The following is a 72089-nucleotide window of genomic DNA, read 5'->3' on the forward strand; positions in this document are numbered from 1 at the left end:
AACTTTTGGAAGCATTTTAGCTACTAGAATTTTCAAATGTATGTGTTTTTCTTTTCTCCTTAAAGAAATTATCAAGGGCTTGCCCCAGTTCGAGGTCTTAAAACACCAAAAGAGATAGATGTAAATGGAATTAAGAAAAAATATCACTCAAAAAAATTATGACCAAAGAAGAATGATGTTTTGTAAATTCTTTCATGTCACCTCCGAATTTTAATCCACAAATTGGAGTCTGATTAAAAATAGGAGCAAACTCTTAATAAGGATTTTTGTAGAGTACGTAATACATATAAAACTCCCCTCATGGAAGCCAAGCAGTCTTTTTTCCAACAAGATGAAATCAATCATTTTTCAGGGCTCACCATAGTAAAGCAAGTTCATACAGTAAGTGAAAGATACATACATTAAGAAGACAAGGTTCTTGACTCAATGGGCTTAGAGTTGAAAGGAAGATGAGGTTTCTAAGAAGACAAATCACTCCTGGACAGCTAGAGGCTGCAGCAAGTACCTCCAGGACACTCCACTCAGCGGGCAGGCTGGGGAAGCCCGGAGGAAAAGGAGTCTCCTCAGACACCAAGAAAGGCTTCTTGAAGGAGACTGTGTTTGAGCTGGGATTTGCTCAGGAGAATTGACTGTCCCCGAGAGAAGGACTCACATAAGCAAAGGACACAAAAGGGGAAACATTAAGGGACAGTCCCCAGGACCAGAGGGAGGCTGTATAAGGTGAAAGGTTTGGCGCTACAAGTAGATTAGGATGGGGAATATGGGGCCTAGCCAATACTTTGATATGTTTGGGCTTCCTTTTGTAACCTGCGAGCACCCCTTGAAGGTAGAGGTTGGCTGAGCGTGAGAGTAACATGATTTAGACATGGGCATTAGGCCATGCTATGGAGATAGCTGGGCCGCTGAGTGACCATCACAGCCATGTGTGCCCTCCAGCAGCATGAGGGTCCAGATTAGCGCAGAACTCTGGGGTATTAAAGCGGGGTGGGAAGGGTACATGAAGCCAGAACCAGCAGGGGTGGGAGGAAGGGGACGGCTAACAATGACAGCGGCTAACTAGATGGCTGGTGACACCGTTCACAGGAGCAGGGAAATCACAAAAAGGTGGAGGTGGAGGTTTGCCGGGCAAATGGAGCGCCTGGGGGTACCAGCGGCTCTGAGGCTGCCTAGGTAGGAGAAGCTCTACGTGCGGTCTGCAGGCAGATGATCACGAATCTGAAGGTAGTGAATAAAACACGAAAGGGAACGCAGAAGACATCATAGGACAGTCAAAAACAGATGCAGCGGAGTCCATTGTTCAAGAAGAAGAGCAGAGAACAATGACACAAAACAGCGGAAGCGGGGTCCCACAGACAGGGTCACGGTGCAGAGGGGCGCACAGGGTCTGAGAGTCTGGGGGAACAGAATGCTACTGACATAGTGCATGGCTTCTTAACAGCCTCACAGCACGGCTGCCACAGAAGCAGGGCAGAGTCTTCCCAACAGTGAACATGTGTGTGCCTGGGGCCTGCATGGGAACTTGAGACTTGGAGCTGGAACTAGGTAGCGGAACTCAGAAAACGGAGTCAGGCGTGAAGCTCACGGTAAGGACCAGACAATCCAAGGAGGACTGAGATCCAGAGAGAGAACATGAGGGCAGGGATGCGCTTTATGAGCAAGCCTAATGAAGAGGCTCCGAAAGCCAGGGAGTGACGGAGAGGGAAGGGATGCAAGCCAGGTTCTTTCTGGCAACGTGCAGCTTCCAAACCCTGGTTCATGAAAGGACCAGCTTTACTGTCTGATGCACACTCTTCGAATTTAGCAATAACCTCTACCAACCAACAATCTCCGTTTCCAGGGATGATGCTGGCTGTTCCTTCAGAGGTGTCGAACCGACGTCCTGAAGTCCTCTGCACTGACTGGGACACCGCAGATCCCTCAGAGGGAAGGAATCCTGCCTTCTCATTACAGATGTGGTGTATGCTGACAGCTCTCTTCACAAGTCCGAAGTTGAAATCACTTCTATGGGCTTGAAAAGTCTCCTTTTCTATGACAGATTAAAGAAAAAATTTTCTTCCATCAGAAAAAAAAATTAAAAAAATAGGGCTTACACTCTATTTTTAGGGGCAAAATAGCAGCAGCAGCTGAAAGTAAAAACCTTTGGATTCTCACAATCCCATAAATAAAGCAATAAGATTCTCTAATAAAGCGGGTTAACAGGATAACCTGGACCAAGTCTCTAAATACCGAAGACCCATGGAGGGAACAGGTCCATTTAACTAAGACTTTAATCAGAGGCCACTGATTAATCTTAATCCTACAAATCATCCACTGCGACTCAACCCATAAACTGCGGGATCTTTCATTCTCATGCCTCATAATAGGTGTGGGAGGAGCCCAACTGACATAAGAAGACTGTGGCATGACATCATAAAAATCACCAAGTGGCATTGTTAAACACCCACACACGGTTAGGATGCCGCGCGGCTATGCTGAGCACAGCACGCACACTCAGGAGTGATCTCTCCATTGTTCTCTGCTGCGTGGGTCACGAGGCTTCTCATTAGTTATCCAAGTCCTCGTCTAATCACAAACGCTTCAGTCAAAAACCAGGGCATGTGAGAGTTTATATAGGAAACAGGACATCTAAACCTGGAATGAGGGAAGGGAGGAAAAGGAGGGAGGAGTGGGGAAGGTAAGACTCACCTAATTCATTTTGTTTTCTATCACCTGGTACTTCCCCTGGTCTTAGTGGGCCCACGTTGCGCTGGCACATGCTTCAGGCTGTAGCCCAAGGCTGGTTTAACCTACTACAGGGTTTAAGTTTTCAAAAACATTTTCAGCAGATGCACTAAATATGGTCAAATATTTCAGTGTTGTTCCTAATTATATGAAGTTAACTATCTAAAATCCACTGACTATAGATTACCTTCACCCAGGTCTTCAGCCCCAGCTGATTCATAGGACTGTTTAGAATTAAAACCCAATTTTCCTTCCTTAATCCACAGACGACCCCAACCACACTTAAAGGACAGCTAAGAAGCTGCAATCCCTTCCCAGCAAATAGTGCTTATCATCTTACAGAGCCGGTTCACATCTTGTCACTTCACTTTGACCTCCTGGTTATCCTGCCTATTTTGTAGGAAAGGAAACTGGGGCCTACAAAGGTTGGGTCAATTGCCCTAGATCATGTGGAGGGCAGTTGGTGCAGCCAGAATTTAAACCACCTTGGCTCTGTCTCTGGTCCTCATAGCTTCTCTACCAGAACTACAGGACAGGAAGAGCTAGAAAAACCATTCCAGAGCTCAACTGTAACTGGGCATAAACTCTGAGCTCATTAGAAAACTAGAAAATTACATCCTTTTGCTCTTGTTCACAACTTTTAAGTTGTACTTATCCATAAAGAGGAATTACCATGTGTATAGATTGTTGTAACCTGATTTGCCTATGATTATCAGGAAAATAAACATGATTATGGTTGTTTTTCCCCCTCTAAGTCTAGTTGGCAGAGAGAAACTTCGTCCTTCCTTGGCACCCGTCTCAACTGTCACAGACAAAGCTGTCCCTCTGCGATGAGGTGTCTCTCCACCCCCCACACCCCACTGTCTTTTAGCAGCTGGAAGTTTGAGGCCTGTGGGAAACTGAGGAGTAATCTTTAGTCTGTGTTTTTTTTTTCTTTAAATCACCAACTCTGAGAATTCTAGGTGTTACTCTGTGCGCGTGCGCCCCACCATATCAACTTTCACAACTTGGGATCTGCTGGAAAATGGGCTTCTGAGCTCCCTTCCTGTCCCTCCATGTAGGTCTCAAGCCTCCTCTGTCTCTGCTCCCTCTGCATGTTTCTGCCTTTCCCTTGTCCACAGCCTTGGTGGGACCCGCCATTGTTTGCTCCCTTCTTTCTAGAGAATGAGTCTTGTCTCCAATTGATGGGAAAAACTGCTCAGGACAAGACCCTCAGAACAGCACTTGGTTACTGATTTGTATGCTGTGCATATGTTCACTGTTCACATAATAACAGATATCTTATGAGTCATACTGTGTGTCAAGCACAGTGCATACTGTCCTGGGCATTTACTCAACACCAGCACTGTGGAGCACCCATCATGAGTTTCTGTAGGCCAGGACTCACAACTATGTGCATCTCTCTTCGTCAGGCACCTCGTCAAAAGCCATCCACAGTATGGGGATAACGCAGCAAGTATCTGGTGAACGTGTGTGTAGTAAGTACCACTTAATTTTCCCCTCACTGAACACCATTTACAAAGAGAGGAAGACCTGTGAAAATTCCCATGAGGCAGCGCAGAAGCATCCAGAGGCCACCATACATGTCTCATGGCCACTCTCCAGCCGGTGATGGCGGTCTGCACAGGGCTTCTTCCTGGGGTGACTCCCAAGTAACCTCCCTTCAGCTTTCCCCCTGCTGTTCTGTGGTGCTTGTCTTCCAGCAGAGTCTCTCTCACTTTAACAATTAAATGGACAACCCAGGAAACCTACACTTGGAATTCAGTGAAGAAATGTTAGACTCCTATGGAGTGTCTCATTAGGTTAAAGGAAAGTTACGGAAAAGTCTGATGGGAAAATGAGTTTCTACATTTTGCTTAGGGCCCAAAAAGAATCCTAGTTTTTGTTTCCATTCAAGTGCATATAGTAGTATTTATTTCGATTCAGGGAGATGCAGTTCGTTTTTAGGATTCACAAAAGCTTCTTGACATCAGATCCAAAGCTTGTGCCGTGAAGATATGGTCAAACATTCTCACGCAGCATCACTGAGCCGGAGAGCAACCTGAGAAACCTGAGAACTCTAGGTTTCTGTGTGGGAAGATTCCATCCGGCTTCATAAAATACTACCTGGATCTGAGAACTCTATGTGCAGGAAGATTCCATCCGGCTTTATAAAATAATACCTGGATCTTCAAGGTTGGCAAAGAAGAGAAAAGCTCCTTGGGAACTTAGTTTCTAGGTCTCAAAGCACAAGCTCTGTGTCCTCAGAGTCGCCGTCCTCAAGGAGCCCTCTCACTGGTCACTGCTGCGGCCCCTACATGGACCAGTGTGTGTCCACAGCTCCTCCCCGATTCCCCATACCACAACTGGGAACAGTTAAACAAAACTCTGCAGGAAAGGGAGGGATACTCAAGGGGAATTTGCTGCAGAAGGAAGCATCTACCACGGTGAGTTTATGGGTCTTTGACTTGGGTACAAGAGAGAAGTATCACTGCAGAGCTATGGCCCTACAAAGCACTCTTTTGCCCCAATCTCCTGTGAGTGTGCTGTCTCTCAAACCCAGATTCTATGGAGTTTAAGATGAGACGTCAATCCAGAGCTCATTCTTTCTCAGTTCTGACCAAGACAACCTCTCAATTCCAGTTCCCAATCTGAGGAAGAGCTGCCCCTTTCAGAAAAGGTACTGGGCCCTCCCCTTGGGCATTACATCAGTATACAGGCCAATGAGTCAATGATCTCTCCCCTACACAGAGAGCCTCTTAACACAGATGCAAGGATGCCTCCAAATACTTTAAGCCTAGGTGCACCTGCAACAGCTACAAACTCAACATACCCAGGCAAATTCAATACTGCACTCCTAGAAGAAAGTTTATTTTCCTTCATTACAGGACAGAAGCAAAAGTTGCAACAAATTTCACCACTCATGAACCATTTTCCAATGTGCCAGCAACAGACGCCGTTGATAGACACCCCATTTGCAGAGGTGATGGGGTGATCGATAGCTTCTGAAAAGGAAGTTTATGACCCAGTCATATATCAGAAAGGTTAAAGTCCTAAGACAAAATTTCTGGAACATCTTCTCCTGTAGCACAGGTTTCCTCTTAGTGTTTCTGACTGTGAAGAAGAGATGGATGGGAGCAGGCAGGTAGCATCTCCTCCTTCCTCTGTCTTGATGTCCACCTCTGCTTCTTTATTTCCTTTTCCTTTTTCCATTTCTTTCTTTTTTTTTTTTTTTACATTTTAAAAGTAATGGTCTTAAAGTTCTTCAGTCTTAAACAAATCATAGAAGGCTTTAAAAGTTGGTTTTGTGCATTTTGTATGTCATAGTTATAAGTGGATTTGAAGTCCTTATAATACTTTATAAATTTCATCAATCAACATCCAGGTAGGTAGAATCTTAGGTACATCATGATGGTTATGAATTAATACTAGACCTGTGTGTGCTGGGTTTGTCTCCAGGCCTTGGGTGAAGGCTGCGATGGGGTACGTGACATGACTCAGGAGGCACTCGGTGGGCATTCAGGAGAGGCAATGGTAACACAGCACCTCAAACATCTCAGGGCAGCTGGTCTACACCAGGTACACAGTAGGCATGAGGAGTGCAAAGATGGGAGAGGCAGGGGCCCTCACCTCAGGGAGCACATGGATACAGAGACCGTCCCTGTCCCCTCCATCCTCAAGTCTTGATTTCTTCCGTCTTTCGCAGGTTGGAGGTTAACTTGCTGCTGAAGAGATTTCAACAGCGTGGGAACTTACATATAATCTGAATAATCGAAAGTAAAAGAGTTCATCTCCTGGGTCCTACTTCTGCTGTTTTCATCCACTGCTTCCTACCCATGTGCTAAGCATTTTCATGCAGCCTCATCTGTCTTTCAATAAGAAAGCCAGTTGATAACTAATTCACACTTAGGTGGGCTGTTAAACCATAAAATGTTGACAAGGAAAACAACACTTAATAATAAATCATATCATGGTAACGTTTCTGTAGCCAGTAGGAAAATGGTTTCAGGTGTGAATAATTCTCACTACTTCATGGATCACACAACATAGATACTGTTCATTAATGACTCTAAAGTCAATACAGGGCATGAAACTGTAAGGAATTCCTTCCTACTATTGTCCAGGCAGTGAAATGGGACTTTTTTTTTTTCGTTTTGGCCAGTGTTCACTCGTTCCACTATGTTTCTGATCAGATCTTCACATTTAATTTCTTCTTAGGTATTCATGCGTCTGGGAGTTCTTATTTACTGGAAACTCAGTATCTCCTGTTTGCAGGCAGTGACTGGGTGTTCAGTGAGTCCAGATATCTCTGGATGGATGCTGTGGATAAGTCTGGTGCCCAGTGGAATCTGTCTCATGCACAGAGGACGAAAATCCAAAAGCTCACATGGGTTCCAGCACAACAGATAGCCTGTTCCACTAGAGTTGTGTTAGGCGAGGTGTGCACATTTGTATCATCTGTCACAACTATTTACCCCTCTCTTTTCTCAGTAACAGCAGATACACTTGCCTATCGCCATGCGACTTGGGGGAGCTGATCCACTACCAGGCTTGGCCTGTGGCTTGCTTTGCCCACAACAGCATGAGCAGTGTGATGTGCAGCATATCTGAGCAGAAGCTTTAAAAGCAATTGTGTGGTTTGGTTCTTCCCCTTGTACTTCTCAACTTCCATGAAAAGGGCCTGTTGCCCCAGATCTCTGCTCCTTAGCCTGAGTCCTGGAATGAAAAGACATACAGTGTCACAGTAGTGAGATATTTTAAACAAGAAAGAAATGTTCGTTGTTATAAACCGCTGAGATTGGGGGGTGGTTGTCACTACAACACACCTACTACAATGTGATATGGGCACTAGGACAAGGAACATGCATTTCATCCCTTGTCACAATGATTTTAAAAATCCATTACTATGCACAGGACTCGGAGTGATACGGGTATCAGGCAGACAGGAAAACAAGTGCACTGGGATGCTTCCAAAGTTTTTAGGGATTTCAACAGTCCTTTCAATTGAAGAAAGACTGATCCTCCACCCCATGCAAAGACATTATTAGTGTGAAACTCCCAAGTGCTGTATCTTAAACACACCCCCTTAATAAGGGAAAGAAATCCTTCCTCCTCTGAATTAATTAAATAAACAGTATGTTATTCATCAGATTTCTATATAATATTGCTCGTAATTGTACGTGTAATCATAAAATAATTCATAAAGTTTCAGGTCAAGGAAAGGAAAGTAAATATTCCACTTTTAGTCCTGACATGGACACCCCTAATAGTCACTAATAAGAATCTTGTTGATTGTATTTGCTACTTATTTTTAAGTGTCAGTGGATTAATACTATAACATGGTTTTTCTTGGTTGATCAGAAATGATACCTGTACATTCAGAGAAGTCATAACTGAATAGCTAGAAGTGTCAGATTACAGCTATGGGTGGTCTTCTCTTTTGTACTGTTGAATGAAGAAGAGACAAAATGGTCAAACCTTCTTGAAGTAACGCGTTGCAAAGAACAGTTCAACCTGAGTGGTAGATTTGAGAACTAAAGGATAAAGCAGCTACAGATGACAACTAACAGACTGACTGTGTTCTGCCTCCATTCCAAAAAACATGTCACTAAAATGGCAGTGTCTTTGCTGATTAAGGCCATTAGTAAAAAAAAAAAAAAAAAAAAAAAAAAAAAAAAAAAAAAAAAAAAAAAATTGGACTTAAGTCTCTTGTACACTTGAAATTTTGAAATTTACAGGTGATGGGTGAATTTCACTTATCACAGTGGAAATACTCGAGCCAATCAAAACAGAGGTGTACACAGCACAAGTAATTTATTAATTCACTGTTCTTTCCTGAAATGGGCTTGAGACAGTGCTATTGGCTCCATATTTTCTGGTTGCAAAGTTTAAAGAAAAGGGCACGAGAACCACGAGACGACCCTGAGGCTAGAGCCCCATCCCATCACCTTCTTGCTGTTTGCCCATAAGCAAAGTGACTTCTCCAAACCTCTTTATGCTACACAGGACATCCCGCTGGCCTCACAGCCTGGCTGGAAAGATGAGGGGTGTGGTGTGATCGCACCTGGCACAGCCCTCACCCCAGGAAGGGTCACTGGGGCTGCCTCCCTCTTTAGGTCCCTTTAAATTAAATGTTTCTGTTCTATAGAAACACATTCATCTCCTAACTCTATTTCCAAGGTGTTTCTCCTTCCATATAAATCTGTAAAGCCTCTTTTTACTCTTAAAGTGAAAAGGACAACCTCTCTGATTTCTCTAGGACACTAAGAGAGCCACACCAAATGCTCTGAGACTGCAGAGGTGCAGGGAGCAGCTGTTTTTGGAAACACTTCAACATTGAACCCTCACCGGACACAATGACATATGTGTAAAACCTCTGGGAAGTCCTGTAGGAAAAAAGATTGATTAATTTGTGGGGGGGGGGGATTTGCAAGAAAAGTGTAGCATTATTTTTAGTACAGCATTTTAATTTTCATAACTGATCTGATCTCACAGTAAAACTTATTGAGCTCAATTAGTGAGAACTCAAGTCTTTTACTGAATTCTCAAGTCCTATTTTGATAAACTAAGGACAAAATGTTTCTAAATAACATGTAGAGATATAATTTACATACTGTAAAATGTAGCCTTAAGTGTCCAATTCAGTGGTTAATATACTCACAGAATTGTGAAACCATTATCATAACTAATTTTAGAATATTTTTATAACCCCATAAACAAACCTCATGCCCATCAGCAGTCACTCCTTCCTCCCCATCCCTACAGACCCTGACAACCACCATCCTGTTTCTATGACTTTACCTATTCTGGAAATGTCAGGTAAATTGAATCATACAACATGTGGTCTTTTGTGACTGGCTCTCATTAAGTATGATGTTTTCCAGTTCATCTTTGTTGCAGCATGTGTCTGCCTTCACTCCTTTTTGTGGCTGACTAATATTCCACTCTCTGGATTTATCAAATTTTGATTATCTATTCATCACTTGGTGAACTTTCAGGTCATCTCCACCTTTTGACTATTAAGAGTAATGTTGCTCTGAACATTTGTGTACAAGTGTTTTCGTGGACGTATGTTTTTACTTCTCTTGGGTATATCTCTGTGAGCAGAATGGCTACGTTGTATGATAACCCTATTTAATATTTGAAGAGCTGTCAGTCTTTTTCAAAGTGTGCCAGCTCAGTTTCTTTTGAAAACAAAAACAAAAACAAACTGGAGGTTAAATATTCAGTCGATGCAAAGCCCTGCCAAAGATGTTCAGTGACTCAGATGACACAGTCTTTGAGGTGCTCATTGAGTCAAATTCCTGTCTCCCTGCTGCCCCATATCCCTCTCCAGGATGCCCCCCTGTCTCAGGAATAAGGGGTCTCAGCCTCCCAAAGCACCCTATGAATGCCCACTGGCCTCTCTTACACAGTTGTTATGCTGACTTCTGGGCTGGTGGCCCTGCTGGGTGGGCAGCTTTGGCTGGACTGTTGGGGGTCAAGCCGGTCCCCCAAGGAGTCCAGACTCTGGCTGTCCAGTTGTGAAGGCTCTGTTGTCTCTGTCTCAACCCCAATCACTGTCATATTGGTTTTCAAAGTGTAATCTGGGAATCCTTGACGTGTTTTCAGGGATCTAAAAGCTCAAAATTACTTGTACGATAACACTATGACATTGGTATTATGTGCAGTGGGGTTTTCCAGAGCCTGCATGAGGTGAGGTATTTCGAAAGACTCAGTGCAGAAGCAGATAAGAAAACCCCGTTGCCTTCTATTAAGCTGGGCATTATACAGGTTTGTAAAAATGTGAAACAGTCCCACTCGTCTCACAATTTCACTTTCTTCTGGACAGGAGTTGAGCTGAACAAAGGCTTCTCCCACAGGCCTGCAACCTGCCCCAAGCTACACATGGAAGTTGGGCAGTTAGCCCCAAAGTTACTGGGTATCTTACATTATTCTGACATTCCTGTCATGTTTCCCACTCTGACCCCACAGAGCTCCACGTGGGAGAAACACTAGGATGAGATCTTTCACTTTTCTGACCCTCCCTGATCACAGAGACCTTGCACACGCCACCTCCTCCGCTCCCTCCACTCCTGACTTGTGGCCACTGCAGAGGTCCTGCCAGCCGGACCCATATCTCATGGTGGGAGCCATAGGGGAGCCTGCAGCTCAGAATCACAGAGGTGAAGATTTGGTTTCAGTGCCCCCCAAATACCATCACTGTGCACTTTGTTTATCAAGTGTTTCCCAAATTCATACAACCTCCTTTCTTAAAAATAACCTGTTAATGTCTTGGGGTTCCAGGTTTATGCAGAATGCTGTAGAAAGCATTGCCATTAGGAATTACACTTGTTCCTTAGTGACTACAGACTTTAGATATTTCTGGAAGTTCCTCATGGGACCTAAAGCTGGTTTTGGTTTTGTATTTGTTTTACTTAAGTTAGTCACATTTACAGGAAAACTGCTTCATGATCAACCCAAATAGAACAAAATAATCTCCAAATTCAGACTCTAGAGAAGTCCAGGTGCTTCCATGCACTTCACACATTATGAAATCCTAATTAGGAGAATAATATTGTTCATGCTCTTAGTATTCCCATTAAGAATGGCTCACTGGCTTCTAATTTTCCTGTGGAAGCACTTATCTCTCACTACTAGCAGTGGTGGCATTTGTGGAATATCACAAATACCTGTGGATCCGCAGGCCAGCGGATCTCCAGGCAGGGCCCGAGGATCTTAAAACTGGAGGATCCTGGAATAAGGGCCCAGGAAAGCTCCCAATATTTCTTTCTGCTCCATCATTTCCAACTCAGTTTTATTGTGTTAATGCCTGGATAACAGCCCCAAACAACTCCTTGGCTTCAAACGGAGGACAAGCATAGAAGTAAAGAAAGAATGGAGACCCAGTACTCCAGTGACTTTCTTTAGTCACTTAGTCTTCAGCCCAGTGAGGAAGCGCCCACGTTTCCACCCAAGCAAATGCCTCCTGATGGCCCTTTTGCAAATTAAAACATCATTTAATCAAGCAGTACAGATCTAAGTATATTTTATTCAAACCTAATTATTTAAAAATCCTTACTATCTCCAAATGATGCACAGAGTAGCTCTCTAATGATGTTGTATGTTGAAGACCACTTTGAATCTAAAAAAAGAGAGACAGAGACCCTGATTTCGTAGTGAAGATGCAACGACATATATTTCAAAAATAATTAAATCCACCAATTCCACCTCTTTATAAGTGGAATAAAGACTGTAGCAGCATTAAGAAGTCCTATCTTTCTCCTTTTCCTTCTTGACTTCTTCAAGGCTAGAGGCCTATTAGCTGGCAGACTATTAGAATGCAAATATGATACAACCCAAGCAGCTCCAGCTTTGAAACAGAAGGGTGGCTAAGTACCTGCTCTCTTTCAATGCAATACTCCAGCAGCAAGGCTATTCCAGTTTCTCCCATCAACAGTCAAACCCTGACCCTAAGCTTGACTACTTTCAGCTTTTGGGAAGCTCCATTCTACATTCTTCAATGGTGCCTAGCCCTATTTTACCAGTACATGGATGCTGGGATTGGGGGAAGGGAGCTGGAAGAATCAATCTAATTAAAACAACTTTTGCTTCATCTAGTTAACAGGAGGTAACACTGAGTTCTCTCCTTCCCATGGTGGCTCATGCCCCCTCATAACATGAAAGAGGCATTGTCCTTCCCTGTGCACACAATCTGCAACCAGAGAGAGCCACCAGCCACAGAAAGGATGAGGCCCCATATTAACTATTTTCTCATTTGTCAGCTTAAGGAAATCATTTTCTTCCATTTTTCCACTTCTTGAAAGTGTATCTACAGGTTTTTAGCCAAGAATTTTTGGATATAGTTGGTTTGGGGTTCACATATGTAATTTGCTATGTTTTTTTTTTTTTTTTCTTTCTGAGAAAGAAGAAGAATGCTAAATAAAACTCAACTTCAGGGCTCCTGTTATTCCAATGGCCATCACCTTGACTAGATTTATTTTCATTGATTTTGTTTATGGTCTTTCAGCCAATTATCAGTCAAGATGCTTTCATAAAAGACTGTGAAATTCAGAATAAAAGGCACAAAACTTATTGCTATGAATTGTAACCTCTGATAAACCAATGATATATGGCATGATTTGAGAAAAATTTTGTTGGCACATTGTCAAATGTATTTTTGACCACTAAAAAAAACCAGTCAGGGCCGGGCACGGTGGCTCAAGCCTGTAATCCGAGCACTTTGGGAGGCCAAGACGGGCGGATCACAAGGTCAGGAGATGGAGACCATCCTGGCTAACACGGTGAAACCCCGTCTCTACTAAAAAATACAAAAACCTAGCCGGGCGCGGTGACGGGCGCCTGTAGTCCCAGCTACTCAGGAGGCTGAGGCAGAAGAATGGTGTGAACCCGGGAGGCGGAGCTTGCAGTGAGCTGAGATCCGGCCACTGCACTCCAGTCTGGGTGACAAAGCGAGACTCTGTCTCAACAACAAAAAAAAAAAAAACAGTCAGTGATGTATATGCTCAAATCACAGTGGAACGCTGAAGTCACACTGGTCACAGATCTCTTTGATAATTCACTGGGCTTTTACTTATGTATTTAAAAGCCATGAGAAACCTGAGAAATGATCCAATCTGGCACCCTCAAGTTAACAGGGAACTCGGTTTCATAGAATTCTCTGTGAATCTGCTTTTAATTTACATTGATACTTCAAATTCTACATGGCAGATCTCAAGAGTTGTTTTAGATTCATTACCTTTTCCCCAACTAATTTTATAACTCAATAGAAACCATAGTTCTGGTTTTACTTCTGAAACATGACCTTAAATATATAAACTTATTTATCTTAAACAAAATTAATTGTTTGACAAAGAGTTAGCTGCTTGTAGCATGAAGCTTGAAAAGCCAGACACTGTAAATAGTAGCTGTAATTATTTCCTTTTTCAGTCTGAAAATGAACATCATATTCATGTTTGTTCACATTGCTGGTTCTCTTCCATGTGACAGTGTCGCTGAGGAATCCGCAGGATACAAGGGGTTTCTGAAGACTGGAAAAAGGCAAACAGCGTATTTTGAAAGTAGGTAAACAATAACCTTAGCCATCAAAAAAATACTACATATTTCGAAAGTGGGTAAACGATAACCTTAGCAGTTAAAAAAAAATGCCGGCACATTCATCAAGCAATCAATCTGTAGCCACCTAGGAGAGTGTGCATGCTGGGTAGCTATCAAATTACTTTGTAAAAAGGAAATTAGGCCAGAGGAAATTAAAATCCATCCATGATAGAGCACGGGGCCACATAGATAGACTGAGTGAACCATGTATACTGCAGCGACCTCTTTCTATGTGAGGTCGCTCCATGAGACAGGATGAGCACTTTGTCAGCGAGAGCCTGCAAATCTCTAATCGCCTCTGAGAGCCAGTGACATGGGACCTTGTGATAGGCAAGCCATTTCATAATGAGTCCCTCCTGCTCTTTTAGTAAATAACTCCCTTGGGAAGAAGGCCAAGAAATCTCAGCCCTTCTTTGAGTTTATTTCTAGAGTGATTCCGGTTGTGCTTCACTAATGTTTCTATGTATCAACAGATAGGTGTACAATTGGCTGGAAACGTTTTCAGAGGCTTATATTTAAACTGGAAGGCATATTAATTTTATTTTTCTTTCCACAGGTAAAAAACTCCTTCTTTCTCCCACTGTAGGCTTTTTGTGTTTTCAACATACCCAGCCTCACTTGGAAAAATAAAAATAAAAATAAAGCACCCACTCACATGCGCAGCCAAGTTTCAGATACCAGTAGGCACGGGCTCTTCCAAATGTCTCCTGCTCTGGAGATGTTCGCAGTCCTCAAACCAAAACTGAAACAAACAAGCAAACAAAAAAAATAAAAAACTTACTACCAAATACCCTAGGAACAAGACTTAAACTCTATTTGGAAATTGAATTTCTTCCATAGTCAATCAATATTTAATAAAGAGAGAAAAGGAGCTCATTACAAAGACCATCTTGTTTCTCCACAAGTCATCTATGTGAGATTCCAGAATTTCAGGGCGATAAGTTCTTAATTGGAACATTATATATTCTCTTTGCAGCCAGTAAGCACGCATCACTTCATGAGAAAGCACCGCGGCCAACATTTCTCCTGGTCTGCTCCGGGTTTCAGCGAAGGGCAGGCCTGGAAGCACCTTGGGAAACGAGGTAGAGCCAAGCTAACCCCGGAGAGCCGCTGAGCTTGCGGAGAGTTGAGTGATTACGCAGGCATAGTCTTGAGTTTTATTTTCAGTTTGAGTACTGCTAACTAGTCTGTACAGTCACAGGCTTACTGGAGGGAGTGTATTCTACATCAGCTATGTTCTGTCTTCCTTAGCAGCACTTAATGAGTCGACTGGAAAGCTGTTCCCAGCCAAGCCAATATCCTATGAGTTATAAATGACATTTCATGCTCATATGCAGATTTCCTGCACTGAAGTGAATTATTTACAAGGTTGGGCTTATGGATTCCAACGATCAGCTGCCTGAGATTTACACCCACCCGTTCTCTCTGCTCTCTTGCTGGGAGACTGTGACGTTTCCCACTGCCCTTTAACATCTGAAGATTTAACGGGAGCTGCCCTTCCTGAGGCAGGTGCTCCCTCGCTTGAGAGGGTAACTGGAAAGGCCGTGCACCCCAGCAGCTGGAAGGTAAACTAAGGCTCTCCTAGAGTTGCTTCTCCCCGCCCTGGGAGGATGCTGTCTGCACGTAAACGCACAGGAGGAGCACCAGGAAGAATTTAAATTCTGGGGAGGCCTTCCTGCCCATTAGCAGTGACTTTATTACCTTGGGTTTTAGCTAATTAGTTTAATAATTTCTTCCCAAATGTGTGAAAATCCAAATTTTCTCCTAAAGGAAGCTCTGTGTTCAGCAGTGTGCTCTGTCCTCTGTGGAACAGAAGCACCGACATGTCGTTTCTGCCTCCCAGAAACTCCAGGGGTTGAAAAGCCGCCCAACTTACAGCAAGGATGATGAAAATATGAGAGTTCGGCACCAGACAAATCCACCAATGGAACAAAAAAAAGCAGCACAGAAACCAAGTTAGGTACACAAGGGTCTCTAATCTATGATAAAATCAGCATTTAAAATTAGTGAAAAGAATGGTTTCTTAAATATGTTGAATGAGAACAACTGACTATGCATTGGAAAAAGTAAAATGAAGATCCCTACCTTATATCATCAACAGAAATAAATATATGTTACATCAAAGACCTAAATGTAAAAATAAAAACCAAAAGAACACTGGAAGAAAATATGGAGGAACATTTCCGTAGCCTTGCAGTGAGAGTGAACAAAATGAAAGAAGGGACAACATGACATATTTGGTTACCAAATTTTATAAACTTTTTCCCAGTAAAAACCAGACTAAACAAAATTAAAACATAAGTGACAAACAAGGGAGGGAAAACATTTACAACTGACTATTAATATCCCATATTCAGAGAAATCCAACTCACTGAAAGACAATGACAGACAATACCCTAAAGAGATAAAGAATACGTATAAGCAAAAAAGAAGTGCGCATGGCAAATAAATCTGTGAAAGGATGCTCAACCTCAGTATTGATTAAAGGAATAAGGAAGTGAATAACAACAAAATAGTTTCTGCCAAATCTGACTGTTAACATGTCATATATTGTTAACATTGATTGCTGTCGAGGCTGTGAAAAAACAGGCAGCTTCGTAATTGTTGGCAGGAACAACCAACCGCTACAAACATTTTGGGGGCAATTTGGAATTATCTAATAAAATATATTTGCATATCCTTTGGCCATGCCATTTCACTTTTATGGATCTAACAAAAAATCAAATAAAAACATTATAAAGGTATATGTACAGGAATTTTGATTGAGTACTGTAACAGTAAACATTGCCTGCAGCCTAATATCTACCCGTAAGAGATGCTTTCATGAATTATGATAAGTTCATAAAATGGAATGCCATCTTCCCATTAAAATCTGTAAACAACCAAATTTCCATCAATAGGGGAACGGTTAAATAAATTGTAGTGCCGCCATTAAGTTGAATGTTCCGTAGCTACTAAAGAGAATGAGACAGAGCTGTACGTAGACGAAAAGATATCTTCGCTATCTCAAGTGAATAACGTTGTAGACAAATGATAGATACCATAGATGAATAATCAGATGATTGATGGATGATTAGATGCATCCTATATAACTTTTACTTCAGTCTGTATGTGTCTACGGAAGGAAAGGACCCTGAGAGTTTTCAGTGGCGGTGATCTCTGTGAGTAAGGACATTTGTTTTGTGTGCGGCTAGGAGCTTCACTATCATCCCACATGCTCATTCCGCCTGGTGGTGGGAGCACACTCCCAGGCAAGTCGGGATGCTCACCTTCCCCAGGACCGCAGATGTTGTCACATGTCAGGGCCGTCCATTCTGGCATCAGCAGAGACTCCCAGCAGCAGAGACCTCTCCCTCTGGCTGGGAAGCCAGTCACTGGATCAGGAACCCGTCAGCCCCACTCCTGCTCTGCAAGCTCTCACCCATCTCCACACAGAGAACACAGAGAATCGTTCTGCCACTGCTGACCACTGCTTGGCTATGGGAAGCTCTGGGCAGCTGTGAAGTCCCCTCTGCCCTGAGATCCCTACATCCACTGTCACTGTGGGCTCTTGGTGCTTCCATGGACCCTTACCTGGGAAAGGGGTCTCTCTATGCCCAGATTCCCCAATCCTTTCTGGTGTTTTTGTTAGCTCCATACGAGGTGTTCATGGTGCAGGAGAAGGATGACAAAGCTCGGTGCCTCTTCCGTTAGGGATCCACTAACAGAAGAGGGAGTATTTGTGCACTCCTCTTTCCCATCTGAAAGTCCCAGGGAATCTTGATCTTGTCAGGACTGGGTGCATGACTGTTGATGGTCAGCCATTCTTACAAACACATTTTATAAACTGAGTATTTTGTGTTCTCTGAATTCTAGGCTCTCAGAATTCAAAATTCAAGATGAACTTTCCCCCCTTTTTTTTGCTGGTGTCGTGTCACTCATCCCTGAGCGAGGAACACAAAATACCAAAGCCAATTATGTGGTACGTTCAAAGGATCCAAAACCACCCGGGGTGAAGCATCAGGCCACCACGTTTGTGTTCGCCAAATGCCCAATCTCCCCGATCCTCTTATTCTCTCTTCAAAAACAGACACAAAACAACAGTAAGAAACATCCTCCATTCTAACTGAGAGCTGAGGATTTGGATGATGTGGATGAGCTGGAGGAGGTTTTCCATTCCTAACACATGGAAGGCAACTGAATACATTCTCCTCAGCCACTGTAGTTCTCCAGAAAGCCCCTGGGCCTCAGTGGTAATGCAGGGCTCTCTTCTCCTTGACCCATCTTTCCCCTCCCCCAGTGCTCCTCCCTCTTCCTTCCTCTTCTGATGTGTGGAGTGGGTTCCTCTCACGTAGGAACCCGGCAGGCACGTTGAGGCATCTCTTCAGCAGTCAATGGGGCAGGGGTTATTTTTTATTCTTTAGGCAGCTCCAGTCCCTAGCACAGTGCCTGGCATGTAGTAAGTGCCCAATAAATAGAGGAGTAACTTTGCATTTACATGAAAACATTTTTTGTGACCAAGGCACATTCTTTACATGTCCTCAGGGACAGAAAAAAATTTTATTTTTCTCCTTTGATAATAAATTTTATTTCTATAATCAATAGTAACTTGGAACTCATCTTGGGAAACAACATGGATAGCCATGCTAGATAATGACTCTGTGTGTGTGTGTGTGTGTGTGTGTGTGTGTGTGTGTGTGAGAGAGAGAGAGAGAGAGAGAGAGAGAGAGGGCATCATCATCCTAAGCAAGTACAAATCAGGAGTTTGTTTCTTTGCAAAATAAATAGTTGTTCTTTGTTTTTTGTTTTTGATATTGTTTTCTAAGGTAAATACTATGAAGGGCACAGCACTCATTTGAAAGCCTACATGTCATTTATTTGATTAATTAATTAATTAATTTATTTTTTTTTTGAGACAGAGTCTTGCTCTGTCGCCCAGGCTGGGGTGCAGTGGCCGGATCTCAGCTCACTGCAAGCTCCGCCTCCCAGGTTTAGACCATTCTCCTGCCTCAGCCTCCCGAGTAGCTGGGACTACAGGCGCCCGCCACCTCACCCGGCTAGTTTTTTGTATTTTTTAGTAGAGACGGGGTTTCACCGTGTTAGCCAGGATGGTCTCGATCTCCTGACCTCGTGATCCACCCGCAATTAATTTATTAAACATATTTGAGGTGTCTACAATTTATTCATCCCTGTTCTAGGCAACGCAGATCACGTGTTGAAGTAGACAAGGTGTTTGCACTCATGAGACTTAGGAGAAGGAAGACATCCTAAGTCAAGCAAGGATGGCCCTTATACAGAGATCTTGAGACAAGAGGGACCAGTCGTATTCTAGAGACCGGGACATAGAACCTGTTTGGTCTGGCTGGAATGAAAATTGCAAGGTGGGGGAAGTAGAGAAGAGAGGCAGGGGATGCTGAGAAATTGATCTGGAAGGAGGCAGATCATACCAGACCACGGATGGCCTTATGTGTCCTGTTTATCCTGACAGCAATGGGAATCATTAAAGGGTTTAAGTAGAGGCTTTGGATCTCTGCTCTGGAAAGAACAGTTCAGCAGTAAAATGGGAGATCACTGAAGGAGGCAAGATTAGAGGCAGGATGATAATTACGTGTCTTCTCCAGACACAAGCCAGAGACTGCTGGTTCAGGTAGGTAATTTCACAGGAGATGGTCAGAAGAAACTAAAAGTAGACAAAATCAAAGACATTTAGAATTCACAGTGGGAAGGCCTGGAGATGGACTGGGTTTAGTGTGGAGACAGAAAGGTTGGCAGGTGAGCATCTGGCACAGGCTAGGACTCTGGAGGCTCAAATGGGGAGTAAAGGAAGCATCTCTCGTGGGAGGACTGTTGGATTCCACCTTAGACTTTCTTCAGGAAGCATCCTTAGGATGACCAAGGGACACCCAGGTAGAGGGGCCCAGGAGCATCAGTGTGGAGGCCTGGAGCCTGGACTTCAGCAATTGCCAGTATGTTTTTGAGTGTCTTATAATCAGAACACAGGAAGTCCAAGAAGAGGAGAGGATGCATTTGTACCAAAAAGTTCACAGACAAAAGGCTATAAAGAGACCCAAAGGTAAGATTGCAGTGGATTCAAATAAGAGTTCAGATTTGAATGAAAATACAGGCAAAGGGACATTCAAGGTACAACGAACAGCAATGAGACTGGGGGAGGCGAGGAGAACGAAAAACTGATACTGATCAGAGAAATCTATCCAGTCTTTTCCTAGGAGTGGGAGTTCTTTAAGCCTATGGGTAGTCTTCCCGAGACTTGGCACTCAGAACCTGGCCTCTGGGACCCACATGCAAACCATCGCTGTCATCAGGAGACTAGCTTTACTGTGACTCAAGGGACAGGGAGGCCAAGACATTTGGTCAACGTTTCATGTCAGAGCGACATGGAAGCCTGTGTGCCCAGTGCCCAGTGATGCTTCCAAACCTCATACCTCCCCAGATGATGGTCACCTCACTAAGATTGTTGCCCGATTCTCAGCAGCATCCAACGTCAGAATAGCACTCTTTCCGCAAACCAGGAAGATTCTTCCAGAAAAAGCAGCAGGCAGCAAAATATTCTTAGTACTTGGTGGAGGGATTCCCTTTCTTTCAAAACCTAATTAAGGACTGGCAAATAGAAATCTTGCTCAGCTTAGGTTTTATATAGCAATTGATTGTTTTATTTAAGGGTCTGCTTTAAATTCACCAGTATTTTCTTCCTTCCTTTCTTTTCTTCTTTCTTTATTTTTAACAAAGTTGCCCACACTCAACTATTGTGAAAATTCAGAATACAGAGATTAAGAACCTTTCTAAACCTTGTTTGTTTTCACATGTACTTGCCCTCTCTTGGAGAATTTGGGCTTCATCTGTTGAAGGCCAGAGGTCAGAACAGTGTTGATCCTGGAAGCTCAGGAAGTTTTGGGGGACATTTGGAAGTTTAGATATTCTGGGGTCCATGTTCTATGCCAAGAACTAGTCTCTCAGTGTGTAGCAGCAGAACAAGTGTAATGATTTGATCTCTTATAGCCACTGTCACCTTCATCTATAAATTTGCTGGTGATTTATTAATATCTGTTCTACCTGTCTCAGCCTGCAGGAGACCTTGTATTGCTGCATGCCTTCTACAGAGTAGAGAGAAATGAAGGGAGCAGATGGGATTATGACTTATTTTCTAACGTTGAATTTATAAAAAGATCTTTTGTCAGACATTGCACAGCAGTTTGTGGGATGAAATTAATCCTATGAATAAAATTGCTAACCTCACCTAAAATAGGTGCTTTATTTAAAGAAGGATCGATGAGGCTTGCTAAATATTATTTTTAGTGTTGATAAAAGCTTTTCATAATCTCAGGCTGCAAACATGGGCTGAATTGGCAGTTCTGGATGCCATGCCAGTGCGCTGGAGCTGGCTAACGATGTCACCCACAATGTCAGTGAGGCCAAGCCACCCCGAGCTGTCTCCAGGCCTCTGTCCCTCCTCTGCAATCTCAGGGTAGGAGAAATGTTTTTCTCAATGCGTGTGAATCTAACTTTGGACACATCTCACAGTCTCGTTTTCCAAGGATCATCATTTGTGAGTTAGACAGCAAAAAGTTTAGCTGTGTCCACCATGTAACAAAAAACATTCCTGAGGCTGTCAGGCCAAACCCCTGAGCTCTTTGTTCGTTGCCCAATGATCTCATGGCTTCTGGATTTTAGGGGAACATTATGACCGGTCTACTATTTTGGTGCTGCTTCTTTTTGAAAAGGTTCACAAATAAGAGTTTATTTCAGAGTTCACATATATGCAACTTCTATCTATCATCCTTTATAAAAGGCTAGTAAGGGCTTTGAGAAGTCAGTGCATCCTACATTACTGTGCTTGTGGCCTTTGGTGTCTCATTCTCAGAGAATTATTCCAGGGTTCCTAGCTATTCTGAACTCAAAAATCCTGTTGCCATCAAACAGGACTTGCTCCGGTGAGTAGAATCCTCAGCCTCAAAACACTCCAAAATCTTGGAGAAAAAATTAAAATTTAAAGTGTGTTCATTGGATAAAAACAAATGGTCGACTTTATCGTAATATTTTGATTATATCCATCAAAACAAAGAAAATGCTTTTCCCTCCTTTGTCTCTTGTAGCTTTCTCCATTTGAAGCCATCCAGGAACACAGCAGAAACACAATAAATGACACCAGGTTTCTCTCTCATGGCCTTCATACCATGGATTTCCCATTCTCAGGATAAAAAGAAATTAAGAGGAAATCAGATTGCTTAAAGATAGCAGATTATGGCTCACTTTTTAAAAGGAGCTCCACAGACAGAATGAAGAACGTGCAACTTTTTGCAATGATAATGTCTGCTTTGCTCTTGAGAGGCATTCTTCCTTTTTCTGCTCAGGAATATTCCGGAGGAGAGTTGCAGATGCCACCCAACCCTGAGAAATCTGCCCTGCGAGTCGAAACAGATCCAGCCGTGCAAAGAACTTCTTCATTAGGACATCAAGCCTGTAGTCATGTTTTCAATTGCTGCTGGAACTTTTGCCTTGCAAGTGCTTTCACTTATTTCGGGACCACCTAAGGCTCTGTGTGGTACACAGCAACGCAGTTTGAGATATTTCTGTGATGTTCTGTACATTATATAGTTGCTAACAACCTGTCAAAGTCATCCTGACACCAAACTGAGAAGCTGATGGTTTGGGTAACGTATTAGAGGAGATGAAAAAAACGACAGTCCTCATTACTGTAATAAAACCAGCAGAGACACACTGAGAATCAATTACTGATTGTGACCTAATGAACTAACCCTCAGTCAAGTAGAAAACTGCACCAAGCCTCTTACATTATCAAATGATTTAGGATGGAGCACTGTCTGAAGACGGGCAACAAGTTGAGGCAGATGAGTTTTCTTATATTGTGGCTGACTTAATTACCTTGTTCCTGAGTGCAGAGATCAAATTGAGCAACTTGAGGTGCTAAAGCTCTGTGCCAGCTGGAAATGAAAAGGAAATAATTAACACCAACAAGAGCTACGTCTAAGGTTGTGGCACCTCCTGACAGAAGCAAGGAGACTCAAAGTTAAGGCGGCTGCAAAGTCCTTGACGAGGTGAGCCCTGCTCTGCCCGCCTGGCTGGATTCGTCCAGGTTGCCTGTGGCAGCTGTGCACTGAAGAGTCCGGCTGGGGAGCCAGGGATTCAGAACTCACAGCGCAGCCCAGCAACCGAAGGACAAATCCACCTGAGGACCGGAGTGCAGATGGCTGGGCTCCCTGGAACAAAGTGGAGGAATGACAGAGGTGTAACTCGTTCCACAACCTCCATCTGTGTGTTGCAGAGAAAAATACTATAATGGAGACTATTCTTACACAGACACAGACACACACACACACACACACACCCCGAGTTCTTGTCACCAATGGAACAGTCTGCCTTTGTCTTTCATCTCCCCACAGTCATGTCCAGATCCCATTGCCCTGCATCACACATGGAGCCAGTGAGGTCAACAATGAATGGATGGTGTTCACAAAGAAACCAGCCTATGGAAGGGGACCTGTTACCATTCTTTGAATTAAGTTCTTGGAAGCCATTTTTCATCTCATTTGTCACTGTATTATTCTTCTCTTCACACATGCAGAGGTGGCAAGGCAACAAACCTAAACATGGCAGGCTCCTTCACTGCCAGGCTCCTACACTGCCAGTGTACTAAGGGGCACACTGGCCCCCAATGACATGGAAGCACAGGAGGACACGCCCAGGCTGCATCTGCACTACCTGCACTTCCCGACAGGCATTTGGAGAGGAGAGACTCAGCTCTGTCAACACAAAGCTCTGTGAAGCCAGCTTGAATGCTTCCCACAAAGGGTTGAGTGGGATTAATCTCCCTACATCACTGATAAATCAGTCCGCCAGCACTGCATGTGGCATCATCAGACCACAAGGACACACTTCATGAAGGGGCTTCTCAGTACTGAGTCATCACTCGAAGACCTGACACACAAATGAGTCACAGCTGGGAGACTGTTTGGAGAAATGGGCATTTGAGAAACAGGCTGTGTAGGCTGTATCCCCTCCACAGGAAGTTGGCAAACCAGGGCGAGGCAAGGATGCCCCCACTACAGCCACACCCTACAAATCAGGGGCAGGGATGCTTAACTCTGTCCAACTTCAGATGACTTTTAAAAAGCAGTACTTCTCAGAAATCACCTAGTTAAATGCAGATTCTGATTCATAGTTCTGGGTGAGGCCAGAGATTGTGCAATTCTAACAAATCCGCGACAATGCCGTTGGCCTTGCCTGTCTTTGAACTATCCTGGGAGCATCAAGGCCTTAAAGCTTCTGTTCCTTCCCCCAGGGTCCTCATCCAGTTAGGTAGACATACTAGACATTCTAACTACATCCTATCAGCACAATCATAAGTCCTATGAGCCACTTACCACTCCAAAGGAGGTAGATGGAGCCGAGTGCTCTAGTAAGTTTCTGGAGCACCAGGCCCTTTGGCCAGTCCAGTCTTCAAGGCCTACTTTTGGGAGCATGGCCTTCAGGGCTCTCACATAAGCAAGCCAATAGGTGGTAAGGAGCAGAGCAGAATTCCCCAGGGGCTGGAGGGTAGGTTTTGATCAGGCCCAGGCAAGCACAACACAAAGTAAACCCATCCACGCCTGCGTACCCTGTGCTGACCGTAAGACTCCCTGGAGTTAGTTGAGCCTGACCTGAGAGCAAGGTATAGTCACGGGGAGTAATTTTCAAATCAACGAATTGTATACAGACCATGAGGCAACTGCTTGCCCAGATGCCTTGCATAGTCCACTGATGGAAGCATTCACTAGGCTCCTTGCAGAACTGAGGGCTGCAAAAAAGAATTACACAACATCCGGAAACTTGAAAAAGAGTGAAGAGAGATTTGGCACAGCCGTCTTCCTCACTAACCTGAGTCTTTGTTGAATGAGAACACGGTGCCTGGTGCGGCCACTGCTGCCGCCAGGGACGCAAGGCCGAGCCATCATTCAGTGCTCCTCTGCAGCGTGCTGCCCTGCCCTCCTGAAAGCTGCGTGATTCATTGGATTTAATATTGTCCTGAGTCTCACTCCAGGGAATTCTGCAGGAATGTTGTTCAAAAAAAAAAGAAAAAAAAAAAAAAGCAAAGCTATTTAAAACACAGTCTGTAGGCTCCATTCTATAAAATAGGTTATTAACTTACAGTGATGGCAGCCAATAGTTCAATTGCTATAAGGTCACAGGGTATTCAACGGGAAAGGCCACATTTTAGATTGTTTTACCCTGACTCCCCGCTGATATGCAGGCTTTACCAGGATTAGTGTTAAAATCCTCACTGTGAAATGCAAGGCCCAGAAAGCAAGCCGCATCCTGCTCGCCTCGCCTCTCGACCAATGCAGGACCTGCAAATACTCCTCCCCTTGGCTACTCTCAAGCCCCTTTATGATGAGGCTGGCTTGTAGCTGTGAGGGAGTCGCGCGGGGACTCTCTCCACCTCCTCCAAAGACTATATAACAGCCCATGCAGACATTTCCTGATGTTTAAAATCTCTCCAATTTTCCTCCTCTGCTCCTGCATTTTTAATCTCTGGAATGCCTGTGACTGGACACATGTGCCCACTCCTCCCCACCCCCATCCACCAACCTGAAAAGAAGATTCTGTCTGGGTTTGGGTCTGCTCTTTTCTGGATACCTGCGAGGAGTTCATCGGGCGCTCTCTCACACTTGCCAAGCTGAATTAGGCCCCCAGAGGGTTTCCCTCCCACATTGCCTTCCCGCATCATGAGGGAGGCTGCTGCTGTCTGAAACATAATCACCGTTTCTTAAAATTCCTTTCCGATCACACCTAAACTCTGACAAGTATTTGCACCTTCTATCTCCTTTGAATTTAAGGAGGATGACAAATCTGAGCACAGAACACACAATATCTCCACCTAACGACTTCAAGGACAATTTTCAGGACTTGACTTCCAAGGCCTTACTGACTTCCGGAACTTGACTTCCGGAACTTGACTTCCGCAGCCTGACTGACTTCCGGAGCCTGACTCGGAAGGCCTTGGTAATTTTGAACCAGAGCTTCGTCAGGAATCTGCAGGCTTGGTGTCTGAGCCCCTCACAGTCAAGCCCCATCCACACACTGGACATCACAGCTCTGCCCCATGGACAGTGCAGATAATGTTTAATTGAAAACAAAAGTGTCGTTTTGGAAGGCCTGCCCCCAACCCGCGGCCACCCCACACACGTGGAGGCTTCAGAGTGTGCAGGGCTCAGCCTCACTACCTTCTCCCTCAGATGTTCCCTGAAGCCGCTCGAATCTCCTGACACAGGCACCTTCTCCATCCCTGCCGCCTGCTGCTCTCACTGAGGGAGGCTGCTGTCCCCGCACTCCGAGCTCGGCTTCGTGGTTGAGATTCACACTAACTGGCCTCAAAGAAGCTACCAGCAGGGAAACACCTCCTTAGGGTGTGTCTGCTCCCAAACAGACACCACCTGGAAAATATCACTTCTGCTGTTTATCTTCTATTTGCCACAGTAGTATACGAAAATAGAGTATTTGCAAGAAATTAAGAACAACGAAACTGAAACTCCCTGATGATCCCACCCTTGAGATAAACACGGTAACATTTTGTAGGATTGCTTTTCAGTCTTCTCAGTCCCATTTCAAAAACAGCACAGCATACGGTATGATACCTCTTGAAAGTTGTCAACCATGAGCTTTACACCAAACTTGGAAATGAATGTTCTGCCTTTTCTGCTAGGCCTAGGTACATTTCCCACCTCTCCCTTTCCTCCCTTTCCTACCCCTCCGAGTGTTCTGGAGGAAACCATGGTGTACCCACAAGCCCATTCTGGGGATATGTTTAAAACTCCTCCTTCACAGAAACAGCCAAAGCGTGAAAGTATAGATCAACTGCCCAGCGTTCAAAAAAAATCAACCAGGTAGGGTTCAGGCTGGCCTTCCCACCAGCCGAATGAGCAGAAGGGCTCAGTGCTCTGCAGATTTGGGGATGTGCCCTGACACATGAAAGACTTGTCATCTGAAAATCCCTGGGGGCCATAGGGGCCTCCCTTAAGGTCCTCAGAGGCCTTCCTTCATCCACACACAGCCGGGCAACTCCAAAAGATGCTGTGTCCTGGGCAACATCTGAGCCCCTCTTTTTGAGGGCTAAAAAAAAGGCCATGTGCCCCGCAGAGCACCTGGCCTTCCCATTCACAGCAGGTTGCTGATGTCGCTGTTGGTCTGTACTTGGAGGTTAGTTGATGCTTGTCTGTCTTCCCCCATGAGATTTTAAACTTCACAAGAATAGTGACTTTGCCACTTATGTTCAGAATTTTATTTCTAGTGCCTGAAACTGAGATTCGCAACAAATATTTGGTGAGTAGATGAAGAAATAACAAGTGGGTGAGTAAAAAGGGTGGATTTTCCAAGGCTAACATGACCAATGGCCAGCCCAACCAAGGTCATTCCCCTCATAAGTTGTCACTCCTCCTTTACTCCCAACCCTCCACCTCTACACCTTACCTACCATGTGTGACTCTGTTAATCACCCGCCAGGAAGGCAAAACTGAGACAACTAAAGTGAATACAAGTGCACACGTCTTCCTGTTAAGGTCCTGATAGTTTATGATGAAAAGAAAAAGAGTCAACGCCGGAAGCATCTTGCTAGGATCCCGATGATTTGAGAGAAACCACAAAATTTGGCTAATAAGGGATCATCTCCCCTTTATAAGCTCCAAATTTGATGGCCCTTCAAAGACACTTCCTAAATCCTACCTCACATCACCTATCATTCTTAGTAGAAGCTGTAATTCCCCACTTTCCACAAAGTAATACAGACTACCAGATAAGGAGTTTGTAGAATTTCCCTATCCCCACCCAACCTATCTTTGCACTTCTGTTAGAGAAAAAGATATGCCTCTACTTCTCCAAATCTGACCAGGCTACTTTTGACTCTTTCAGTCTCTCTCCCCACAACCTTTTCCCACACATGCACACACATAGACACACACATATATCTTTAATCTTTCCGTTTCATTTGTCTTCTTCCCTCCCATCTGTAAACATGCTCAAAACTCTTCTCAAAAATAAAACATAAGTGACCCAATCATAAAACTACTTCTCCAACTCTCTCTCAGGATAAGGACCACCTTTATTTCTCACTTGTAGAAAGAAAACTATATGCAAAGAAATGGAAACTCATTTGCCCCATCACAAGTCAATTTCTGCTAACACCACTGCTGAGATAGCTCTCTACTAAATAATCAGTAATTCCCTAGTTGCCAAATCCAAGGATATACACACTAAACAATCTCTTTATTGCATTTGATATTGCTAACAATCCCTTACCTCTTGAAACATTTTTCCCTTAGCTTCCAGGATATCAGTATCTCCTGACTTTCTTCCAGTTTTTCTGACTATTTCACTTTAATCTCTTGGGGATCTCCTCCACCCACTCCTCAAATCTTGGCGTTTTACCATGAAATAAAGGGGTTCTATTCTGGTCTTTTGTTCTGAAGCCACATCCTTTCCTTGTGTTGACACATTAATTCCTTTGGCTTTAATTACTGTTTCTAGATTTTAATAACTTTGAAATATGTGTCTCTGGTTCTGACTTCATTTCAAAGTGTCAGAACCTTAGGTCCGGCTGCCTCTGGAGGCCTGCACTGAGTTTGGAGCTAGCATGAGCCAAAACCTGACACTGCTTTTCAAGCTCCTGTTCCTCCTCCTCTCTGAGAATGTGTCATCCTGTTTCCAAGCTTTGGATTTCCCTTAATTCCATGGTGCTCTGTCTTTGTGATTAGTTGATCACAAGTCACCTCAATTCTACTTTGGAAATGTCTCACAACCCTCACCATTTCTCCTTCACCCCTACTACAATTGTCTTAGATCACAATCCTTACCAATTTCTTCTTTTCATTCCATTTTTCTAACTGCAAACATAATTCATTTTCAATAAAAAAAATCAATACATAGAAATTTCAAAGATGAGAGCAAAAATTTCTTATAATCTACAGAATTAACTAATATTAATATGTAGGTAAATACTAGAAGTTACTGTCAAACAAGCACACAGTTTTATTAGCTATAGTGTTCCCAGGATGCTTTTTCAGATAATTTTGTATTGTCCTACATCAGTTTTACTGGATACATGATGTACCATTTTCTAATCATAGTATTATTCAGTTAAACAATCCCTTAGCATTTGATATATATCAGTGAGGATCAAAACAGAAAAAAAATAAAACCACTCTACTATTTAAAACATAGGAAATTTAATGCAATGAATTGGTTACAAAGGTGAGTAAAGGACTGGGAAGACATTTGGGGGATGATGAAGCAATTCAGAAATAGTAACAGCGAGAAGACTCACCACCCTACTCATACAGTTAAGCATAGGTGTACCATTATCCGAAATAGTAACAGCGAGAAGACTCACCACCCTACTCATACGGTTAAGCATAGATGTACCATTTTGTCTGTTTTATTATTTCTATTGTCCATCTCTTCTGGTGCCTCTGTTCTTCCTTCTCTGCCTTGTGTTGGGTTAATAAAATATTTTTAGTATTGCATTTTAATCTTTCCATGGGTGTTTTAGCTACCCCTCTTGCACTATTTTTTAGAGGTTGCTCCAGGGATTACAAGGGCACCTTTAACTTATCATCGTCTAAGTAGAGGTGACATTGTACTGCTGCAAGTAAAACATTGGAAGCTCACAGCAATATAATTACATTTATTGCCCTATTCATCCTTTGTGCTATTGTTTCCACAAATATCCATCGATCCATATTATAAGTACCACAATACAATGGTAGAATTTTTACTTTAAGTACCATATGCCTTACAGAAATTAAGAAATGTGTATATATAGCATATATGTGTACATATATATACATGTATGTATCTTAAATGTGCATTGCATATATTTTGCCCACACTTACCATTTCTTACACTCTTCCTTTCTTCCTGAAAATCCGAGTTCTCATCTTTTGCCATTTACTTCAGCATAAAGAATGATCTTCCTTGTAATGCAAATCTGTTGATAGCAAATTCTCTTAGTTTTCATTTATCTGAAATATCTTCATTTCATCTTCATCTTGACAGGTAGCTTTGCTAGATATACCATTCTGGTTAGCAGATTTTTTTTTCTACCAATGTTAAGAAGTCATTCTATTGTCCTCTAACCTCCTTGCTTCTAATGAACAGTCAGCTGCCATTCGGATCATTGTTCCCCAGTATGTAACACCTCGTTTTTCTCTGGATGCTTTCCACATTTCCCCTTTAACTTTATGTTTCAGGAGTTTGGCTGTTGCATGGCTGTATAATTTCATGCCTCTCTGCTTCTGCTTCTGCTGCGATTTCTACTAGAAATGACCCGTCTCTCAACCCATTATCAACTTACCAATATCCTACCCGGGCACTAAAGACCAGTTCAAAGGTCTCCTTCTCTGTGATATCTCCCCACAAAACCCCTGACAGTGTAATAGCTACTTCTCTCCTCCCCCAACACTTCGTCTTTTCTCTTTATTATAGCACGTGAAACATATCATTGTAATTATATTTTTGCATATTGCCTTCCATTTGACTTTTCTCAGTGACAAGGGTTCTCTCTTATTCTCTTTGCAGTCCTTGTACCTATCACAATGCCAAGGGCATCATAGATGTTCAATGAATGTTTACAGGCTGATTGGGTGAATAAATAAAAAATTGAATTCGTCAAAGACAATAAGCTAGTGTTTCTAGGGCCCTCTGTAAAGAGAAATCAAATGATATTTATCCTCAAGTTTAACTTGATCATGAGTAACACTGCTTAGGTTTTGATTGAGGACATATAGATTCCTGAGAAACCTTCAGGGAAAAGCTCTCAGGTTTCTGAATGGAGGCCAAGAATGAGTTTTAAATCTGAGACAGTGAATAAAAGTAAAAGCAGTCCTTTTTTATTAGATGTTACCTTCCCAGTCATTATGAAATCATTTTGTATTCATTGTGATAACACCAATTATTAATGCACTCATTTGGCATTCATATGACTTTCTTATGCATTTCCGTAGGAATTCTCTTGTAATTAACTGTTAGTTTATGTTAATAGTAATAGATATTTAAAATAATATGCTACCAAATAGGGTCACCAATAGAAAAGGGATCAATGTATTCAAACATGAGAGACTTGAGGGCAATCCCTTTCAGTGTGAAAAGTTCTTGAGATGCTACAATGGAATTTGAGAAACTGTAGAAACTCAACTTAGCCCAAGATGGGACCCCAGGAGCCTTGACCATCTCTCTTTTCAAGAATGTGATTTGAATTTAAAACAAAACTGTGACAACCTGGCATTTGATTCAGCATTTTTCTTTCAGTTTATAGGCAGATCAACTATGTCCTAAATTATCTATCTCTTATTTGCTTCATTTACAACCTGTATTTTTCTATTAGATACCAAATCTTGTTTTCCTAAATGACTGTTCTAGAAAAGAGATTTGGAGGCAATATCAAGATGAAATGTACATTCATCCTCAGATCAAAGAAATGCTAGGCCTACGAAGAACATTAGCTTGTGAAAGATGAGTTACTAAGCTTCACCTTTAAACAGAGCCATTCAAAATACAAAATGAAGATCATAGTCTGAGCTCATGGGTTCACTAGGCTTGGGTGCACTTTGTGAGTTGCTGAGGGCAGTGGAGCTTGTCTCCCCCAGCATATGCACAGCTTCCTTTCCAAGTGTGGCCCTTGTCATTATAAACACTGAAATCACAGGCTTTCGTCTAACAGATGCCAGCTTTAAATCAACTGCCTTAAGCCCCAGCTTTGGTACCTGAGGTCCTTGAATGTGATGTCCTCCTTTCATGAACACCAAGAGGAAGAAATCCCCAGTTAAAGGAATTCTAGAATCATGTGGCCACCTGAGTCGTAGGGGCCGTTGGGAGTTTCAACCAGTGAAGCCTTGGTGGCTTCTTTAGAGCATCCTGGACTTTGTGCCCTACAAATCCCCACTGACTTTGGAATAAAGTTAGATACATAGTCCCCATGTCTCTCCTAAGACGACTAGGGCCACCCCATCCCTAAAAAATGCCTCCTGTCAGCATAAGGATGCCTTGTAAGTGTACAGGCAGTGATACTAGTTCCTTGAAAACTGCTTCACCTTGCAGCCCACAGTCAGATGTAAAAGGGAGATACATATAGCGGAGGGAATACATCAATCCCCACGTCACAGGATTGGACAACCCATTGATTTCTGGGCCTGAGAGAGTTGTGTTCGTTTGGTGTGGAGGAGGTGAAGAAACATTTGAACACTACATGGGAGAGGGAGAGAATAGCCCCCGATAGGTCAAGAGCAAAAGAAGCCCAAAGTGACACACCAAGGGCGGACCTTGACCTGCTCAAATGCTGCTTTGTGCGCCTGGGATCTCCTCGCTGCCCCTTCTCCAGGGTGACAGCTGTCAGGACAGCTGTGGCAGGTGGAGGGCACCCTGATGGCTCTGCAATGAGGAGTTGCTGCCAAAGGGGGGTAGCAGCAACCGTGGCAGATTTCCCAGGCAGGAAGCACAGGCACAGCACCATATTTCTAGAAAAATGAGTGTGGCCTGTGTCTGACAAGGACAGGTGGCTTGTGATGAACAGAACTGGGTTGAAGGAATTGGGGCTGTCGATGCTTGTGCAACCTCAACACACACAATCACTGCTGGCTCACTCCCAACGTCTCCCTTTCCACCTTAGAGGTAAACCTGCATCTCTCCCCTTTCAAAGTCCTCCTCCTGGATGGAATCTACTGATCAGCATGAATCCACATCAGCACCTAAAATCCTAGAATGTCAAAGCTAGACAGGCCCTCACAATGGTCTCATCCAACCATTGGATTTTACTGATGCAAAAACTAAGCTACCGAGCGAGAAATACAGGTGACTGGGGCCACGCTCACCGACACTTACCCAGTCTGGCTCTGTAGGCAACATTCAACATGCATCCTCTCCCCAGCGAAGCTGCTACGCCTCGAGTCCCAGGCATTTTCCAAATGGTAAAATGAGAAGACTATTGCCTGTCATACTCATCCTGAGACAAGGAGGCAGTGAGCTTTGGAAAGCACGTCAGGGCTGTAGCGTGCCCACCAGGAAAGGATGATTCCATCTTACCCCCACCCCGCCTGGCACCTTGCTCCATCCTCATGTGCATTACAAGATGCCATGCATGAGCCTCAAATCATCTTTATTTCCCACTTACTCTATAATCCAGCCACTGGTCAGAGCTCCTCTCCATGGTCTCCTTCCTGTAAGCAGGAGAGAGTACTGGGTCCACTCTGACCATGGACACGAAAACCATCACTGCAGCAGCAGCAGCAGCAAAAGGGATGGAATGGAATTCTACCCAGGGTTTGCCCCTTTAAAATCCAGGCAGCAAGAAAGCTCCACACACTCTCTGCCTTAATCATTAAAGAGCTTCATCTTGCCTCTACCGTACCATGTCTCTAAAAACCATAAAGTAGAAATCCTTAATTACTCAGAAAGGTCAGGCTTCAAATTGTATATTTAATCTGGATTTAAAGAAATATGTTCTGCTAAGAGTGATGCTGTGGTGTCTAAACACCTGCTGCTTCCATGTTTCCAGGCACACACAGGCACTCACAGCCACAGACACAAATAAACCAACTATGCTTAGCACCGGCTACCTTTCTACTGAGAACCTTCTTTTAGAAATTAAGTATTTCAGCACCTGTCACAAGACAGTTGATTCTTCCACAGTAGAGAGAAATAGCAGTAGCATAAAAGAGGCTATATTCACTTACCTTGATTACTAATTTGGGAAATGGGGGCTATTGAGATTAAAATTTCTCAGGACACCTACCTCCTTGACTTTCTTCTTTTCTTCTCTCTCTCTCTACTCCAACCTCTCTCTTCCTTTACTTTCAGACAGGAGCCTTTCTGGCTCAGGAGGTGGAAGGCAGTGGCCAGCAGCAGTGGATGCCCCCTGGGAGAATGGCAGGGGGTGAAGAAGCAGTAGACAGGGTGGGAGACTGGCCCCATGCAGGAGAGTAAGTACAGATGTCAACGTTTCATGTGTGTGTAAACATCATAGGAGCCTGTGTTCTGACTGTTGGAGAAAGAAGGTGCAGACATGAAAAGAAAAGAGAGAGAGCTATAAGAGACCTGTGTTGTTAGATTCAAATTAGAGTTATTGATGTACATTCATGATAGATAGATAGATAGATAGATAGATAGATAGATAGATAGATAGATAATAGATAGATAGATAGGCCAATGGTGGATGAAGGTGGGGGAGAGAGAGAGAGAGGAAGGGAGGGAACAGGTGGATGGATGGATAGGTAGATATAGGATATATAGGTAGATATAGGAGGAAATATAAATGTGAATATGTATACATCTATATTGTATATATGCATATTTATTCATACTTATAGACAGACATTTTCTAGCCTTAAAGGTCTGAGCAGCAATACTACAAGTACCAATGAGTACATCTGCTGCCCAGTCCTTGGTTTCTAAATATGACTTTCCACTAAAACAACAAAGATTCCTTGAAGCAACGGCTAATATCAAACCAGGGTAGGAAAACATAAGATAAGCTTAGAACTGATTTTTGTGGAAGGAGGAAATAAATTGCCCAAAGAATGATAAGGACATGTCAAAAAGATGTAGCAGTAAGCTTGAAGTGTTACTACTTGGCCAAGGCTGGGACAATTTGAGAGTCAAAATAAATAATGATAGTAAGCAGACTGTAACCTAGTGGATAAAATAGTAATCATAGTGTTGATAAGGATATAAATACATGAATGAATAAGTGGAGAAGAGATAAATCTCTTCCTAGTAATGAAAAACCAACTAAAAAATGTAGTAATAATGATGTAATTTTTAAATTGCCATTTGGCAGCCATCACAATGATAATCAATTCAGCTGAGAACCATTCTGGATGCTAAAACTGGGATATGGAGGTTGGTCGAAGAAAAGCTTTCCCATGCTCTCAAAGCATCTCCCCACAAAACACTTGGCAATTTTTTGAGGAAGACAATGTTACTTTTCAGTGGAAAAACGTGGCAAATGTGACTTCACCAGCAGTGGGACGAGTCTGCAGCCTGTCCACCTGAGAGGATGCACTCAAAGACACAGCACCCCCTTCCCTGACATTCCAGCCAAAGGTGCACAGCCTGGGTCTGCTTCTATGGGAACATCAGACACATCCAAATTGAGGGACAATCTACAAAAATAGCAGCCTATCCTGTTCGAAAGTATCAAAGGCATGAACGTTGAGGAAACCATTACAGATTGCAGGACACTAGAGACAGGATGACTGGGTGCAGCCTGGGACCCTGGCCTGGGTCCATTGGGCATCAGTGGGACAGTTGGTAAATTTGGAAGGAGTGTCTGAGAAATGGGTCCAGGGATGTTGTTTGTACTATTCCTGCAACTTTTCTGTAAGTTTAAATTGTCCAAAAATAATAATAATGAACAATTCCTGCCACACTGGCTGAAGAATCTAGGAAGAGACTAGTGCAGCAAGAATTGTCCCAATATCTGTGTCCTTTCCCAGTGAGCTTAGTTCTGCGGTAATGATTTCCCACAAGTATTTTGCTGTGAAAGAAAATATAATGAAGGGTACTTGGAATTGATGCACTAATATCTAGGCCAACAGTTCTTCCTTTTACTAACAAAAAGGAGCTGAAATAGCAGTTTGAGGCTGACAATAAGTATGTAATTTTTGCTTTGCTGCTGACTTCCCATTTGTCACTAGACACAAAGGAAGGCACTCTCCTTCTCAACAAACATCAATGGCTCCCATTTGCCTATAGAATAAAGTCCAAACTGTCTAACCCAGAATTTGAGGCCCTTGACCTTCCATTATAGGTCAAACTCCTGCTAGCTATCTGTCCAAAATTTATATACAGTATATTTTTACAAAATTCTGGTCCCCCAGTTCCTTCTTCAAAGCTTTCTCCAGTATTGTTATTATTACTATTGGCATTCCATCTCTTCCCCTCACCCACAACACATTGCCTCCATTTCTATTACAGCATCTACTTGATTCTTTCCTTTCATATAGCTAGTTGTTTACTTGTCTGTCCCACTCACTAGATTTCATGCCCTGAAGGATTTGTTATTTAGGAAATGATTTCATGGGCCCATGTCCTCTTATTCGACATGAAAAGATATATTCAGTAGGAATTTATTGAGTATCTACTATATCCTGAGAAACACCCAATATCATTCTCAAGATATAGTAGATACTCAAATTACTGCTGAATGCATCTTTCCATATCGAATAGCTTCCAGATAAAACTACCTTGGTCAAATGCTCAAGAAGTTATTTACTTTTGAAACGGAGGTTTTTTCACACACACACACACACACACACACACACGCTGAGTGAGGGTCACACAAACTACATAGATGAACTTTTCACTTGAGTAGACAAATAGATGGAAATAGATGGTCAAATGACTAATAGCATCCATCACTGGTTTTAATGTTTATGGAGCACAAAATATTGAGAAAAGTATTCATTCCCATATACTCTAATGTAGTTATTTCTGTGTACTTTCCAGACTTACTACTAATAACAAAGGAAGAGGGAGTTAAGAGAAGCGAACTTGGCCTTCTGTCCAAACTGAATTACTGATCACATCTGGCCTCACTAGAACACCTTTATTGGTTTCAATTCAATCCTCCAATATGTAATGTACAATGAAAACAGAGTAGCCCAAGAATAACTGACTCGAAGTGTGTTTACAAGTATTTTGGTAGCTGATGGAGGGATAAAGTCATCCAAAGAAAGAATTTTAGCTTTTCTCCTTTTTCTTCGAAAATAAATAGAGTATTTGAAAATGCCAGTACAGTACCATGAGATATTTCAGTTAAAACAGCCTTGGAAATACAGAACCTACTCATCCAAGAAGAAAAACATTCCTTTTACTGTGCAAGTAGAATGCATTCCTCTTCTCCTCCACTTCACAACTTGCATGAGAAGAGGGGAGAGCCTTCCACGTTGGCTGAGAAATGTCTTATCCTCAGGCCCCTCCAGGGCAATTACTGCTGAGGTGGATGTGTCCTCTCCGAAAGGGTTTGCTCCGTCAGGAACTAAAGATCGGTAACAGGAACACAGAACACTCAAACGTGGTCTTAAACCTCACTCTATGGCAGATGGCGTCTTTTAAAAATACAGGTTTTTTAAAAGGTTTGTTTTGGGTTGGGATAGAGTTTACATCGGCATTATCTATGCAAAATGGATTTCCTACCCAAATAAACAGCATAAGTAGTACTTATTTAAAGGGGGTTTCACTAATTAAGATTTTTGGGTTTTTTTCGAGATGGAGTCTCACTCTGTCACCCAGGCTGGAGTGCAGTGGCACACTCTCTGCTCACTGCAGCCTCCGCCTCCCAGGTTCAAGGGATTCCTGCCTCAGCCTCCTGAGTAGCTGGGATTACAGGTGTACTCCACCACGTCTGGCTAATTTTTGCATATTTACTAGAGACAGGGTTTCACCATGTTGACCAGGTTGGTCTTGAACTCCTGACCTTAAGTGATCTGCCTGCCTCGGCCTCCCAGAAGTGCTGGGATTACAGGCATGAGCCACAGTGCCCGGTCAATTAAGATTTTTTTTTAAACTATTTTAAGCATTCAGAAATATTGATTTTTCATGCAGCAAATTCTGAAATTGAGCATTAGGGAAAGCAAGCAAATGAATTCTCTGTGAAGTCTCAGCACTGCACAGGCAAGGCTCCCCAGGTCACACGGCAGCAGCCTCCTTCAAGGTGTACTCTCGAAGGTAACAAACCTGTGTTTCCTGTAAGACCTTGGTACTCAGAGGTGGTCTGCAGATCAGCACCAGTAGCATCGCCTGGGAGTTGGTTGAAACAGGAAACCCCGGACCCACTAATCATGTAATTGATGAGCACGTGAAGGTTGGAGAGGCATTGTTCTCTTCTGAGTGAGAGGGGTTTTACTCCACTCATTCTTAAATAAGAAAAGTTTGTGATCTATACATGATTTAAAAGGTTCTTCCCAGGATAACTGAACACAATTTAGAAGGGCAGGAAATCTCATCTTGTCCCATCACAAATTCTCTTGGACCAATTAAAGATTCATTAAACTCCTTGATCATCCTTACTGCTTCCACAAATGGATTTTGAGAGCCTGCTCAAATATTCGAGAGGGTTTGGCCCCCAGCACACCTCTGCTCCTTTCCTGTAGAAGATGTTGTTCTTCAGAAGAGCCAGCTAATACTCATGTGGAAAGACAGGGGAGGGAAGCTCCCAGTGCAGTCAGGTTGGCCAAATTGACCCAAGCAATCAACAGGTGCCAACTCACTCCCACACCCCAGTTCAGGTTTGCTCAGTAGTTGACATCGTCAAAGAATCTCTACATGAAACCATTAGTATACAATCGCCTTGGTCACATTGCAACAATCTTTTTTTTTTTTTTTTTTTTTTTTGAGATGGAGTCTCGCTCTGTCGCCCAAGCTGGAGTGCAGTGGCGTGATCTCGGCTCACTGCAAGCTCTGCCTCCCAGGTTCACGCCATTCTTCTGCCTCAGCCTCCCGAATAGCTGGGACTACAGGCACCCGCCACCACGCCCGGTTAATTTTTTGTATTTTTAGTAGCGACGGGGTTTCACCGTGTTAGCCAGGATGGTCTCAATCTCCTGACCTCGTGTTCCGCCTGCCTTGGCCTCCCAAAGTGCTGGGATTACAGGGGTGAGCCACTGCGCCTGGCCGCAACAATCTCAATATGTGACACTACCTGCTTTACCCACAATCCACTCTGAAAATTAATCTTCAGCATGATTCCTTGAGTAGCCTCTTCCTATTTTGATGCAGGGAAGGAGAGAGTATTTAGCTTTCCTTCCTACAAATTCCTCACATTCATTAAGAGGGCCTCTCACCACCAGCTATTTAATTATAATAATTGAGATTTTTTTTTAATTCACAATGCACTTCCTCTGAAATCATGAGCTTTTCAATACAGAAGCCCAAAAATAGTGGCTGATGAATGTATTCACTGGATGAGAATGCCCAAATAAAACAATTGACAAAAGAGAAGTGAGAAGAAAACAGGTAAGCGGGATGGCTTTGCAGCAGAGAGGTCTGTGTTATTTATTTCTAAAAATCACAGGGACAAATTATTTGGAAAACTACTAATGACAGTTCTGTTTCTTTATCACGGGTAAACTTGACATTTCTATGGTTGTATCAAAATGGAATATCAGATGTGAGCAATTAGAACCTGTGTTACATTAACTGCATTACGCAGTTAATATTAGATAGCACCAAGACCCAAACCATTTCTAGCCCAAATATTTCCAAAGGAGAGAGAGAGAGAGAGAGAGAGAGAGAGAGAGAGAGAAGGCCCTGGTGCTATTTGAACTTACCCTCACACTAGCAAAGGTGGCTCACGGGCATCTGCTAATCACGACTTTGAGCCAGATCCATGTGACTAGCAGCTTTAGACATTCCAGCAGATTCCAGAGGTAAGTGTTTAGGAACACCATGGACATGGACGTAGGGAAGAACTTCTGCTTTTCATCAAGATCTGTATTTATAACCCCGTATAAGATTCAAGCCACATCTCAGGCTCATAAATCTCCAACGTTAGCCGACACTGTTTTCTTCTCATATTTAGCTGCTTTGCCTTTGGAATTCATTTGTTTTATTTGTTTAAGTTGCCTCCCTTCTGAATGGCTTTTGCAATGATTGCTTTCTCAAAGCCTCTGTTGATTGGCAAAGATCACCGGGGTGAAGAGCGACCTCAAATGTTCCACCTTCCAACCCTAGTTCTGGCCCCTTCCTTTAAGCACCAGCCACAGACTGCAGGTGAATGCAGTCCAACGGACCTCAGACCCCTTCCTTCCAGGTGTGACTGCATAAGATCCAGATTCTGGAAGCTGTCACCTTCCGACTGATGTTTTTTTCCAGTTTAAAATACATGCAAGTATCTAGGGGTTGCATCCTGGAGCTAGCTAACAGCAGTAGCATCTCAGTAGGTCAAGATGATATCAAGGACGCAGGATTTGCGGCAGTGCCCTTGGTGACCCCTCCCCCCACCTGGAGAGTCATTGTTGGATGGGATGGCAGGCTGGAGCCCCCTGCGGGCACACGGCCACTGCAGAGCTGCAGGCATGCTCGGCGCTCAGCAGGAACGGCTGCAGTAGTCAGGGGAGGTCTACGGGGGACCACGCTGGGGGAGGGGCAAGGAGGGTGCCATTGTCACTCCAGGGAAGGGTGCATGCCTTCACCTGCCACACTGGCTGAGATATCACGTAACCACAGCAGCTGTCCAGGGGCAGCAGATACAAGCACAGCACACCTGCGTGCAGCACGCTTCATTATCATCAATATCCGTGCAGCCATGAGAGGGAGAGCATTGCTAGGATACAGCTGCACAGGGGAGCATCCCTCCCTTGACGCTGGGAGTCTTACATTCATGTGGGGTTATTAGAAGCTAGTGGTTGACACAGGGGCTTCCCAAAGTTCTTAACTATCTCATGCAGTCAGACCTTCCGTTCTTTCTGAGCTCATTTGATCTAACAATATTTTGTTTTCTAATCTCATCTTTGCCCACGGTTGTTTGGAAAGCTGGGCCCATTGGTCAGTTGGTTGGCTAACGGGCTTGCATTTATTTAATTGTTCTTTCTCTCTACATGATCCCCTCTCTGAGGAGAAGATCCAGGGCAAGGTGAGCTGGACAAGTTGCCAAGAAGGCTCGTGGTTGGGAAATGGTTGCGTTTCCAGTGTCTGACATGGCATCACAACTCCTGTGCACCTGGCTGCCTCGCCTGTGCCCCCTTGGGTATGGCAGCATGGCACAGGGTCACAAGGCAATGCCAGCCAGCCAGCTCCTCCAACCCAGGAACGTTTGTCAGCCTGAACGCAGAAGGCTCGATGTGGCAGTTCCAGGATTTCTGTGAGCATGCTTGCTGCAAAGACAAGAAAGAACGACACACAAAGTGGTTATCAGCTGGACCACAGTTCATTTATCAGTGATGGCAAGGCACGTTGGGACAAGCAGGGAGACGGATGAAGGGAAGATGCCCACCCACATTATGAGGGAGCCCAGCCCACAGCGACCCTCCTGTTCAGAGGCAAACTCCAAGGCGTACAGCCATGAAAGAGCTGGAGCCACCCCCAAACGCCAACCTGGAGAGCCAGGGACTTTTCCCTTTCAGGAGCAGGAATCATCCCAGGCGGCCCTGCTCTCCTGCTCTCCTGCTCCCCCTCCAAACGCCTTCCTCCCTCTTTCTCTGAAATGTGAACCCAGAGCAGCAACAGGAGGACCCAGGGTGAACAGGAGGACCCAGGGTGAACGGGAGGACCCAGGGGGAACGGGAGGACCCAGGGTGAACGGGAGTCGGTCCCGTCCTCACACTCACGACACTAAATGACACGAAGGCATCGCTGTGGATCCCCCACCTCGGGAAACAAAGCCGGTGGTGACTGGATGAAGTCAGTCTGCACAAAAGGCAAAAGACTGCTGAAGCCAAAGACCAGGCAACAGGGTGGGAAAGGGGTTTTCAGTGGCAAAAAGAGACCTCACTGGCAAATTGTTTAAATGATTGATTTAAACTTCCCCCTTCTTTGTAGCAAGAGGGAAGGTCTGTGAAATTCCCAGTCAAAATGGCTCATGAATGGGTAATCACAACAACCCTAACAGCCTTTTGATTTCCTGACAGATCCGTGGTGCGCGTGAATTTTGTGTGATTGATGGCTGTTGACTGACAATGGGTTTTATGGAATAACGAGCGGAGTCCCAGAAGACAAACGGCTGAACGCACAAATGCAACACCCTACCTGAGAGGTGTACACAAGCCGTGAGGCAAGAGCTTCTCTTTCAAAGCGACCCCCAACAGCTCCACAACTGGAATCAGAGAGGATGGGCAATTCCGTGAGCCACCCAGCTACAGAGGACATTTTTCCATCTTCCTCGTCCTCTTGTAACAGCCCCGTTTGCGGCCCCAAGTAGGAACATTGTGGACTTTGTCTCTGGTGATTTTGCCACAGGAAGGGAGGGCTCTTGGCACGGTAGCTGCGGTGACGTCCAGGAAATCCAGCATGAAACTCGAATCACACTAAATTATGTGCTCAGGAAAGTATTCCGGTCCATCAATAACCCCAGAGAAAACTAAGACCCTGTGTGCTTCTAAGCCCACAAGTTAGTCAGAGAAGAAAGTGAGTGCTGTGGAAAGAAGTGGGACTCCATGTCCCCGAGAAAAGAGGCGTGGCTGGGAGTCTGGCGTTCTCAATGCAGAGGTCACTTGTAAGTCACACTTGATTTCGTTTACATACAGTGTCATTTCTATAACATTTAGGCACTTAGCTGAGCACAGGCCAGGTCAGAGGATGGAGTCCACTCAGAACTGGGCTCCCCTATGGGTCTGGAGCAGGTACCCAGGGGGCTATCCCAGGTGCAGAGGTGAAGGTGCATTCTGCGGGCAGAGGGTAGGACCACCTATAACTGAGCAATGAGGACACCGTCGCTCTCCGCGATGGGGCAGACCAGAAGGGTCCTCATCCAAGAACAGGGTCCCTGGACTGTGAGCAGGGGACTTTGATAGGGAACCCCACAGAGAGCAGGGTTCTGAGATTTCAGCAGGCAGAATACCATCTGACACGATGGCAGTAGCTATGACAGCATCTGAGCTCTTCCTATGCACCAGATGAAGGCAAAGTGCTTTAAATACACTCCCAATGGTGGTCTAAGCAGCCTTTACCATTGTTGTTGCTGTTCTTATAATCATTAGAAAGATGGGCAGCAGGAGCCTCGAGATCAGAAGCTACTTGCCTAAGGCTCGAACCCAGCTCTGCTTGGACCTAGGGCCTTTCCACAAGAGAGCACCTCTCAAGCCAACAGCAGGCCTCGGGAACAGTGGTGGAGCCTGACACCTATTTCTAGAGACAGAGGAGGCTGCGGATGACCCCCAGCACCTAGCACACACACACATCTCTAAAGCAGCGTTTCCCAGACTGTGTTCTGCAGAACATGAGAGCCATGGGGCATCAGAGTGTGTTATACAAAACACAGGGATTTGTGCCCAAAATGGTGGAAAGCACTGAGATAAGGTAAAGCAAGACTCTTTATTGCAGAACTTCTCAGAGCCTTTAACCCTCTCCATGACTGCGAGCCTGGCTGGAACCTATCTCTTCCCTCCCCTACATTGTCACAGAGGCCTCCACCAGCTCTCCCAGCACCCACTCAGCCCTTACAGTCAAGTCACACCACTGTTCTGCCTAAACCTTCAGAGGCTCCAGGCCTCACTGAGAAGAAGAGCTGGAGTCCTTGTGGCAGCTCATGGGGTCCTTCGTTCCCCATGATGCAGCCTCATTGACTCCCCGACCTCCCCTCCAGGTCCGTTCCCTTTGCACACCCTGGCCCAGGAGCTCAGGGAAGCCACATCCAGGGCTCTTATCTATCTGCCCTGTCTGGACAGTCCTTCCCTCAGGTGTCCCCTCAGCACTCCTCCTTCCTGTGTTGGTCAACGGCCACTTCTCCACCGGGATGTTCTTTTCAACATGCTGACAAGCCCTCTGCCCTTCCTGGCACAGCCCGTTCACCTGACCCTGTTCACCTTTGCTTTTTCATTATATTTATCACCTTCTCCTATGCTGCTTAATACACTGAGTTACTCTGTTTTCAGTGTCTGTGTCCCCTCCCTTGAAGGCAGTCTCCTTCAGAGCAGGGATCATTGCCTGGAACAGTGACTGAGACACAGTAGATACTCAGTAAACATGCTGAAAGAATGATGAACGAATGAATGCAATATTTAATATGCACCATTCCCCCTTCAGTTACTGGGAAATTCATCACTTAGCAAATATGTATTGAGTGTCTACCTTGTGTCAGATACTGCAAGATGTAGAAAGGGGACTTATCTCTCACCGATCACCACAAATCACTCTGTAAAAATTGCCACCACAGAAAAACACTCCGAGTAGAAGGAGGATCATTAGTCCAGTGTTTGGCCTCCTTGCTCTTTGGAGCATGGATTAAGAGAGAGGGGCTATAAGACTCTAGAAGTTTTCAGGGGCCGTAGATGATGAGCACCTTATCCAAGATCTCAGCACCTGAAACTACGGGACAGACGGAAATCCTGGAGCTAGACTCCGAACTGGACTGACGGCCAGCAAAAAGGTGGGATGCCGTCGGGAGCCAGGACAAAGTCAAGACAGAAGTCAGGGGTGCACAGAGAGGCCAGAATGGGGCACACACACACATGGTGACTCATAAAGGACTGTGATGGGATAGGGCAGCAAAGACATCATGGAACCCAAAAAAGAGTGAGTAAAAGAGGATCCTCAGAACAGCTCCAGACCAACACCCACGGGAGGAACTTGGGGACAGGGCAGCAGATCCAGTCTTTGGAAGGTAAGAATTTTTTCATGTGGTGCAAGGGGCACTGGTGGATAGAGAAGGTGTGAGCCCAAGCACATGTAGTGACCTTCTAAAAGAAATGTTTTGAGGATTAGTAAGATAGCAAGTCCATTGTATGCTGAACTGTATTTAATCAATATTTATTCCAGCATTATTAGCTGTAAGAACAATAAGAGAAAAAAAGTGGCATGTAAATATAAAGTCTTATTATAGCTAGCAAATTGGATTTATAAGCTGATTAATTTAAAATCTGTTTGGATATCCTTTGGATTATGTTGCCAAGTTTCTGGTGTTCAGTTTGAACTGGTGACTTTCAAAATTGATGCTGAGGGCAAGAGACAGTGCTAATTAGTGCGTGAGCGTTTCACGTCTGAAAATCTGGGAATGAGTCCTTCTTGGGTCAAAAGTGAAAATGAGCTTGGTTCTCTCACTCTGATCCCTGTTGACATTGTCGTCATCACGAAACTATCATATTATTTGGCATTGCCACCAGGCCGTGTCAAGAGAGTCTCCAACCCAATGCTGTGGGGCATGGTGGCAGATCCAGGCCACACTTTAGCAGGGAAGGGAATTTCCAGGAAGCGGCCTGCACACTATGCAAGTGCCACAAACCAGTGGCTTTAGCCCTCTGAGTTCATGTGCAGGAAATTCATACCGGCCAATTTTAAAGGAAAAAAAAAAAGAATGGAATTAATGACGCATATCCAATCTAAAAGACAGTGTTATCTCCTTTATTTCACTACTTGTGTTTCATTTCATTGATTGTGCCCTATAATCTTAAGTCACATAAGCATATAAAATAACGCAATACAGCAGAACATAAGCCTTTACACCATAAAGTGCCACGCCGCACAGCCCATCGCCTCTCTACTGGCAAATGTGCTCATGCAAGCACGGGGATGATTGAAAGATCTAGCAGCTCCTTCCCTATTCCCTGCAGTCACGTACAGCTTTCCTGAGTGCAGAATTCTGGTGCCAAGAGGGGTTTAAGACTGGTCGAGGACAGGTCATAAGGGACTGCTACTAGTTTTCATATTCATTCATTCATTCACCCATTCATCAATATTTCCTAGTAAACCAATGGAACTCCAATATGCTAAGCAGGTGTTTCCTGTGGGCTGGAATCAATGCAAATAGACTAAGCTTCCAACAGCCCCATAAAGACAATGAGGTCTGAGCAAGGTGGGCTGCAGGCAGCAATTACACCAGAAGGGAAGGATGCAAACTCCATCGTGGCTGGAAGGGTAGACAGAGAAACCAGGCTGTCCAAGTCTGACCCCAAAAAGCCTCAGGGCTTTTTGACAATCTGTGGGGAACCCTATGGCCGTGGCATAAGCCATCCTTTGGCTTACGGCAACGAACGATGTAGCACAAGCCAACAACTAGAGTTTACATCCGGATTGAGCTGAAAAGTAGAACCAGAGAAATGCTAGAATTTTCTTCTTTAGATTTTCTAACTTCCGAGAAAATTACCAGATATCAGGAACGTAAGTCAAACAAAAAGTTCAAACATTCACAGTCTCAAATACAGGGCACGGGGACCAAAGAAAATGTGTATTTATAGCTGGTGCATGCAAACAGACTACGCGAGAGGGGAAGCTGTGTCGAGAGCCAGGCAGGGCAATACAGACCCTACATTTGACCGTATATTGAAGTTTTATTTTTTCAATGAATATTTGTGGGGTGCCTACTCTCAGGCACTGAGGTGCAGTGTGAACGCCTTCCACCGTGCCGGTCTGTTTCTGGGATCGTGCTTCACTGATTCCAAATGCCCTGGCAATTGGGTGCATTGTTAAAATTCACCTCTGGTTCTGCCTTTGTTATAATCACATAAGCCTGGGTTCCTGGAACTCCAGGACCGCTTCTCCAGGTCAGCAGTCAGTGGAAGCCTCTCATTGTCCTCTCCCAGGCCACCCTCTGATCACCAACATCCCTGAGAATTATCAATTGGCTTTCTGGGCTACGTAACAACTTCATCAATAACATTCACCAGTCTGGAAGGTCACTGGATGAAGGGAGGCCATAGGAAGTGCCTTGCAAAGAAGGTGCTGTGTGGGCCACTCCCAGGGTTCACCACTCTGTTCTCCAGGCCTGTAAACGGCATGCTGGGATGGGTGCATTGTTGACAGGAGGACAGGTCATTGCACTGTCTGTGAGTGAGTACGGCCACAGCTAATGTCCTCAAAGCAATAATTCCATTTTATGTCTTTCACATTTAATAGCAAATTTGCCATTTAATCTTTAAGACAGAAGTTACTTATTCTCAATCTACCTCTCCTCGCACTGCTATAATCTCATGCCACTCACAGGGGCCGGTGGCACGAAGCCCATCACGCTCCCAAATCAGGCCCATCTTTTCATTAGTTCACACCCTTCCCGAGGTGGCCTCCTTTACAGATGGCTGATCCGCAATCAACACCAGTTTGTTTCAATCAGAGTGGCTCCCGTTACTTCTCATTTGAAAACTGTTCCTCCAGAAGCACATTAGCAGGAGGCATCTAGAGCAACGGTGATTTTAACAATGGATTTTTCTTTTCCTTAAGAAGAAATATGGCTGAAATCCACAGGAAAAAAAGAAAAGAAAAACTCTGCATATTTGCATAGTTGTCCATAGAACATAAAGAAGATTTAAGCCTGTTCTACTCATTAATGTGTATAATGTCCCCTTTGAGCTAAGAGGGAAATTTATCAATCCCATTTTCAATCACAGAAATTGAGACGAGAGGATAAATACCATATCCTGACACATGAACCCAGGAACTACCATTCAAAACAAACACAGGAATCTATGCAAAGTCTGAATGTTAGACCTTCGTTTCTCTACTTTTAGTGCTGGAGAGTTTTTGCTAAAGGAATAATGGAGTCTTCTGACATCATTCATTCCTAGAAAGAGGAGCAGGAGAGAGAAGAGAAAAGCCCTAGCCTGGGAGATGAGGGCACATGCCCCCACCCATCGCCTGCAGCCACTCCCTTCCTCCACGGGTTTTTGTGAGGCAGCTGGGGTCTTACGCGTGACCCTGTGGTACTGAGGTTAAGCATGAACACTTTTTCAAAGGCTGGATCACCCAGACTGGGAACTGCCGACTTTAATAACAGGTGACTGTAAGATGATTTTCTTATCTTGCTCATCCTTCTTTTATTTCACTTGGGTAAATGCAACATGGCCCCACACACACTCAGGAATCACATTTGTCACCAGGTGAAGGTGACAACTTAACATTCGATCTCTGGTGAGTAAATGCAATTGTTTATTGCAGGAGGTTTTGAAAATGTGTCGTTGCATTCACAAAGTGTGGGCTTCTGAAATTTGACTTTGGAATCTTTGTTTATTTATGATTTATGCAACTGGAATTGGTAATGTTTAAAGGAATAATTCTATTCCTCTAAAATGTCATAAGTTGTTTTGAATATGTCATAATTCTTTCAAAAAGATACCAAGAGTCATACCACTAAGTTACCATTGCTTCTTTCCAAGTAGGCATGTGGACATGTTTCAACAATGCGGTCTCTTCTCAAAATATAACTGGAGCTCCTCTGCCCCATCAGCCTTCAAGGTTCACTGCGACATCCGGCTGCAACATTGCTGTTGTGAGCCTTTGGACGAACCCTCCTCTTCTCCTCTCACTGCACCATTACATCCTTACCCAGGTGTCACTCGGTGGTGGTGGCCCATCTTGTAGACCATGACCTGAGGCAGGGTAGCAACACTTTTCCTCTTCTCCTCTTTGAAGAATTTTAGGCAGAGATGTGACAAGATCAGGTTTTCCTTCCTCTCAAAATCTGGGAAAGATGAGAGTGAGCTCATTCAATGTGTCACTCACGTAACCCATTGAGCAAATATTTATTGAGACTCTACTATGTCCAGGGCATGATACTGAGGACAGGGATGCAATGGTGGGTGAAACAGGAGGACTCCCTTCTCTGAGTGAATTCATTAACTAGTCAAAGAAAGAACAGGCAAAGAATCACTCAAACACCTCCAAAGTGTGTGGCTTCTGCCCATTCCAATACGGTAGATGAATGTGAACTAAAGATTTCTTAACAGTTCATTGAGTATCACCTGTGTAGGAGGGATTATATTGGACATGGGCACTTAGCTTTAGCAGAGCCCATTTTGACAACACATCACTGCTGTAAACCCCATGGGAGGCAGACATGACAACTCGCTACCTGCCATGCAGTTTCCAAGACAGCAACATCTCATTACAGGAAAAAAATCTGGACAATTTTCTGGCTATTGTCTGCATTGACATTTCTCCTGGATTGGCAGTCTTTAAGGAAGAATTTTGGAAGGAGGGACGATCCAGTATGGAAATGAAACAGGACGTTCTCCTAGCCTGAATTGGGTTCAGGTCTAAAACTAGACATAATCTCTCACCACCTCAGGCTTGGTATCTTTTCTAGGACTGCCTAAACACCCCCAAACCAATGTGAAAACAATTTCATGGCCATCAAAACTCATCAGGAACTATTTACTAATTTTAAAATTAACCATTCGTTTGACTGACATGAGTTACAAAGCATTTGTGCATGTGTAAAAGTGATGCTGTGTGTAAGTACAGCCTAAGTAAGTGTGTGAAAAAGAAACAGAATTACGCAGCCACACTAAAGCACTTTTTACATTTTTCTTTATTTTCTAGAAGCAAAATTCCGAACGAAACCAACGGAAAGTCCTTTAGAAGGAGTTTTGAAATTGAATAATTGTTATGCCTCTCAGGAGAAAGGAGCAGGAGAGACGTGGTCCACGGAGCAGAATCTGGGGACTCAGTCTAATTCTGGCCCTGACGCCTCCATGCAGTTTGACCTTGAGCAAATCATCTACTCACCATGAGCCTTACTTTCATCCAATCTGTAAATTTGAGCTTGGCAATGACCCTACTTACCTCATGGGTATGTTGTGGAAAGAAATGAGATAACACTTCTGAACTTATGGGGAAACCTGGAGAGAATGCAGAAAAGAGTGACAAAAATGATTAAGAAGAAGCTAGATTCCTTGAACAAAGGTTAAAAGACACTTGAGATAATTTAGACTAAAAAAGAGAACACCAAAAAGTGACTTAATTATTGTCTTCAATTTATGATATTTCTGTGTCGCTCTCTCTTTCCTTTTTCTCTTTCACACCCTGCCTCTCTCTCTCTCTCCCTCGCCCCCAGTGTTGACCAACAAGAAGAAACTCTGTCCTTACCTATCACTCAACCCCTCCCAGCTCAACCAGACTATTAGCCTCATGACTTTGTTGGACCCTAAATTGAGGTTACCTACTTGAAAGCTGCCTCCTCTACCACCTTAAACTCCCTTCAGCCACTTGCATGTCTACTGACATTGATCTGAAAATCCCCAACCTTGTATCCAATTTCCTGGCTCTTGGGCCACCTAGAATTGCTAAAATAAAATAAAAAGTCAAGTACAAACTTGTCATACGACAAAATTCACGTTGACCTGAAAGCAATCCTCATGTATTCCTCTTTATCCATTACTGTAGTAGCTCCTTCAGCAATGTCCTGACCTCGAACTTGACCGAAAATATTTGGATCATCAAGGCCACTGATCCCACTGAGAGAGGCCTCCAGAGAGAGTGTCTGGGGAAACAACAGTGACACGTTGGTGCAGTCATTACTGGACTCATTCCAAAACAGAGGAAAGATGAGATGCTGGACCCAGAGCCTTTGCCAAAACCTTACAATTCACATCCAACTCCTTGAGCTCTGCAAAAAACACCAGAAGCCCACCATCAACAAAAGAGAGGGGAGAAAATGTAGAAACTGTAGTAGAAAAAAAATGTTAGAACTTAGGTTAGCATCCAATTGTTTAAGGAATGCAATAATGAAGAAATTGATCTACTCTCAGGGAACAAAAAATATCTCCTTCCCTATCACTCAACACTGACCAAATCAATTGGAACAGTAAATAGGCAGATAGACAAAGAGAAAGACTTGACCACTTCACATTTCATGTAATGAAAACCAGCAGTCAGACAGGGGAGGCTTCCATCTCTTTATTATCTCTGTACTTGCCAGCCAAGCAAAGCAAGCCATTACTTCCAATCTCTGTCATTCAATCACTCATCAATAATTATTATAAGCCCCGGAAAAGCTGACTGGCACCTGAATTGACATTAAAACTTGGCCCTCTGCTACTTACTCATCAGCGATGTCAAGGATGGAACTTAGCAGTTTTAGCAGGAAGGAATTAGTGAGTGAAGTCTTTGATTAGGAATCATAAATCCAGCTTCTTCAAATCAGTACCTTTGCACACAATAAATTGATGCTTCTCCAACTTCAGCACCCTCAAGAATGACATTTACTTTTTAAAATGTGTATATTCCTAGTATTCTCCACTTCCAGACCTACTGAATCATGTATCTGGATTATTAACTCAATGATCCCAAGTCATTGAGCCGTGTTGTAGTGAATGCTGACTCTGCTGAGAAGCTCTTCAGTGTCTTCTTTGAGAATATCTGTGAATTCCTACATGCATGAGAATGCTAAGTTGAGGGTTGAGGAACAGATACTGGTTCAGTAACACACACCCCAAAACTCCATTTTTCTATGGAATATGCAGCAGCAACTGTTACACTGACTCAGAAAGTTGCCTCTATTCCCCATTCCTTTCACCTGTTACCTTCATGGGTATTTCCAGCATGATTGTCCGTATCACTGTTGCAATGCTTATATGCCTTATGAGTTATCCTTTTAATAAGTCCAGACTGAGAGAGCACTTTGAGAACATCAAATAAAAGCTGATCTAGAGTGATGGTCACATCGCGTAGTCCATAAGATCAGTACAATTCAATTTTCACAGATCCTAAAGAAATGTGACTGTCAACTGGGAATCCAAGCCATGAATTCCATCCCACAGCAAAGTCTGGAGTTAACACGTAACTCTACCTGGGTGCAGTCATTGTTAAAGGACATGTGGGAGGCTACCCTTTCAAGATTATTTTTGACAGGAATGGGTTAATTTTGTAATCTTTTCCCTTTTTGTTCCAGCCTCCGGGCTGTCTATGGGGTAGGTAAATGTGCTATTGTCCGGTTTTTTTTGCTGTGTGTCAGGAGAGCGGGCCAATTTCATACCATTTGCCGCTTTCGTTACTGTCTCAAGGTTGTCACAAGAATTGATAAATTTCAGACTGTTTTTCTTGTCCTCATTACAATCTTAAGGTTGTCAGAATAAATTGATTTTGTGCCATTTTTTGGTCCTCATTACCGTCTTTGTCATGAGAATGGCTTCATTTGGAGCCATTTCTGTTCCTGTAGCCATTTTTGTCATGAGAGAAGAGATTCATCAATGGAAAGAAACAGGCCCCATCTTGGAGCTGATCTTTGGAGCAGTGAGCTCCCAAGCAGAGAGACCCAGCGAGGGCAGGAGTGGGACAAACCATGGCCCTTCCTGTGCAGAGTTCACCATTGTGACTTTTGTGACCCTGGTGCAATCACAGAAAACAGACAACAAACAAAGCTCCCATCTTCAGTTACTGCTCCTGGCCCGATTTCCTCCTGAAGGACAGAGAATCCTCTAGGTTGGTTCTCGAGGACGCTGAGAGGGAGTGACCTGGTGATCCAAAAGGAAACCTGGAGAGAAGGAAGCCATGTCGGTCAGACATGGAAGGCAGCAGCTCACATGGAGGAACTTTGGCAGGACTCATGTCTCAAAGCTACACGTTAACATCCTTGGTTCCAGCAACTTCCTAATTATGGGAAGTGAGAAGGCACAAACATTTCCCCAAAATTCAACGCTCCAAGATGCTCTAACTACTCCAAAATACGTGTTATTTCATTTAGTGCCAAAACATTCAGATCCTAATGAACTCAAACTAGATGCAAGCAAACAGAGCAGCCTTCCTTAGAGCCCGAATGGGGACTCAGTGTCAGAGGCAGAGCAGAGGCCAGTCTTCAATAACTTCACAGGCTCAGAATTAGCAAGAAGATCCTCGGCTAAAGATTTCAGAAGCTTGCTATATTAGAGAGACGTTTGCAGTCAGCATTTAAGAGAAAGGTCCAGGTGCTCAGTGAGCAAAGATGTACAAATCTGGGAGCAGAAGTGATTTTAGGGTTGTGCTGTCCAGGAATAGGTTGCGTCAATTATTTTTGTTCATCTCTTTGACCAAATTTAAATCAAGCAATCAGTTTTATCTCCTGGCTTTTTTATACAAAATACATAGTTGGTTGACTTCATTAATTATAGACCACAAGCTGGAGAGGCAGTAGGAGGATGGTCTGAAGGAAATGAGGACCAGAAAAGATGAGGTATTAAATACATACGTGCTTGAGTACCTCCAGGCTTCCTCGAAGTAGACAAGCTGTATGGCCTGTAACAGAGAAACAAGGATTTATAAAAAAGGACTTATCCAAGTAGGCACCTGGGCAAAATTAAGGCTGAAAGTGGAAACAGCCTAAAAGGCCATCAACTGGTAATGGATAAATAAAATGTGCTATATTCATGCAATGGATTACTATTCAGCTGTGAAAAAGAACGAAGTACCGATACAAGCTACAACATGGATATACCTCAAAAAACATTGTTAGGTGAAACAAGTCAGACACACAAAACCACATATTGTTTGATTCTGTTTACTTGAAATGTCCAGAATAGGCAAACCAATTAAGATAGAAATTACAGTAGAGGTTGGCTAGGGCTGGGTAGGCAAAGTGAGGAATGACTACTAATGAGTATGGAGTTTCTTTGTGGGGATTGATGGAAATGTTCTAAAGTTAGATTATGGTGATGGTTGCACAATTACGTAAATTTCCTATAATTCATTGGGTTGTACAGTGAAAACTGGTAACTATTTGATGGAATGTAAATTATACATCAATAAAGTTGGGTTTAGTTTTGAAGTAGCTTAGGGGTTTTTAAATATTTGCCCTAGTAGACCATAGACATGGCTAAGGTAAAGTGGACTTTAGGAAAGGTGGCAGAAAGACTCACAGAAATCAGTGGGTCAGTTTCATTTTTTAAGTGAAGAAGAAAAATAACAATCCTGTAAACATTTGCCTTGTGAAGACACCAAAATAAGGAAGTTGGGGACTCAATGAAATTGAGGAGGACTTAATGACCAGTTAATAGGCTGTGAGTGAACAGGAAGAGATATGAGAAAGAAACATGATTAGCAGGAGAGCCATTACAGGAAGGAAACACCAAAACTGCTACCGTTGAATCCAATGGCATTTTCTAGTAATTGAAAGAGGAACATTTTATTTTACCTCCCAGTAAAGCAAGCCCATTCTATTTAAGTTGACCTTGACACTCTTGTATTGGGCACCAAAGAACTGGGTAGGGATGCTTGGAGATGCTGTGATTTTGAGGTGCTTAAGGTCACCTAAATGAAGAGAAAGGTACATCATTGCTTTCCAAGAGCGCCAGGGGTGAGTGTGGGAAGAGGATGGATGGGATGAATCACAAGGATAGAGCAAGCAAACCCCCTTCCAGAAATCCCAAACAAGAAGAGGGAGCCCAAGCTAAGCTTTGCTGACTTGGGAAAGAATGAAAGAAAAAAGTAATTAGGGAAAAGAAATAGAGGAAAAGAGAAGGGATGGTAAGAGATTTCTGGGAATGTGGCTAATGATTTGGGCATTGTTGCTATCAAATTGTGGTGATGGAACCAGGGACTCGTATTTCCATGTTGTCTGACAGTGTTACAGGGTTAATGTCTTTGGGCCCAGCCTAATAAACTGGGGTCCTTACGGGTTAAACTTAATAGAACTCCTGGACTGTTCTTACAGAGCAAGGAGCTGTCAAGTGGGAGTGTACACTTCCAAGTGGGCAGGAGTGTGCTGAATAATGGTCAGTGAAGGGCTGGCCAATAAAGGAAATGTGTCAGATAAGAAACCTGGCCCGATGGCATGCCCCTTCCCCAATTCATGCTCAGTCTGGCCTGAGGAGGTGGATCATCACTGCCTTTTCCTCTTCAGCCTGCCCCAGAGTGGAAGGCCCCTTGGTGAGGCCCTTGGGGGGGCAGTTAGCCCCAGCTTGAAGTCAGAAGGCCCAGAGCACTGCACCCTGACGACACCAGGGATCCAACTCCCTGAGTTCAGTGACCTCGCGGTGCCTTATTGCTTTTCACTAATTTCTCTGCAATTGTACACTTTTAGGCATCTCATTTAACAAATTGTTAAGCTCTTTATGCCATCAAAGGGGTCATGTGATGTCAGAAGGATTCCAAGACACATTCCCTCATTCACAATTCTCCTGCTAATATGAGAGGCATTAGGAGGAGTGTGAAGAGCCAGCACATCTTCCCTCTCCTCCCTGCCCGGGTGACCTCCAGAGGGCCATCTGCTCCCCAGAAGGCAGGGCCCCCACCCTCTGAGCTCGGCCTGCGAGCTGGCGATGCAAGTCAGTCTGCAGCTCAGGGGGAGATACGCTCATATCAATGATAGATAAATCCCAGCTAGAAATACAGGTCCCTGACAACCTAATCACTGAAACCCTGTCAAGTAACCCCTAATTTTGAAGCGAGTGGTTAATTCCCAGCAAATTGATTTATGCACTGTTTGAGGTTTGGCGAGTTGTGTTGTTCATCTGTTATTACCAGGAACTCGGCTCTGCCTATTCATTCAGAGCATTGACACAACCCAGTGCATCTCCCAAGAAAATCTCCTTTGTCAGCACATCTAGAATTTGCTAATTAAATCAACGATGACATTATTCACTTTCTCAAGAAAAGAAAAAAAAAAAACACAATCCCTCCCCCCAACCACCAGGCTTTTTTCTTTCTCCCACTTTCATCCTTTTGTTTTTTCTCTCCCTCTCATTCTCTTCTCTCCAAGTCTGAGTTTGGTAAGCCGCAAGAATCTCAAAGTTTAACTGGTCTGTACTGGGTTTTATTTTGTCTGCAAACAGCAAACTGATGGTAACATCACACCATTCAATTAGGAATAAACACGCACGCACACAGCTGCCCACGAGTGCGCACGCGTCAGCACGCCCACATGAGCATGTGCACACAGCACAAGTCCACATGCAGGACACAGCTACATAGCTGCCTTTAGGAAAAATATGATGATTCTGAGCATCTTTGAGTCTTGCTTTTTCATTTTTATACCAGAAGTGTGGATTTCATTAAAATGAAAGAGTTGGCCAGGGCTACATTCATTGTCTGTATTATTGCAGCTGAAGTGAACTCGAATGCGAGGAAGGACAGGCTGTCCCCAGGGCTCAATAATTACAGGGCCGTAGTATCGCTGTTTCTCTTTGGACTCCAAGTTGTAAGAATTTACAGAAGGACTGGAATGAACTATTTTACACATTTTGGACATTTTAAGTCACGCTTCTTCCTAAATTGGAATTTTGTTTTTCAACTCATGGAAATTAAAAGGTAAAACAAGGGAAAGAAGATCTAGATACTGTTTTGTTGTTTTAATGGTGATCTAGAAACTTCTCCCCTGCTGCACACAGGCAAAATGAGAGCTAAAATCAGAAGCAGAATAATTACTTTTCAAAGCAATATTATTTATGTAGTCTCTTTTTTAACAATAGCCTTAGAGTTTTTAATCCTTAGCAAGAAATTGGGTTTTTTAAAAAATGTGTTTAATTCACTAAGAAGATCACAGTCAATTCATGTGAGATGCCAAGGGCACGGTCCTGTGGTATTTGAAAGGTCAGTGTGGTTTATGAGTGGAATACTTGGGCACCCAAATGACCAGGATGAAGCTGCTGGGGCCAGAGCTGAGAAGTGTTTTTCCTGGAATACATCTGTTCCATGGGCTTATCTGAAAACAGAACAGACATGGTCTGTTACATTTGTTCCTTTGGGTCAAAGTTTTATCCTACAAAAAAAAAAAGTACCTGAAAGAAGTAATATATTTATAAATAAGCAAAGCTTTAAAATAACAGACTCTGCATCAGGCATGGCCCAACCAGGAATTAAATGCAGAGAATCAGCCAGGTAGGTAATGGAGTTGCTTAAGAGCCAAATAGGGAACATTGAGGCAGCCTCTTAATTTGTAAGAGCAGAAAGTCACAATAGCTGGAGGCTGGAGGGACAAAGGAAGGCCAGAGCAAGATCACCCACAGAGAAGACCCAACTCCCCAGCCAAAGGCGGAGGCACACCCAGTCCTCTCCGTCTGGCTCCTCCATCTCTCACCCATGCCCGCAAAGGGCCAGACCTAGCCAATAGCCACCGACTCCTAAGCCCAGGAAATGCAGCCTTCAGACACACAGAGGGCAGGGGAGGGTGAGCAGGCTCCACATGAGCCTTCAGTAGCAGAGAGAGGGAAGATTGGCCGTAACAGTTATTCATCACTTAGGACAAGTGAGAGTTCTGCCAGGTGCCACAAAGAATTCAAAAGGAACCAACCAGGGACGTGTGTTTGAGAAGAGAGAATGTGAATTTAGGGAAGTCCCCATGGACAACTTATTCCACCTCTCAGACCCTTAACTTTATTTTGTATAAAATGAGATAACAAAGTCCACCTCACTAGGAGCACAGTTAAAATCAATAATCACTTGTAGGTTTCCTTTTATTTCCTCCTCCCCATGGAATTATCAATTTATAATACAATATACCGATGTCCTAAAAGTAGAAAATGTAACACGCTGTTTTCTCTGCCTGTGATTTGTCCGTCCCAACCCCACCAAGGAACTCCAAGTGCCCTGCCATCTCTATATAAATTAAGTCCATAAATCTCACATTCACATTTGCCTCTTACCTATCACCTGCACCCCCCCCCCAATAAGCCTACTATGCTCCAATCACAAACACATGCACAAAGATCCCTTCTTTCTGCCATTTTACTCTTTAAATCAGGGCTCTGAAAATGACTGTCTGCAAGCCAACTCCACTATCCTCCTGCTTTTGGAAATAAAGTTTTATTGGCACACAACCGCACCCTCTTTGTTTGCATACGGTTTACGGCTGTTTGCATGCTACAACAGCAAAGCTGAGTCATTGTGACAGAGACTGTGTGGTCCAAAAATCCTAAAACATGTACTGTCTGCCTCTTCATAGAATAAACTCGATGATCCCTGCTTTAAATGATGGCTCTAAATGCATCTGCTCCCTTGAGAATGAATAAATACTATTCATCAGTCTCTGCCCTTCTTTAACCACATTTGAAATTCCATCATCACCATGATTTCCCAGGCTCGTCCAGGTAAAGCCAATGCCTTTTCCACATCTGCCTGTGCCAGGTGTGGACTTAAGTCTTCATTTCTGAACCTAAAGGAGAGTTTTCCCCTGGCACAGAGGCTTCACATTCCAGGGCCTCGGGGTCTTGCTCAGCACGGTACCAACTGGCTGCACCAGCCCTAGCAGGAAGTGCTTATTTAGGAAGAGGTAAGAAGATAAGTGGGAAAGAAATCCACCCAACCTGACATCTGGTTTGGTAAAGAGAGACAGAAGATGTAGGTGCCTTGGTGAGGTGAAGTGTAGAGACACTTGTCAGACCCCATTAGCAGGCTCTAAGACTGGGAACCACAGAAGAACGTAGGGAGGAGTAGAATCCAAGAATAGAGCACTGAATACTTGGAGGATGGCACAGGCAGAATCTGGACCACAGACATTTGTGCGAAACAAGCCTTCTCCCCCGCAGCCAGAGGACACCGAGATGCAGACAGGTGCAACCACGAACTGTGACTATTTGGGCAGTTTCATGGCAGTCGCGCTGTATTTGTAAAGTGTGCTTCTGCTCCCTATGCTTTGTTTATAAAAATAGGGAAAGAAAGATTTGGACTCCAATGGCTAATTTTAAGTTTCAACTTGACTGGGGTAAGACATGCCCAGATAGCTGGTAAAACATGATTTCTGGGTGTGTCTGTGAGGGTGTTTTGGGAAGAAATTGGCATTTGAGTCAGTAGACTCAGTGGTGATTACTCTCCCCAGTGTGGGTGGGCATTGAGGGCCTGTTTAGAACGAAGAGGTGGAAGGAAGAGAAAATGTGTTCTTTCTGCTTGAGCTGGGACATCCCTCTTTTCCTGCCCTTGGACATCAGCACTCCTGATTCTCGGGCCTTCATACATGAACTGAATTACACCACCAGGCTTTCTGGATCTCTAGCTTGCAGATGGCAGGTTATGGGACTTCTCAACCTCCATAACCACTGGAGCAAATGCCCATTGTATATGCATTTCATCCTATTGGTTCTATTTCTCTGGAGAACCCTGACTAAGACATAGACTATATCTGCATTATCTTTCCTTTATCAGAAGGTGGCTTTAGACACAGGTTATGTCTATATGAAGCCAAACAAGAGGATGGTACAGGAGAGCACTCAGTCCATTGGCAGGTGGTTTGGTCTCCATGGGCGAGACCAGTTGGCACATGCTGGTGATGGGGCTAACGAGGTGCTAAGTGTGCTGGCTGAGCCAAGGCTTCTTTGCATCAGTAGCAACAAGCCCCACTTAGCGTCTGCCCAGCCACCAAGGGCCGTTGGTCCAGACTCTGTGGTTTCACTGAGCATAACTTAATTGGAAATTTTTGCAAGTTCCAAACCACATTCTTGTTTATAAGAAAAGTGACTGCATTTGTTGACTTAAGTCTTCATTTCTTCATTTCTGAACCTAAAGGAGAGTTTTCCTCAATGCATTGCTTACTAATCAACTTTTTTTCCAGCTTGTCATTTTGTTTAATGTTGCAAAACACGGCAATTTTTTAAAGTAGGATCTGATTTTGCAAAGAGATGTTTAAACTTAAGTGAAATAATGGATGTAACAAAATACCACCAAATATGACAGCTTTGTTCTGCCAATGTAATTTGCTGATTCTGGAAACCAAATGCAGAACAGTCTGTGCCATTCTCAGAAAAGAGCCATGCATGACAGACACAGAGCTGGGTAAACGCCGGCGCGCACTACATTAAATAGCAGACTTCTGCATTCAGTTTTGCTTTTTATCCACTTGTCATAGCTAACTCTTTAATAATACTCTGCTGTTCCTTCCAGCCTGGAGCCCAGGAAGGTGATCTCACATTTTAGCAAGAAGATGATCTAATATAATGATGCTCCCAAATTCTTTTATTTGTAATATTCTTTGTGATGATATTTCAGGAAATCGAGTGTGGCCCAAAGCTCATTTTCAGGAGATGCCACATCAGCGTTTAGGAGACAGACAACAGTGTTGGCCTCAAGAGTCATGCACATTCACGACATGGAAGGAGGCCTCAAAACGTACATGAGCTCAGAGAGGTGGATCTGCAGCTCCCTTTTCACTGACAGAGTCTGGAAACACCAGGAAAGAGACTCTTCAACAACAAGAAAAGTAACATCTGACACCTAGTTTTTTGCCATAAGAGCACTAGCATACAGCCCCTCTGGAAAGAAAACTAAAAGATAGACATAGATTCGAAATTGACCAGGGAGTCAGAAGACTATGACCTGAGGGCCAGTGCAGCCTGCCGGCTGTTTTTGCAAAATGTGTTGTTAGAACACGTCCAGTTAGTGACACATCTGGAGGTGGGTAGGCAGCAAAGACTCTAAAATATTTACTATGCCACTTTTGACAAAAGTTTGAAAAGCAGACGAACATGGATAAACACATATACAGGTAACAAATTGTACCCCGATAGCTCACGATGAGAGGGTAGTCTCTTCCACACCAGACTGATATCCCTTCTCACACTGGAAACTGTGGTTTGTCATTTCTTCAAGGGCAGAAGCTGTCTTCTCCTCCCCGTTCATCTCCCACAAGAACTTCTCACTCATGAGGGAGCAGGGAGTGTGCCGTGGATCAGGGCGTGGGAAATTCTTTGCAAATTGTCCTCCTTCCATTCCCTATGTCCCTTTGCAGTGTGACTTTGAAGCTCTGCGTATCATGAGGTGAAGTCTTTCCCCCAACCCTTGAATCTGGGCTGGGCAGTGACTTGCATTGACCCAAAGAATGTAGCAGAGGTGGCAGCAGGCCAGCTCAAGGCCCAGACTGCAGAGGAGGCCTTGAACTCCCTCACACTCCTGGAACCTGCTGCCTAGCCACCACCTGAGCAGGCCTGGGCTCACCTGCTGGAGATGCCTGAGTGAGCGCAGTTGAGACCAGAAGATCTGACCACTTGAGTACAGCCCACATTGCTGACCCATAGAATCATGAGCTAAATAACATATTGTTGCTTGAAGTCACTAGTTTAGGGATAGTTTGTTATGCAGCACAGCTAACTGATACACAGGCAACACCACTGAGTTATCCACTTCAGCAGGCAAATTTCCAATAGATACAGCCCACTGGTGGGATGGAATCATGGAACCCCTCAGTTCAGAATATTCCTTATGGAGAAAATGAAGGAAGTGAGCTGTTTTAAATACAATAAGCATACATGCAAATCACCCATCAAACAGCAAAAATAAACTAAAGCACGCCCTAGTAAATGGTAGCAATTGTCCACTTCAGAATAAAAATAGGGCTCTCTAATGATCTTGTGATCTAACCACATTTTAGAAGGGTCCCTCTGGCAGAACTTGGGTGAGAGGGAACAATAGGAAGTGGGGAAGCCTTAATAATTTATTGAAATAGAAGGGACACTATCCAGGCCCACGCACAGCAAAGGAGATGAAGTGGGGATGGTTGCAATAAATAAATTGGGAGGAGAACGGAGCTTGGGAGTGATAAACCCCTGGTTGAAGATGCTGAGTGTGGGCACCCACGAGATACATAAGTCAAATGATGTAGTGGAGAGCTGGTGGGATACATTTGTGCTCTTGTGCAGTGAACCTTCTTTGCATTTCTACTTGCCAGGCACTTGCTTCCTGCTTCACTTGTATCATTTCCATTTACGCTCAAAACAGCTCCACAAGGAAACACCTCATTTTTCAAAAGGAGAAAACTGAGGCAACTGACGCCCCACGGTCATGTCACATAGACTCCTTCATTCGTGGGATCTTAGAGTCACCCCACCTTAGAGCAGCCGTCAGGAGACATGTGGCGGCCTCCCCCATGGGTACCCATGACCTCACTTCTGCAGGAAGCCTGTCTCACAACCTCCCTGAGAGGTGGCCATTGGATACCCAGCTTCTACTTCAGCCTTCCCAGGACTGCAGCTCAGTGACCTATGAGGTCACCAACTCCAGTGTTTATTTATGGGTGACGCTAATTTATCCAAAATTTATCCATCAACATGGATTGCACGCCAGACACCGTGGCTGGTGCTGAAGTTGTGAAAAGGAGTGAGACAGTCTCCATCCTTGAAAAGTGCAGCTGCTGTAACACTCAGTCTTAATATAGAGGAACCTGGACGAGGTGGGAAGTCCACACTGAACATGGAAAAAGTGGTATGGAGGCTGAGCCCAGGTGGGGGAAAATGTCCTTAGCAAGAGACCAGGATATACGAGAAGTTTCTAAGACATCACGTGGGAGCTCAGCTTAAAGAAAGCAATACTCAGAAGTATCGTGGAGAATTAAATGCTGGCCTCCTTCCAGCTGTCTCCTAGCGCACGTGTGCGGGTGCCGAGTTCTAATCGGCATGGATTGAGTGCCTGGAGCACACACCGCAAGAACAGAAAAGCTCATTTTATCGCGCACTTGTCGGGTGCTGTATGTCTATCACATCATTTGACCCTTGCAGGAACAACCTAAGAAGCAGGCTTTATTACTATCACCATTCCCGTCTCACAGAGGAGGAAACCGAAGCTCAGAGAGATGAGGTGACCTGCTCAAGGTCACATAGGCGGTACATAGCATAATCAAAATTGAACTCAGTTCTGTCAGACTCCAGCCGTGGTTCCCAAGCATTGTGCTGAAGCACCCATCACAGCAGTTCTGTCAAATAAAAAAGGACAAGTATGGAGTGTCTCACGTTGGAATTTGTGAAGCAAACCACATCTGCATCACAACACAGATCGCAGAGCCACCGGGTGCTCAGTGTGTCGTAGGATTGGCTCCGCTGGGCTTGTTGGAAATTGGAAATCTTGGCTAGAGGTGAGAGTGAAAACTAGGAAGAGAAGGCAAAAGGAAAATTGGGGTTGAGGTCATTCCTTCTGCAGAAGCGCCATGGCCAGAGCCAGTAAGACCCAGCAGGAGGCACAAGAGGGCTGCAGGAGGTCAGAGAGGAGGGGTTTCTGGGTCGGGGAAGCAAGGTCAAAGAAGAATGGAAGTGGGCTGAAGAAGGATGATGCAGAGCTATTGTGGGCTCCACGCAGGGGAGTAGCTTGATGAAAATAGCACTCTTGGAAGATTATCCTGCCAGCTATGTATAGGACGAACTGGAGCAGGAAGTGGGGACAGCAGAGAGCCTTGCCTGACGGCTGCTGAGGCTCTCCAGGCATTGTGCAGTGAGTGGGAGTGAGAATCGCAGGGGCAGGGGCCCAGAGGAGAAAACGCACCACGGAGGCAACTGGGAAGAGCGCTCAAGACGGCGGCCAGCTCCCTGAGGCTTAGAGATGCCATGTTCCAGGGGCTCCACAGGAGTTAAGTCACTGATGCCACAAGAAGACATTGGTTGAAGACATGCCTTTATCAATTTTAAGACTACCCATGACCAGGCGCCACGGCTCGCACCTATAATCCCAGCACTTTGGGAGGCCCAGGTGGGTGGATCGCTCTCTACAAAAAAATATAAAAAGTAGCCAGGTGTGGTGGTGCGCATCTGTACTCCCTGCTATCAGGAGGCTGAGGTGGGAGGATTGCTTGAGCCTGGGATGGGAAATCGAAGCTGCAGTGAGCCATGACTTTGCCACTCACTACACTCCAGTCTGAGTGACAGAGCCAGACCTTGTCTCAAAAAAAAAAAAGAAAAAAAAGACTCTTCATGACCTAATACAGGAGAATTGTTTTCCTCATACAAAAGTTTGGTCTGGAGCATTGCTTTTGGCTATGTCTTCCCAGACCGACATTTGCAATTGTAAATGTGTAGTAGTTATAACTCTACCAATTATTTTGCCTATGTCTACAAGCACCATGCCCAGTGATATTTCCCCCAGTGTTATGTGTGTGTCTGAGCATCTCATGGGAGGGACCATAAGGAATGAGAGTCCTCTTTCATGAGTGGTCAGAAGACAGGACGTGATGTCACTGGCTGTCCAGAGAAATTCTTATCTAAAAAACTGATGTCTGGAACCCCTAGCCAAGAGTGGACAAAGAACATATCAGGACTTCATGAAAGACAGCCACACACACGCAAGGCAAAGCATCACAAAACAGTCTCATCCACAACTTCAGTGACACTAGGTGCCAATAGCTTATTGGCAGGGACTCGGAAATGCTGGTCCCCATGGAAGTGGGCTGGTTCTGTCTGAGTCTTTCAACAAGACCTTTCTATCAAAGGATTGGGGTCTGGAGAAGTTTAAGGGGGGTAGGCACAGAGAGCAGAGGGAAAGAAGGGAGTGACAAGACCAAATGCCCTGCTTTTCAGGACATGTGAGTTTCCAGAACAGCTCCCCAGCTGCAGACACTCAATAAATCCTTCTCAGGCCATGTAGTTTATTTTCTATGAAGCCAAATTAACCTTCAGTGTGATCCAGCGTAGGGACAAAGCCTTAGCAATAGCGGCAAATAGCAAGAGAAAGATGCTGTGATCCTGCGTGGATGATAACCGTATTCACACGCTTGAATGAAGAGCAGCATTGCATCAGCTTTTTGGTCTGGAGGTGTCCAGGACCAACAGTGCTCATGGCCATCTCTGTGTAAGCAGATTCCCCTAGGCACAGGAGAGGACAGCTCTCTCCCATTCCCAGTGTTTGGCCCAGTGAAGCTAAAACCACACTCCACACAGGGAGAGTCTGTTATCTGAGAGGAAGCTTCCTTCTGGGACTCCAACATCTCTTCCAGATCTGCCTCCGAGAAGAGCAAGGCCGCGGTGTGCACTGTGGATCCACTAAGCAAGGCCAGCACCACCCGCCTGACGAGCCTCAGAAGAGCAGCCAGTGCCTGGGCTCTGGGAGCCGCCCTTGGATATCACGACCGTGGGTCTCAACAACAGCGATGGGAGCACAGGGCGGTGGAGGCACCTCCCCGGCAGCCTGTACGGCACCGCAAGGCCAACAACCAGTGTCCGGCGGATTTCCCTGAGTGGTATTGATTTCTGGAACCCTGGATGCTTGGTCAGATGAAGATGGGAGGGGACTGATTGCTATTTCCCAGGTGCGAAGGGTGGCCAAGGAGAAGAGGAAGTGATCCTACTGGGCTTTTCGGGGACAGGACTGTGACATCAGGAAGCAGATTTTGGAAAAGGAAGAAAGAACTTCCCAATCATTAGGTTGCCTGAGAAAGGAATGGGCTGCCTTGTGAGGCAGCTTTCCCTGTTGTAAGAGGTATTTAAGCAAAGGTTCCATGAATCGTCTGCACAGACGGTCTGCCTCAGGCACAGGGGCTTGAGCGGATGCTGGAGCCCCTCCCACACAGGCCACTGGGATTCTCTCTTTGAAGCCTCCACAGAACTGCTGTGAGTCTCCTGGAACTGCCCTAACAGCGTTCCACCAACTGGGTGGCTTCAGCAGCAGAAATGAATCGGCTTGCAATCCTGGAGACGGGTCTAAGATCAAGGTGGCTGCAGTGGTGCTGGTGATTGCTGGTAGTCGCTGCCACTCCTTGGCTTATACAAGCATCACTCAGATCTCTGCCTTCATCTTCCCCTGGCATTCTCTCTGTCTGTGTCTGTCTGCAAATTTCCCCTTTTTATAAGGACACCAGTCACATGAAATCAGGGCCCACCCTGATGACCTCGTTTTAATTTGATTACCTCTATAAAGATCATGTCTCCAAATAAAGCCACATTCTGAGGTAGTGGGGGTTAGGACATCAACATATAAATTCGGGGGAGACGCAATTCAACTCATGACAGAAGCTTTTCCGATCAAGGCTAAGTCACCGCGTATTGTTGACTTGTGTGTGGCTGTTTCAACAATCCAGGAAAACAAAATTGTTAAAACCTGAGGTGGCAGCAACACGAGGTAAACTTTTTCACGGGACTGCTACCACCCAGGAAATGAGAAAGGCCTTCGTTTCCAAGCACCTCGCCCGAGTTCCAAGAATTAAAGATTCCCCTGCAGCTCACTGCATATGACACGTGTGGCAGCTGAGAAACACACACTCACCGTCAGCGCTTCCCGAATTCCACGGGAGCGCCTGGGAGGCAGCATTCCCCTCCATCCCCAGAGAACCTCCCTGTGCAGCTCACTGCCTGTGTGCGTGGCCTGCAGAGCCACACCCCACATTCCCATGGCGGCTTCACTGTCTGTCCTCCCACACTGGGTCCTCCATCACACTCCTTCATGCTTCGTGTGACAGCCGCCAAGAGACGATGCCTTGACATAGTGGGGTGTTTCTGCAAGCCTCCATTTAAGTTAAACAAGGCCAGCTTATGTGGGGTCTTGTTTTGACACTTGGTAGTGTGGGTCATACTGGATCCAGAAAAAAAGATATGTCTGCCTCCTAAGCACCCATACCTGAAAATGAGACCTTACCTGGAAATGGGGTCTTTGCAATGAAATTCAGATGAGGTCATACTGGACTGAGGTGGGCCCTATTGCAATAAGATTTTGTGTCCTTCTAAGAAGAGCAGAGACACAGAAACACACAGAAGAAGGCCATGTGACGACAGAGGCAAAGACTGGAGCAACGCGTCCACAGGCCAAGGAACACCAAGGATGGCCAGCAGCCCCAGAGCTGGGAGGGAGGCCTGGGGTGGCTCCCCTAGAAACTTCAGAGAGAGCAGGGCCCTGCTGACACCTCGCGTTTGGACTTCTAGCCTCCAGATGGGGAGAGAATGGACTTCTGTTGTTTTAAGCCATCTAGTGTGCAGGACTTTGTTATAGCAGCGCTGGGAAACTAATACATTTAGGATGAGGATATAGTGAGACGTTGTTATAGTAAGAATAGTTGAGGCCAGGCACAGTGGCTCACTCCTGTAATCCTAGCACTTTGGGAAGCCGAGGCAGGCAGATCACTTGAGGTCAGGAGTTCAAGATCAGCCTGGCCAACGTGGTGAAACTCCGTCTCTACCAAAAATATAAAAAATTAGCTGGGTGTGGTGGCAGGGACCTTGTAACCCCAGATACGTGGGAGGCTGACACAGGAGAATTGCTTGCATGCCACTGCACTCCAGCCTGGGCAACAGAGCGAGACTATGTCTAAAAAAAAAAAAAAAAAGAATAGTTGTAATATTAATAATGATAAAATGGCAATGTAAGCCTTCCTCTGTGTCCTGGGTTTCCACCAACCCTTAGAACAGCCCCATAAAGGAAGTACCTCCATTATTAACCCCACTTTACATACCAGAAAACAAAGAGACAGGCAGGGTAAAATGACTTGCTGAAGTTCATACCAGTAGACAGGGAGAGAGTCTGTCTACTGGTGAATCAATTAAAGGCCTTTTGGATCCAAAAGCCCAGGCCGTGTTCCAGAGCCTTTACCTCAGCACAAGATATGCATACATTTTGCAAATAACAAAGATTTATACCAAAGTTGTAGAGCGAGAGAGCATAGACTCTGCCAAAATTCGCGGTGCTCCCCATTTTGGAATGATTTGCGAAATTATGATTTGGAATTTGTCTTTGATTTCGCCCAGAAATATTGACACACATGCTGTTATGACAAGGCAAAACAGTCATCATGCTTCGTTTTCCATGAATCCAGAAATTAGATTAACTGCATTTGCTGTAATTCATCCACAATTTAAAATAAATATGAAAAGCATTGCTTTTTTTCTGAAGCTAGTCATCTCAATATAAATGCAATTCAGATATTTAAATATGTCACACTATATCTATACTCATACCTTGAGCCTTTATAGAAACCGTGTTTCTAGCGTATGTACTTCAGTATAAAAAAATCAGGTTTAAAAATATCATTTTAATAAACATTTATCAATTCTTATCCAGCAGAAAAGGAAAACATATTGTCTCCTCTTATCTTACACTGGCTAGAATATATAAATTCATATTACAAGCAGCTTCATTTTTCTTGCTTCTTTCTTCCTTTTCTTCCATGCAAATACGCACTTTGGGGGGGATTTGCTATATTAATCAGAGTTTCTCGACTTAGCACTGTTGATGTTTGGGGGCCGGATCATTATTTGTTGTGGAGGACTGTCCTAAGCATTGTAGGATGTTTAACAGAGACCCTTCTACCCACCAGATGCCAGTGATGAGCCCCACCCCAGCCTGCCCCCAAAAAGCATGTCCAGACATTGCCAAGGACTCTTTGGGAGGAAGGGACAAAAGTGCCCCTGGCTGGGAAATAGGTACATTGACTATAGTGGAAATAGGTTTGTGGCTGGGAAATAGGTACTTTTACTATAGTGGAAATAGGTATGTTTCCAAATTCTGGTGTTAAGTCGAAAGACTGAATATTGAGCTTGGGATTGAACCATATTCAAATAAATAATAACTCGGTAAAGAAATTAAAAGAGTAAACAAGTAGTAAATTTTCAAGCAAATTCAACATTTCTCCCCCCAGGATTCAGCCATCTCAGGACCTTTTTCTAGGGAGTGGGGCCCTCCCCCGGGGGTGGGGGCTTCAAATCCCCCAGCTTCTAAGCCCAGGAGGCAGCCCCAGAACCCCTGTTAAGCCTTCTCGTCCCTCCACTCCCTCAGAGGCCACGGCCCCAGGCTAACCTGCAGGGAATGACTGAGGAATTGTGTCCTGTCTTCTGAACTGCTCTTGAGACAACCAAAATAACTAAACCTATGGTGGCAAAACAATTGCAGTCCTAAAACAACCCGATGAGGTCCCCACAGAAGTCCTTGTTAAGAAATTTCTGTGACCCTGGCTCTGTGCTGGCTGTGTTTTCCATGAAGAATGGGCAAACAGCCCCTCCCACTGAGAAGTACTGGCCACATGAAAAATACCACCGTGCACGGGACAGAGGTGTAGCTGTTGGGGGTGCGGTGACAGCCAAGACGACCGTGGCCTCCGGACGGCACGCTGCACCTGACACGCAGTAGGCGCTCTCTCTCTGTACTTGTGGAGTAAATGATAACTTAATCTTGCAATGTGGAAATAAAAGCAACATTTAGAATGTCGGTGTGAAAATGCCGTGCTGTTGTGACCTGATCCAACTGCGCGTGGTGGCTGTGGTCAGTGCCAGCGGCTCCCAGGGTGAGGACAATGCCGACAGTGTACCGAGGAGAGAGAAGGAAAAACAATGATGAGAAGAGGCAAGACCACAATGAGTGAGCAGCACCTGAGAGATATGTAGAGGAGAGGACTCAGGGGGCTGGACAGTCATTTTCAAATATTCCAAGACCTACCAAATGTCCGAGGGGTAGGCTCAGTCCAGATGGTCCCAAGGGACAAAAGGAGGACGAATGCCACGCCTGCAAGGCCACTCTCAGGCGTCAGCAGCCCAGCCTTGCTTAATTATTTCAACAACCATTCCAAAGATGCCTGACATCAGTCTTCTTTGAAACAGCAGAAATGGCAGGGACTTCCCGTTCACTCAGCGAGCCTCCCCGTGTTCAGATAAATAAATGTTGAAGTTATCACATGCTGCTTATTGAACACACAAGTTGCCAAATGAGGCTGGCTACTCACTGATTTTGTTAAGCTGTGAGTACTTGAATTCAATACAGAACATATTGCCTCTTGAAACACAGTACAGAAAGCCATTTTCATCATACTGGTACTATTCTGAATCAGCTACTCGAAGTTGCCTTTTGAAACTGCCTTTCAGAGGACACCCTGATGTATGAGCCCATGTGAGTTTTCTCATCCTCATTTTTGACCATCATTAATCCGTCAACAACACTGTTGTTTACTTTGGTATTCAATTTCCCATCTCAAATGCTGGGAGACATCTTCACAACTGCAATGTTTCCTAAACATACAAGTTTGTTATAGCAGCAGTCTTTTGGGTTCTTGATTTCTGCTGCAAATCCCAGAGAACTAATTAAGCCAGAGCCCTTTCCACTGGAAACCTTGCCCTGTCATTGTCTGCTGCCAGGGGAACTAACTGGCAGCCATTACACTGCCTGGAATGGGGTAGGGGGGCAAAGGCGGGAGGCCAATTAGTTTACAGCAAGGTCCATGAAGAAGCAAGCTAATCACAATGAAAAAACTTTGGAGGCCATTCTTCACGTGTTTTAATCTTTTGAGGAAGCTGGTGAATTACCTGTGTATTTCTGGACTCTGCCGGCTTGACACCTTTGCTGTGTTCCGCTCTGAGCTTGCGCATACTCCCTTGCTTCATTTTAAAGGTACTGTGCGAGTTCCCACAGCTCTGGGTACCCACATGCACTGAAATCCGTTGGGCACTAATGTCTTCTTTGAATGATTTCTGCAATGACTGCTGTTCAACTAGGCAAATGCCCTTTGAAATGGCAAAGCCAATTCTCTCTTAGATTAACTAGGGGTGAGACATAACATGGAAAATTCCAGTATAGGTTAAAAAAAAAAATAGCTATTCCTGAATAAGTTCCATGCTGCCGTTTGAATTTATGCCCCGGGGAAAAGTCGAAGAAATCAGAACACACAGCTCATTATTATTTGTGTAGATTATGCAAACTTTGCCTTTTAGAAAAAAAATGACTAAGTTACAGAGGATCACGGAAAGAATCTGGACTGTATTTAAGTGAGAGGGATTAGCTAGCAGGATGTTGATTTATAAACGGCAACAACCAATTCCTTATATTCTCCACTGCGGTCATGTCTCCTGCACGGTAATTCCCAGGGTTCCTTTTGAAAGCCCTTGGTACTCAGTTAGCCCCGAGGTATAATGTTTGATAATATAACCACTGCTTCTGTCACTGCGTTTTGTACAAACGCATTATATGTGGCCCAGAATAGTAAAGATTTATGTATGGGTATGGAAAATAGAAATCAGCATTGATTAAAAGCCCCAGATAGACCATCCAATACCGCCCAAAGAGCATCAGTTATTTTGCATTTTGACATGGCGATTGATAACTCATAAATGCAAGCAGGAATGACAAATGCGGATGGAAACTGGCTTTGACAAAAACGATAACAGTATCAGTCTCGAGGGGCGATGGAGGTATAAGCAGGAGCTGTTTAAAATATTTAATCATTTTATGAAGGCTGCAAGATGTTGTTTGACCCTGAAGGAGTGTGAATGTCACATGGATCAGAAATTGCCAAGCCTTTGAAGTGAAATTAAAAAATGGTGTTATTATAGATCCTTCTTGACATCCTATCACTTTTGTATAGGATTAAATATATGTATACAAAGCACCAGATAAAGGACTCCAGCAAAGGATGTTGTGGTTGAAGGGACAGGAAGTAAAGGCATCCTGGCCATGAATTTTTACTTCAAAACCCCAAAGCGTTTATTTCCTTTGCTTTTCTTTTCTTTTCAAGAGTTCCTAGTAAAAAGATGCCATTGGTTTTTAAATAAAGGGTAAATCATCCCTTACTTTTGTTACCTGGGGTCCAGCTGTTGGAATTCCTTATCTCCTTTTTCCCCAAGCATTCTACCTCTCGTGGGCATTGTGTTACAGTATATGTTTCTATGTGGACCGTCATACTGAGCACTTGTGGCTGTAAATAAACCTGGGTGTATTTACATGCTGGTGTTTGCAGGGCCTCAAGTGACCCGTGGTGCATCTATCATGGAGGCTCCCAGCTGCTGTGCTGCTCAGCACCCACCAGCTCCTCCAGCAGACCACGCCACGGTGTTCTCACAGGTGGCAAAGCGGTTCCTGAGTTCCCAGGACTCTTCCCCCATAAGTGAGAATGACCTCACGGTTCACTCTGGAGCAGCAGCAAGTGGACTGTCACGCCGTTCTTTGTCTTCCCTCTCTGGTGTTGCTCTTCCGGTCTTTCCCCCATCTTGAATTTTCCCCTGTTCTTGTTTTGTTGTATCTGTGGGATGTGGGTGTCGGAAGTGGGTTTCTTCAAAAGGACTGTTTTTACTCCTTTCTAGGAATGTGTGGCTCCTTACAGGAGCTGGTTTTCTGTGGTTCCGAGATATTCTTGTTTTACCCATTTTGAACCATTCTATAGAGTTCCTGGTGGCTGGAACTTATGTCTGCCTGGCTGACAGATTCTGTTTTCTGGGGTGGGAGCTGCACAAGCAGAGACACACAGAGCAGAGGGAGGACTTGGGCCGTTTTCCTTTTTGGTTCAAGTGTCCATTTCCTCTGTATTCATGGGTTCCACCAACCCGTGTGCAGGATGCAGAGGAAGTGAGCGTTTGCTGGCCTCATGGAGGCGTCACTACCTGAGCGAGGCTTTCTGACCCCCTACTTCCCTGCAATACACACACACACACTCACTCACATGCAGACACACTCAGACACTCATCACCTCACACACACACCTTCACATACCCGCACACTCACACTCACCAGACACACTTAGCCACTCACACACACATCACCTCACACATACACAGACACTCACACACTCACACATACAACCATTCACTCACACTCATGCAAGCACAGCCACTCACATGCACTCACTTCACATACACAAATTCACACACTCACACTCAGTCATTCACACTCATACTCAGCCACTCACATTCACCCTCACTCACACTCAGTCACTCATACACCTTCACACTCGCTCGTGAGAGAGTCTCTTATGAGTGACTCACACACACTCACACATATGCACACACACGCAGACACAGACACACACACATCACTTCATACACAAACACTCCCTCACACACACACTCACAAAACCATGCAAACTCACACTTAACCACTCACACACACTCATCACCTCACACACAACCACTCATGCACCCTCGCACTCGCTCGTGGGAGAGTCCGTTACGAGTGATTCACATGCACGTGCACCCACGCTCACTGGTGGTCACTGCTCTCCCACACTCAGGACAACATCAGGAAGAGGGTTGTCACCAGTGCTTTGGTCCCAGTCTCTCTGTGTTCACCTGTTTATTCTGCTTGTGCCTGGAGGACATGAGGACAGAGCGTGGCTGTGGAATGCCCCCACCGACATGGCCTCCCATGAAGACCTCAGCCCACATTCCCTCTGCACCACCTGAACGGGGACCCCCACTGCGACAAGACCACACAGGCGGTCCCCTCGCGGCCAGCTGGTCCTGCGGTCGTGGACACGTGTTTGTCTCCACCCCAGTATCTCCTGGAAGACAGCACTGCAGACACCTGAGAACCGGTCCAGGACACCCTCTAGTCTCAGA

At 44.4% G+C, this 72089-nt stretch overlaps 1 protein-coding gene and 2 long non-coding RNA genes across 5 annotated transcripts; 1 reads left to right on the forward strand and 2 right to left on the reverse strand.

The window, feature by feature from the left end:
• Window positions 1-4294: 4294 nt before the first annotated feature.
• On the forward strand, window positions 4295-16530 carry LOC105489318 (small integral membrane protein 21). Its single transcript, XM_071085171.1, is given in 5 exon segments — window positions 4295-5147; window positions 13630-13653; window positions 13656-13702; window positions 13704-13760; window positions 14774-16530. Coding segments are annotated over 4 exon segments (255 nt in total). The 5' UTR covers window positions 4295-5018; the 3' UTR covers window positions 13759-13760; window positions 14774-16530.
• LOC139359967 (uncharacterized) lies at window positions 6419-13144 on the reverse strand. The gene is made up of 3 exons (XR_011616756.1): window positions 11762-13144; window positions 8071-8145; window positions 6419-7416 (listed from the first exon to the last, which is right to left on the reverse strand). It is a non-coding gene; the product is annotated as an uncharacterized lncRNA (long non-coding RNA).
• On the reverse strand, window positions 13163-25734 carry LOC105489317 (uncharacterized). Of its 3 annotated transcripts, none has more exons than XR_011616755.1 (7): window positions 25381-25734; window positions 24670-24838; window positions 22678-22736; window positions 20220-20394; window positions 19385-19456; window positions 14453-14539; window positions 13163-13730 (listed from the first exon to the last, which is right to left on the reverse strand). It is a non-coding gene; the product is annotated as an uncharacterized lncRNA (long non-coding RNA). The 3 variants fall into 3 exon arrangements; XR_011616754.1 differs by lacking the exon at window positions 25381-25734 and adding an exon at window positions 25050-25137; XR_011616753.1 differs by lacking the exon at window positions 25381-25734 and adding an exon at window positions 25020-25113.
• Window positions 25735-72089: the final 46355 nt, after the last annotated feature.

The sequence above is a fragment of the Macaca nemestrina genome, chromosome 19, assembly GCF_043159975.1.
Source record: "Macaca nemestrina isolate mMacNem1 chromosome 19, mMacNem.hap1, whole genome shotgun sequence".
In the NCBI taxonomy this organism is placed as follows: Eukaryota; Metazoa; Chordata; class Mammalia; order Primates; family Cercopithecidae; genus Macaca; species Macaca nemestrina.